The sequence below is a fragment of the Impatiens glandulifera genome, chromosome 3 (assembly GCF_907164915.1).
Source record: "Impatiens glandulifera chromosome 3, dImpGla2.1, whole genome shotgun sequence".
In the NCBI taxonomy this organism is placed as follows: Eukaryota; Viridiplantae; Streptophyta; class Magnoliopsida; order Ericales; family Balsaminaceae; genus Impatiens; species Impatiens glandulifera.
Window position 1 is genome coordinate 27029890 of NC_061864.1, and position 72089 is coordinate 27101978.

The 72089-nt window shown below is 30.9% G+C and overlaps 5 protein-coding genes across 5 annotated transcripts; 4 read left to right on the forward strand and 1 right to left on the reverse strand.

The window, feature by feature from the left end:
• Positions 1-23573: 23573 nt before the first annotated feature.
• Positions 23574-24389, forward strand: LOC124933091. The gene is made up of 3 exons (XM_047473819.1): positions 23574-23717; positions 23860-23927; positions 24025-24389. The coding sequence occupies exons 1-3, from the start codon at positions 23627-23629 to the stop codon at positions 24166-24168; spliced, it is 303 nt and encodes a 100-aa protein (XP_047329775.1). The 5' UTR covers positions 23574-23626; the 3' UTR covers positions 24169-24389.
• A 1144-nt stretch (positions 24390-25533) lies between these two features.
• LOC124928898 (geranylgeranyl diphosphate reductase, chloroplastic) lies at positions 25534-27168 on the forward strand. The gene is made up of 2 exons (XM_047469147.1): positions 25534-25960; positions 26034-27168. Exons 1-2 carry the CDS (start codon positions 25574-25576, stop codon positions 27048-27050), a joined length of 1404 nt encoding a protein of 467 aa, XP_047325103.1. The 5' UTR covers positions 25534-25573; the 3' UTR covers positions 27051-27168.
• A 16625-nt stretch (positions 27169-43793) lies between these two features.
• LOC124931329 (malate dehydrogenase, chloroplastic) lies at positions 43794-45855 on the forward strand. Its single transcript, XM_047471768.1, has 2 exons — positions 43794-43952; positions 44448-45855. Exon 2 carries the CDS (start codon positions 44456-44458, stop codon positions 45629-45631), a length of 1176 nt encoding a protein of 391 aa, XP_047327724.1. The 5' UTR covers positions 43794-43952; positions 44448-44455; the 3' UTR covers positions 45632-45855.
• A 2588-nt stretch (positions 45856-48443) lies between these two features.
• On the forward strand, positions 48444-54632 carry LOC124932603. The gene is made up of 8 exons (XM_047473260.1): positions 48444-48543; positions 48933-49219; positions 49638-49709; positions 50646-50707; positions 51502-51658; positions 53890-53967; positions 54037-54126; positions 54223-54632. The coding sequence occupies exons 2-8, from the start codon at positions 48950-48952 to the stop codon at positions 54394-54396; spliced, it is 903 nt and encodes a 300-aa protein (XP_047329216.1). The 5' UTR covers positions 48444-48543; positions 48933-48949; the 3' UTR covers positions 54397-54632.
• Positions 54633-55084: 452 nt separating this feature from the next.
• On the reverse strand, positions 55085-57635 carry LOC124932277 (probable arabinosyltransferase ARAD2). The gene is made up of 2 exons (XM_047472891.1): positions 56190-57635; positions 55085-55779 (listed from the first exon to the last, which is right to left on the reverse strand). Exons 1-2 carry the CDS (start codon positions 57099-57101, stop codon positions 55246-55248), a joined length of 1446 nt encoding a protein of 481 aa, XP_047328847.1. The 5' UTR covers positions 57102-57635; the 3' UTR covers positions 55085-55245.
• Positions 57636-72089: the final 14454 nt, after the last annotated feature.

Consider the following 72089-nt stretch of genomic DNA (forward strand, 5'->3'; position numbering starts at 1 on the left):
TCCAAATCAACAACATTGCCTGGAAAGAACATTTTGTTTGTGCTTCGCCTTTGGTTTGAGTATGGATTATCCGCCTTTGTGAAATGGTCGGTTACACTCGATATCATCGTGTGGAGCCTCAGATGGACACAATCAATCGAGGCATTGAAATTGACCTTCTCTGCAAATTAGAAGTCCGAGAAAATGACTTCGTCAAGAAATCTCCTCCATTGCTGCTTCAATTCAAGAGAACTGGAGGTCATCCTCTTCACGAAAATAAGTTATGTCCTTGCCTTCATCGAAATATCTAAATGACGACGAAGCATGAATGGAACTCGTGGACTTATCCTTCGGCAGAATAATAGGACATTCGGTCGACGAATTTCAATTAGATTAGAATCAACCTAAGCTAACATAGCTTTGTCTCTAACCCTAAGCTAATCACATAATAATCTAACATATGTTTTTATCAGCTAAGGTTCACCAAACAAATAATCAAATAATCATTCATACACAAATAATATCAAACAAACTAATAACTTTCCAAACAAATCTAGCATTATATAAATGCTAATGAACTTGATTAGAAAACTGATAAGACTTTGGTGTAATCCGTTTACAGTAATATTAATACTCACCTTAGGCAGTAGAAGTTATAGAATAAAATCAGAAAAGAAAGAAGCTAGCAACGAATGTCTTCGTCGGAGAATGTAGGAACTCGCCGGAGAATTATTGTTCGATGTTCTTCAATCTCTCCCGCTCTTAGAGTAGTCTTCAAGTCTCTCTTAGGTTTTTATCTCACTCTAGGATTTATAAAAGTGAGCTAAGCCTTAAGTTTACTTCCTCATTTTGTGAAGAAAAGGAATTGAAATACCCTTAGGCATTTATGTAGGTCGGTTTCATTGACTACCGGCACAACGAGTCGACTAGGTAGTGACTTGGGGTTTGCGGCTAGTTTTGGTAGAGTGACTTGTGTAGGTATCAGGTAAAACTTCAATTTACAACTTGAATCACCCAGTTTCATTCCTTGTAACCCAAGTTATGATTTTTTTGAAGTTAAGCATTTTTCATAATTTCGTTTGAGCCACTTTGTGAAAACATGAACTTTGTCGAGTCATCTAGGACGACTAGGCCATTCCAAGAGTTGAACTTGGGCATTTTGGAAAGGAGAGTCATTTAGCTACTCTCATGTTGTTCACTAATGTCAAGATAAGTTGCAGGTCCTTGCATTTTCTTATGGAATATTATTGACCTTGAATTGGACATGTTGGCTTACGAGAGTGGCTTAGTGTGGGTTGTAAGTCAAGCCATTAATGTTAGTTGGTTTCTTTGGGAATCCAACTCAAAGACCTTTCTAATTGTACCTCATTTACTCCCAAATTTTTGGGTTAATTTGAGCTACAAATTTTTAAAGTGACACATAGCTTCAGTTCGCTCTAGGAACTAAACTAGTGCACTTGCATTGTGTTGTGTGGACATGTAGACCCCCTTAAACATTGAATGATCTGAGATTAGTACTTTTCGATCAGGTTGTGTCTTAGAATTCTAATCATAGTTAGAAATCTAACTTTGAGGTATTGTGGCTCAGGTTATGAATTTTAAACTGAATGTATGTCTAGTTTGGACCTGTTTTGAGTATTTTGTCTTGCATCGATGAATTCCCGAAATCATGAGATTCAATCCAAGATTTGGATGAACAATTTTGGTAGAGGACTCTTCAAGATTTCCAAAACATCCAAAACATCCGAAACGTCAAGTATTGAGGTATGGGTGAATTTTAGAAGTTTGGGATCATTGTTGGTCTTCTTTCAACCGAAACATATCATGTGAAGCACTCCACACAAGTTCTTCCGTGAATAGCCTCCGATGTTGTAACAATGACGTCATCCCGCATGTTAGAATGGTCTTGACGTGGTTGACTTGCGTTAACCAAGTCTTGAACAGTCCAATTTTACTTAGTTTTTTTCTTTTAAATTTTTTTAAAGTCTTCTGTATAAAATTGCAAATAAAAATATTATACTAAAAATTGTTAATTTTTCGAATCGGTTAATAAGAAGGTATAAAGTCTTTCTACTTTTAAAGAAAAATAATATTAGGGCACAAAAACGAACAATAAAATAGATGTTCTGTACATTTTGTCAACTAACAATATTATACTAAAATTAATAGTTTTTCGAACCAGTCAATCTAAAGGTATCGATTTATTCAAATTTTGAGTATTTTCAAAAATTGACATTTTGACAAAATTCAAAAAGGCAAATTGGGCCAGATTTGAAATGGTGTTTCTATTTTTGGTCTCTTAGTGTAGTAATCAAGTATGATCATCATACTAGACCATACATATTTATTTTAACTTTAGTGGTGCAAAAATGATATGTCTAGAATAAGATTATATTGTGTATAAAAACAAATATGGGTAATATTCACTTAATTCAGTTGATGTCATTTCACTTAATTCAAGTTTATATTAGTTTAATTTTTTATTTTATAAAATATTAATATTTGTGTAATTTTAGTTAATTGTTTATCTCATTTTGTTTAATATCTATCCAAACATAGTGCTTAAGATAATTTATCTAAATTATTTTTTGATTATGTATTATAATTTTTATATAATGGTGCCACTCACATATTATGACTAGTACAAAGATAATAACATCACAATCTCTTTAGTACATATGATCATTTATATTTTTCTAATAAATTAATATTTTTTTTGGAAAATCAATAAACTAATATTACTATATAGTAGGTGGAGTGTCTTTTGAAATTCTTCAATTGTTACTATTTATCATAAGTTTCTTTATTTGGTTAGAATGTTATAATTACGTCCCCTCATCTCAACTAAGTACATCTTAGGGGAATTTGAACCAAAGACTTTTTATCCCTCAAATTCATTATTTATATCATTAGGTTTTGCTTGATAGAGATTCTTTTAACTTAAAATTTCATTACTTATTATTACACATTAATTATTTTAGTTTTCGTGTAGTTTTATTTATTTGAATTCTTAATGAAATTTACAAAAATGAACCTTAATTAGTTAAAAAGTATAAATAAAGAAATAATTGCAAGTACATCGAAAACGTGGAGGAAATTGGTTTCTCAACAAAATATGAAAAAAAATCGTGTTAATTGCTGAAAGATTAAACTGGGCTTTCAATTTTGCTTACTATTTAATATTCAATACACATCTTAAGCCCAGCCCAGACCTCTGACAATTATCATCTATCTGCTTATTCATTTATTTTCATATATCTTTAAACTAGATGATGGTGTGAAAAAAAGGATGATGGTTGAATTTTAAATAACAAAACAAAATCAATTTGGTCTAAGAGATTTGATCTCAACATAATTCATACAATTTGGGTGCATCCAAAATTGGGAGGAAAATGGGTACTATTAAGTTCGATATTGCAATTACTTGATAGACAAGTTCACATCTTTTAAATCGGGCGATATCTGATTGAGTTCGGGACGACGAATGGAGAAATAGAAAGTACCGATTGAGTTCGTAGTCGGGAAAGTCCGGGATGAGATGGGATAAAAAGTAACCGATTGAGTTGGGGAGCGGTGAAAATTCGTCCCCAATTCCTATTTTAATAAAAAAAATATATATGAATTATCTAGTTTTAATGGACATAGAATTTTTTTTTAAATAACTTTAAAATTGATCAATTGATTAACTAATTTAATAATAATAAAATAAAATATTATATAATTAATTTAATATAATATAATAATAAATAATTTAACTAAATTAAACATAAAATATTATTTTTTATTAATGAATACATCTTATTTTATAAAAATAATTTAACATAAATTTTACTATGTGAAAAGATTTAGGTAAAACTTTTTACATGTATTTTAATGTTTATAATAATGAATACATTTTATGTCTAAAGATTTTTATTGAGATAAATTAATTGTAGATAAATAAAATAAAGATTGAGAAGATGGTGAACGGACAATCAGGGACGAAATTAAATATGGATACTCAATGGGTTCAAGGTCGGGGATGATGTATAAATCTTTTCGGGTTCAGTATTTTACTACTCGTGTATAGGATATATCTATTGTCGTTCATATCCGAGAAGTAGACAAATGAGTCAACCAAATCTTAAAGGAAGAGAAATTTAGTAGTAACATTTACCTACGCATGAACAATAATTGGAAGAAATTTCTAAAGAAAATAATGCAGAATCTCTTAATTCTATCGTATTATGATTTTCAATATTTCTCTGCAATTCTATCGTATTATGATTTTCAATATTTCTCTGCAATTCTATCCGATGGTACAATGATTTTTCTATTGGTTATTGTTTTTTAAAATTATATGAGAACTTATGTAATAAAGTGTATCAAACAACTTCCATTTTATTTTATAGATTTGTACTATTTCATTTATGTTATTTACATAAATGGATTTATTAAAGCTCAAAAATAGTAACCAATTTCGACTAGTAGTATATTTCTCCACGAACGGGTTCTTGAATGGGTGACAGATGGGATCCTCTATGATTAAATGTTCTTTGCTCCTGGGGGAGATTCAAATATTAAAAAAAACAATTATTTCAATCTCCCCCTTGATAGGACAAGCATTTGGATCTCCTTTGTGAGAGGGCAGATGGTGCCGACTAAGTTGTTTAGGACAATTCTTTTTCCTTGATCGAGCACCTTAAATTAAAATAAATAAATAAATTGTATTATATGGTTCAAATCTAAGACAATGAATATAATTATAGCAATTAACTAATTAGGTTATATTACTATTTTATTATCTTAATTATAATACAAAAGTATTACATTTTTTCAATAAAAACATAAAATTTAATAAGTAACTACAAAATAAATAACAATTTCTTTTTTGTCCTAAGGTATCCCAAACTTTGGGGATGTAGCAAACCCATATTATTTGTTAAAGTAATAACAGGGAGATTCCAAACATTTGGAATGATTGATTTAGCGTACAACTTACCCTAAAAATTATCCATTGCAATAGTTTTTATTTTTATTTTTTATATATATTAAATTATACGTTATTTCAATATATTGATGTCTTATAAAGCAAGAATATATGTCTTATATTGCATTGTGCATTGCACCAGGTTGCCAACCTTAGGATAAGGTTAGGACCGGTCAGGACAAACCCTAAAATATATTTAGGGTGGAATTAAAATAAAAATAAATATTTTTTTTTTGAATTAGCTCAAATGAATTAAGGAAAAGATATGTTTAAAAATATTATCATATGCATTAATGGGTAAAATATTATTGTTATTATTATTTTTAAAATATTGGTATATGTCTTTTAAGGATATACATGATGTTAATTATTTTTTTAAAATTAATTATTTATTATAAATATTATTTGGACATAAAACAAATAAGTACATAGAAATAGAAAACTAGTTAAAAAAAATTATCATTTAAATAGTTATAATATAAAAAAAATTAAAATATCAGTTTGGTTTTTTCAAATTTTTTATTCAAAATTTAATATTTTTAACATTTCACGTTATTTATTATCTCATTATTTCTTTTATAGTAAGATACTCTATATTTAATATCTTTTATTTTTATATTTTATATATTTAAAAAGTATAATATTTTCTTTTTATCTTATGTATTTAAAAGGTAAAATAATTAATAAATTTTTAAAAACTAATTTAAAAACAAATAAAATTAAATAATTTTTTTATACAAAACTCAACTAAGACAAAAAAAAAAAAAAAATCAAACAAACTTTCCTGTAAATCTCAAATAAATACTCTCACTCTCTCAAATTCTAATACATATATATTATATATTATGGGAGGTGCTTTTCCCACCCCTCCCATATTTCCACCCCCTCCCTCACTCCTTAATTAACTCCAAAATGACTTATTTATCCCTAACACCTTTATATATTTACATTTCTTATTTTATTTATTTTATTTTATTTAATTATTAAGTTTTTTATTAAATATAATTAATTAATTAATTTTTAGTATTTTTTTTAACTTTATTTATTTAATTAAAAATACAAAATATTATTTTTTTTATATTATAATTATTTAAAATATATTAAATATTTAAATGTTTACTAATTTAATAAAATATAAATATTTAATATTTTATTATATTAATTATATATATTTTTTTAAATACTTATAAAAATCAATTTTTTTATAATGTTTGACTAATTATTAAAATATAATATCATTAAGTAAAATATTATGATTAGATTAATTATTAATTATTATTTAATAGATAATTTTATTTATAAAAATATTAATAATTATTAATATTATGTTTGACTAATTATTAATATATAATATTATTAATTAAAATTAAAAATATTTATTAATATATAATATTATTAATTAAAATTAAAAATATAATTTTTGACTAATTATTAATATATAATATTATTAATTAAAATATTATGATTAGACTAATTATTAATTATTAATTATTATTTAATAAATAATTTTTATGAGTATTTTAATATATATATATATATAATTAATATAATAAAATATTAAATATTTATATTTTATGAAATTAATACACATTTCAATATTTAATATATTTTAAATAATTATAATATAAAATTAATAATATTTTGTATTTTTAATTAAATAAATAAAGTTAAAAAATATTAAAAACTAATTAATTATATATAATAAAAAAACTTAATAATTAAATAAAATAAAATAAGTAAAATAAATAAAATAAATAAAATAAGAAATGTAAATATATAAAGGTGGTAGGGATAAATAAGTCATTTTTAAATTAATTAAAGAGTGAAGTGGGGGTGAGAATATGGGAAGGGATGGGAAAAGCAATTTACATATATTATTAGTTCTTTCTATACTTTATATATATAAAAAAAATATGGGGTGGGCTTAAGTCCCTCTCACCCAACCGTAAGGGTCGTCCCTAAGTAGGTAGATAAAATCAGTAAAATAAAATAGATAAGCAATAGTAAGATTTGACTTTTAAATCATTATATATATGTTAACAAAATATTTAACTAACTAAATTATATTATTTTTTAATTAAAATTAATACAAATTTATTATATTTATTTAATAAAACATAAAATATAGCTATAGAATTAAAAAAAATAGTAATAAATTTATTTTTTCACTTAGAACACCCCAATTCTCACGTAGTTACTGTTCGGGTTGATCATCGATCATCTTGTTTTGATGCTCTTTTACTCTATTGGAATTATCATTTTCATTATCATATGGACAGATGATGGTTGCTTTGATTATATATGTTAATTCTTTTTTTCTTTTTTTTACTTTTTCTCCTTTATATGCTTCGGAGCATGATTCTTATTCCAATTTTTGTAGGAGCCAAAACAATGCTTAACTACTTTTTTTAGATGACCTTTTAATCTAAAGAGTTTAGGTCACAGGTCTTGGTAATCCTAAAAAGTTAACTAGGGATTATTAATTGTAAACACCATATAAATATTTTATTTAAATATAAACAGTGAATCTTGTTACAATTATTATAAATATGGATCGATTATAAGTACTGTTGTTACACTTTTAAACGTTAATTTCTGTAAAAATCTTAAAGATAATTGTACTTCTAATATTCTCAATATACTAAAGAAGAAGAAGTGGTTCACCAATAAATTGTAAGAGCACTCACAAAAGTAATCTCATTAGAAGTTAACAGTGATAAGTATAAAGATCTTCATCTAGATTGTTTGCATTTATATGAAGTTTTTTTTTCTCAATAACCCCTCATACAAAATAAGAATATAATTATGCACATTAGCTAATACTTTCCTGATTCATTGTTTTCTTTATATTCTTTTTGTTGATGTTTATACATATTATTCACTATCTATGTGATTTTCAATAGTTTATTTAATACAAACAATAAGTTTTTATTTTTACAAAAGATAACATCAATTCCTCAAAGTCACATCTTGCTGTGGATTGGGTGGGTGTACAGAAAGTGGTATATTTTGGATAAGCAAAACATTGAAAATGCACAATTGATGGACAGGAAAAACCTGCATTTAATTAACCTTTTTATATTACCGTTTTTTATTCAACTTTGTCAATGGGACACGTATAAGATATTCAAGCTTATTCTTCCATCAAATGATCCTTCATGATGTCAATTTCTGGCCCAACACAAAAATAAGACTTAAACCGAACACGAAAAAAAACATAGTTTGATCATGTATTTTTGGGTTCGGATCGAAATCAAGTCAAGTCGTTTAACATGATTATTAAACATGTCAAAATCGGGTCGACATAAAATGTCTCAAAAAAACTATTAACCCGTTTAAAATTTTCTTCTATGGGTTTTATGTTTGTCAATACCTACTCATTTTAAATGAAACGGATTTGTGATTTAATTTCATTGTTCTATGTGTTAATGTTATTTTAATATGAAATGGAGAGATGTGATATTAATTAAATTGGATTCAATCGGGTTGAGTTCGAGTTGAGTCAGGTCAATCGGATCGGGTTCGAATCAATTATAGTGTTTTAAGGTATATTTTTCTTCATACTAAATATATAGGAACAACACTGTTAAAATCTCGAGTTAACTCTTAAAATCTTACAATTTTACAATTTTACATAAAGTTAACGAGTTTGATTTTAAGTAAACTCTTAAATAGGTAAACTCTTACGATTTTAAATTTACGATAATAAGATTTTACTATTTTACGAGTTTGTAAATAATTTCGATTTTACGATTTTATACGATCTTATATTTAAAAAATGAATTTATATTTAAAAATTGAAAAAAAAGTTATTATTTATTCTAATAAATTAATTAATATAATTAACTTTTTTTAAGTATAATTATTTATAGTGTTATTTACTTAATATTATTTTTTAATTAATTTTATATTTAAATATATAAAATTTTAAAATTAGTTAACTATAAAATACTTAATTATATATAAATAATAATAATATATAGCTATTATTTTTTAAAATTAAACTCATATGATTTCAAATAAATTCTAAATTTTACGAGTTTACAACTGCCTAACGACTCTACGTAAATTTTCGAGAGTCGTAAATTTTCGATTTTAACAGTCTTGTATAAGAATAAACTGATCAAGTTAAGGTTATAAATTTACCATAAATTACTAAACAGACTTGTATACCCGACGTAACTTATCTGGAATAAAACCTATCTGGAATAATTGCCACCGTACTTTTATCCATATTGGCTACCATGTCTTCTGATTTGGAATACAAATATCTGATTTATTTTTTTACTTCATAATATATACTAGCATTACTAATTTTGTGTATAAATTTATTTCTAGTTGTTGACAATAAAATGTTTATTTTGCTTATATTTTACCAATAGAAACTTTCATGTGTATTTACAAACAGACTATTCCCTCTAACCACCGACCTCACCCCAATCAACTAATCTTCTTGATCGATCTCACCGATTGGCCTTGACCTTCTACAACTGATACTCAGACAAAGCTTCAATCTTTTGGTTTCTAATCAATTCAGATTGTTCAATCTTTGGTTTCTAATGAACTCGATTTTTATAAATTAACTTTTTTAAAAATAAGATTATAACTATTAATCAAATAAATATTACATATATATTATTTGGTCGATTCAGTTATTTATCCGAACTCGATTATATAAAAAAATGTTTATAATAAAGTGCAATGATAATATTAAAAATATTGATTTTAAAAAAGTTATAAAAATGTAATATTAAAATTTTTATCCTATCAAAATTAGAATTAAAATAAATTGGTCCTTATTTATTCGGTTAGTAAGGATATCAACGACGAAAACACACAAGGTACTTAACTATTCGTCCTCGAACCTGATATTTTTTTGGAAAAACGATTTATCGTTATTTTATTAAAAACCTTAAAAACGAAAAAAATGGACATAGTTTCGTCTATCTTTCTAACCACTTAGAAAAATAGAACCAAAGTTCAAAAGAAAAACAAACAATCCTAATAAGCCCATGACTTTTACAAGTGAATTACCACCCGATCTTAGAAATTACTCCTCGACCTCATTCCCGAACTCGATAGGGATATGTTAGTTCATCTCATTCTCGAATCCGAAACTTGGACAGATACCCAAGCACGATTGCAACTAATTAAGAAGGTTAAACATCTATAGCATCCACATTGATTGTTGAAGAAAATAACCAACATATAAGTGTTAGGATGGAGAAAAATGATATAAAATTAAATAAATATGATGAGAGATAAATGTGAGAAAGAAAGTTAAAAAAAAATATTTATCCAGAGAATTGAATGAATTTAAGAAGAATTCCAAATTCTATATTAGATATATTAAGTATACATTACTATGATTATCTAAATTATGAAAAACAAATTACGATTAGAGAAGAGAGAAAATGATAAATAAATGTTTGCAAAACAAAAATTATAATATATATATATTATTTATTTTTGGTTATCATCATTACCTGTTTCGAACACGGATGACATTTTAATTTTATTATCCATATTCGATCCTTAGTGTCGGTCTCGAGAATTCACTCCAAGTAAACGTGGAAAATAATTTAATTACCTTAATTTTAATTAAAAATAAATAAATTTTAACCTATAACCAAATAATTTTTTCTATTTTTCAATCTTAAACTACTATATTACATGTATAACAAATTAATAAATTTAACTAAAACACATAATTGTTTTTATTAAATGAGATGCCTTTTGAAGGTTGATGATCGGCTTGATGAACTTACCCTGGACCGGCCCATATCCTCGATTATAATCACTTACTTGAATATCCCTAGTTCTAGGTACTCGCTACCGGCCATATCCCCGATTATAACTACTCATATTTGAATACCTCTAGTTTTGGGTACTCAACCCAAATCGTACCGACCTGATTTTGACTCCAAAATTTTGGTTCCTAAATTATCTGATCTGATCAGATTGGGCGCCGGATACCCAACTTGATGGGTAACATTGTCATGCCTATCGAGAAGGGAGGAAACAAAGAAGAATGAAAAGACAAAGATGGAAAAATTTAGCGGGCGGCGAATCGTCACAACGCCGCGATCCGAACACTTTACCGGACCATTCAATTGGGAAAAGCGACGAACAATGTGTACAAAAAGCAGGGACGTAGTCAACGCGAATTGATGACTCGCGCTTACTAGAAATTCCTCGTTGAACGAAACTTAGGGGCTCGTAGACGATCAGATACCGTCTTAGTCTCAACCCTAAACGATACCGACCAAGGATTTTCAAATGTTACTTTTAGGACTCCGTTGGAACCTCATGAGAAATTAAAATCTTTGGGTTTCTGGTATACCCATTCCAGATTTCTTTTGTTCTTTGTTTCGGTCTTGTATGAATGTTTGTTCTTGGCTTGGATATAGGTTTTCTAGAAAGGTTTGGTTTCGGATGAGCCACATGCATAACATTAGTATATTTGGAAATGTCCAACTTTGGGGATCAGAAGTTATATTAATAAATTTAATAACAATTATTCGTTAAATTGATGTTATTTTCCTTTTCAAGCTGGTTTTGTTTTATATTTAATTGCAAAAAAACTCAACATTACAACCTTTAATGGTGTGATGTTTAAGTTTCACCTACACATATTCTAAAAATGGCAATTCGTTAAGTTATATTAAGAAATGCAATCGAAATCGAAAGACACTTTCACGCTAATGTCACCACCACAGACTATTATAATGGATTATATTTTCTTTTCGCTTTAGTTGATAGTTTTATTTCAATTGAAATTGGCTGTTTTAAACTTTATAATTGCACTCAATTGATATGTAAAATTTCATATTCTTACCGAATATCAATTGAGTACATATATATATCATTATTATCATGTACAATAAACAATGTGCCACCAACAAAATCAAACTTATAAAAAATTCTAGATAATCTTAACCTTATCCAATATTTAATTGCCAAAAGCTCTTGTTTTGTTAGGAGTGTTATTCAATGGGAATAAAATAAGAAATATTTATAAATACTACAATCATAATCATAAGAATGGTGTATTAGAATTGTGTAGAAAGAAGATTGATCCACTAAGTAGGCCTTGACTTTTGATAAAGTGCTTGATGTCACACACCATCACATTTTGTTGTCTGCCCTCCACTTACCCTAGCTATAGCTAGCTCATTAAGGTCAAACAAAACTAAATTTGGGTTATTTAAAAAATTGAATTGATTTAGTAAAACAATCGGTTAATAAATTATTATTTTCAGTTACATCTAAACTATTTGAAAATTGATATCATTGGCTAGTTTAAGTGGCAAAAGTCAATACCTGGTTCGATTCACAGTTAAAATGTCTTATATTGAAGTATAAGTCATTTATATGGAATTGTGTTAATTTTCTAATTAAAAAAAATGACTTAATGCAATTTTATTAAAGAAATTCAAAAGTGGGGGAGACAAGATCAAAAACAAGACAAATCCTAGTTTTGATTATACCAAGTAAAAGATAGAAACATACAAAATTTACAACATTAACCGTCTGATTCAAATGAGAAATTTTATCTGTAACTAAGCTTCATTGCATTCAAACATTGTTATTTCTTTTCTTCTATGTAATTTTCTCTATTTTTGTAAATATATTGTTTCTCAGCATTAACGTCAATTTTTCTTTACTGTTCATCTGAAACTTTATTTTGCCTTTACTTTTTCTCATTTTGTAAGTGATGAGGACAATTCAAACACCCTTATTTTTCTTCTGTTTAACACTTATTTCCATAATCGGTGATTGTATTGTTTCATTTGATGATGACTATTTGTGAGCAATGATTATCTCATTTCCTAGGATTTTCTTAAAAAAAACTTTCTTTTGATTGTAACAAAACTTAACTGAAAAAAAGGATTCTGATTCAGTATGTTAGGGAGTCTTTGTTACTACCGTAGCATTATTAATTATTGCCTCCTTGCTTGTTCTAACTTCGCCTTTACTTGTGCATTCTCTTACTTCAGTTTTACCTGAGTTTATTTTCCTCATCTCATCTGCACTTTCACCCCTAATTAAAATATATAAAAGATTGTGGTACCATGACCTTGCACTTTAATATGGTCTTTTGAATGAGAAATGAAACATTATGATAGGGAAGTCTATCACATTTACTTACGATTTTTTAAAAATTAAAATCAGGTTAATTGTATTTGTATTTATGTTCTTGTTTATAAGAGTATATTTAGAATTTGTTTGTGATAGACAATGTTAACATATATGAAAATAAAAATTCTCATAATTTTACTACTGCCAATAAATTCAGTAATTGTAAGAAAATAGTTCCAAACTTTCTATGTAGTAGTACAGTTACTTATTTTGAGTTAAGGAAATATCAACCCTCAAATTCATTAATGGAGAAGTCATTATTGAGTTATTTTGTTTAGGCTCCAAACTATAAAAAAAAATAGTAGTTTAAGTTCACTTTAATTATCGTATTTTTAAAAGGTATGTTGTAGCTCTAATTCTAATAGCTCTAGTATTTAAATAACGATAATGAAAAAGAAAAAATGATAGTTAAAAATAAAAGGGAGGTAGTGAGAGAAAAAATATAATAGATTATCGCCTATAGTTTGGCAGTGTTCATCAAACGGAGTCTAATTGAGCTGAGATTTTGTCGAGATGTTGGTAACTCATTCATTTACATTTTCAACGGTCGGATCAAGATTTGGATGTCTCAAAGTTTGATTTTCTATGGCTTAAATTTTCTGCCCAGTTTGAGTTTTATTTGACTCGCGCGTTTGCGACTAAAAAGTTTGTATATTTTTTGTTATACCATTTTATATTTTTGCGCTATTAAAGGTTGTTATGCCTTGATTGTATACCCGATATATGATTATATTGAAGCTTTATTTGGACGTAAAGTCTCGTAGTTTTTACTCGTTAATTTTATGAGGGTTTTCATGTAAATTATCGTGTGCTCATTGTGTTATTTACTTCTGTTTTATTTGCTCCTAAGTTTTTCAATCAAGTAGTGAATTAAATATACGTTTTCCCAATAAGTGGTATAAGAACTTGGTTAGTTGTTTTGGACTTGATTGAAATAAGGAGATAAACACAAGTAGGATGATTTTGATAAATGGTTTAAATTATTAAATTTGGAAAAGAAGGATGAAAGATCTTTTATTTGTCAAGGCTTTGCACTTACCAGTATTTATTGCGGTACTTATTGCTGAGAAGCTACCTCCAAATCTAATGAGGAACAAGCATGAACACGTATGTGATTTTAGTCGTCAATTTGTGGAAGAAAATGTTTATAACCATGTTCAACATGAGACACACGCACGAACTTTGTGTGATAAACTTGTGAATTTATATGTTTTAAAGACTAGAAGTAATAAATTATTTTTGTTTCAAAAATTAATCCAGATGTGATATAAAGATAGCAATTCTATGATTGATCACTCAAATGAGTTTTAGAGTGTTATGGATCAGATTTTAAACATGGGAATTAAGTTTGAAGATGATGTTCAAGGGCTTTGGTTATTGATTACTTTACTTGATTCGTGTGATCATTTTAAAATTTCTCTTTGTCATTCGATTTCTAATGGTGCAGTAACTTTGAAGATTGCCAAAAGTGGCATCATGATTGAGAAATTGAGAAGAAAATCTCAAGGGTCTTCGATAAATTCAAACGTCTTGGATACTGAAAGTAGGGTAGATTAGTAAAGGCGAAAAAGATAATGGGAGACATAAGAGTCAAAGTAAGTCAAAATCAAAGTACAAGTCAGTTGAATGTTATCATTGCGGTAAAAAGGGGTACAATTAAAAGATTGTTTTAAGTTGAAACGCGAAATGAGTGGATCTAAGAAAAACAAAGACGATGGTGAAGATTGCGTGTCAATAATGACTTTAAATGATCTCATCATTGTTCACGATTAACTTTGTATGACATGAGTCAAGTTGGGTGTTTGACATCGGAGCTTCCTTCCATGTTACACCAAGGAAATAATATTTTACATCTTATATATCAAGTGATTTTAAAGTATTGAAGATGGATAATGATGGATTAAGTAAGGTTATTGGTATTGAGGATGTTTACTTAGAATCTGGTAATGGGTCGAAATTGTTACTTAAAGATGTTCAACATGCTGCAGATATTAGATTGAATTTGATACAAACTAGAAAACTTGATGATGATGATTTCACGAGTTATTTTGATTCTGGAAAATGTAAACTTTCTAAGGGTAACTTGATTATAGCTCGAGGAGAAAAATATTATAATTTATATTTGATGCAAAATTTGATATACAATGATAATGTGGATGTTGTACAAAGTAAAAATGCTTCCAAATTATGGCATCGAAGATTTGGTCACATTAGTGAAAAGGGGTTTAATTTGCTGGTTAAGAAAAATATTATTTTTGGTTTTAATGTGATAGATTTTAAAAAATATTCTCATTGTGTAACTGAAAAAAAAAATAAAAGTATCGTTCAAACATAATCTTTCTTCAAGAAAGTCAAAAGTCTTAGAGTTGGTGCATTCAGATGTTTGGGTCATTTAAAGGTACGAACTATTAGTGATGCTCTTTATTTTGTAACGTTTATTGATTGTCATTCTAGAAAGCTTTGGGTATATGTTTTGAAGTCTAAAGATGAGGTTTTAGACAAGTTCAAAGAATTTCATGCTCATGTTGAAAAGAGACCGAGAATAAGATCAAGTGTATTCTTAGTGATAATGGTGGTGAGTATTGTCGTTTATTTGATGCATATTGTAGGCAACAAGAGATAGACATTAGAAAACAGCTTCAAAGACTCCTTAGTTGAATGACCTTGCAGAAAAAATAAAGAAAACAATTATTGATTGGATTATATGTTTTCTTTCAAAAGTAAAGTGTTAGATTAAGTTAAAGAAAGAAAAAGGGAAATTAATTAATTAAGCTGAATTAAGAAAAACGTTTTAATTGATTAAAATGAACTTAGGATAATAAAACTAAGTTTAATTAATGCGACATAGTTTTGATGATGCGTTATTAAATGAATAAAACTAAGTTCTGCAATTGTTTAATGCGCATGTACAACTCATGAGGCGCTGATAGCTGAGCTGACGTCAGTAGAGCTAAAGACGCGTTGGCAGCAGAGTTGTCAACAGAAAAGTAAACTTCAGCATGTTAGCAGCAGACTTGCTTCAACAGAAGTCTAAAGAAGCGCTAGCAGCAGCCTTGCTTCAACAGCAGAGTTGAAGAAGCGTTGACAACAACCTTGCTTCAATAGTTGTCTAAAGAAGCGCTAGCAGCAGCCTTGCTTCAACAACAGAGTTGAAGAAGCACTGACAGTAACCTTGTTTTAACAGCAGTTTGAAGAAGCGTTAATTGCAGGCTTACTTCAACAATAGAGTTGAAGAAGCTGGCTGCAGCCTTACTTCAACAACAGTCTGAAGAAGCGCTAGCAACAGCTTGCTTCAATAGTAGAGTTGAATAAGCGCTAGAAGCAGCCTTACTTCAACAGTTGTCTGAAGAAGCGCTAACAACAGTTTTGCTCCAACAACTGAGTTGAAAAAGCGCTGGCAGCAGCCTTGCTCCAACAACGGACTGAAGGAGTGCTGGCAGCAGCCTTGCTTCAGCAGTAGTCTAAAGAAGCGCTAACAGCCGAGTAACGCTAGCAGTAGTCTGAAGAGTAGCGAACAGCACTGCCGTGTCAACAGTAGTGTCCGCTATTAGCAGACTGCCTAGTCAGCTCAATATGACAAAAATGTACAACTGCCAAGTACACTATTATTTCACTAGCCCACGCCATACCTTTCAGTACACTACATTCTACCGAATATTCCGTAGTATAATTCGGTACGCCACGATCCAACGAATATATTCCAATGCATACTATCCCATACACATGGAATTCATCCATCAGAAAGATGACACATATCAAAGAATCAGATTCGACCGTTTCTGCGCTTCAAGATAAAAGAGTAGCTGAGTACAACGACGAATCTCTCTTCTCAAATTTTCTTCTCCATTGCGTGTGCTCAATCAATTTACGCTCAGTATCATTGATTACTCTCTCTAACTGTTAAGCATACACTTTGTACGTTGAGAGAAAATATTATTTCATCTAAGAGTATTCTATATTGTAAGTTGAACAGAACGCCGTTTGTTCAACAGTGAGTGATGGCTTGGAGTTCAGAACAAGTAGTTGTTAAGTCGTAAGTTCTGACTGAGTTTGTGTAATCGTTATACAAAATTAAAGCCTTCTAGTGGAATAATTTTGGAAACATAAGAAAGGTGACGTAAGAGTTTTATATCCGAACATCCAAAAAATCGTGTGTTATTTCTTTAATGTTTCTTACAGTCCGTTATCTGCCGCTACAAATTTAGCAAGTATTTTCCGCACTTTAGACCGTTCAAAAGCTTGCTATGATTTTTCAAAGAATAAAAAACAGATTTTCAATCTCTAACATGATTAAAATTGCATTGAAAGTGAAAATCAGCACAACAATAGTAGTAGTAAGCATGAGACCGTTTTAGGGAAGATTTATGTGATTCGGTCCCTTCTCGCAACGGGAACGATCGTCTCGCGAGAAGGGACCGAATCGCATTAATCTTCTCGCGATGGGTCGTCCCTTCTCGCAATGGACGGTCCCTTCTCACGATGGACCTTTTCATGACGGGCACGATCGTCTCGCAAAGGGCACAATCGTCTCACAAAGGGCACGATCGTCTCGCGTAAGGCACAATCGTCTCATAAAGGGCATGATCAACTCGCGAAGGGCACGCTCGTCTCGCGACGACACCATTTTTAATGAATAATTGCATGACTTCAATTGTATGGGAACGTCTCGCGACGACCCCTCATTCTAATAGTATTATTTATTCATTCATGTTTTCAATTGTAGATGAAGTATTCATTTTGTATAATGGACAGTGGAAATTTACTGATGGTACAATGACTTTTCATGCAAGTTTGATCAAAACTTTGGGTTTACCCTTAAATACTACATTTACCGAATTAGTTGTTATCATCTATGATACACTTAACGTGCAAAAATCTATATATGATTTAGTGCTTCAAGTCAAGTATGATGTTCCGCGTATGAAAAATATTCCCCCTCTTTTTATTAATTAAGATGAGGATGTGGGCACATATTTATCACGATTGATTTCGGGTCGCATTATGTCACCACTGTGTGTCTCTGTAGTAGAGAAGTCACCACTTACTCAATATAAGATACCACTACTTACATACTCAACTCAAGAAAGTATATTACCACTTACTCAAAAAAGTATACTAGGAGTTGTACCCTTGTAGGATATCTTTGAAAGTCAAAATGAAGTAGGAGAAGAAAATTCTTTGCGTCATTATGAGGACTTGCTTACTACTACTAATGTCGCACCAGCAATTGACCCCACACCTCAATGTATATCAGCTCTCCATGGTGGAAGAACAACAGTTCCTCCCTTTTGTAAAGTAACTGCCTATCCAAATTACAGAGCAGATGCCTCTCCAGGCTGTTGAGCAACAACTTGTTCAAGTTGCTGAGAACAAAAGCTCCCCTCCGCTGTTGAGCAGCAAGTTTCCCAAGCTGCTGAGCAACACTTCTCTCCTACTCCCGAGAAGGAGCTGTCTCAAGCTACTATATAGCTTCCCTCCCCCGCTTTAGAGAATGAGTCATCTGAAGCTGCTAAACGGAGTTCCTCCTCTACTTCTGAGAAGCAGCCTTCCCAGGAGGCTGTGCAGATTTTTTCAGATGCCTCAAGTCAATTTGAAGAACCATCTAGAATCATAAAAGAAATTTGTGCAGATATTCAGGAGGTTGATGGCTTATCTCAAGCGATGGTTAAGGTTTCTTCTAATCGGGCATCTTCTTCTTCCAAAGATCCAGAGCCGTCTGCCATCCAAGTAAGTACACAGATTTCTCCCCTCCATATCCTACAAGATGGTTCCCATATAGATCAGTCGACTCCTCATTCTCTAGAAGAGTCATCTCGTGGAACAGTAGATCTCCGTAGCATCATCTAGGACACCATAGCACCTCTACAACATAGCATTGCAGCTATTTTTGGTGAACTGGAAACCCTCAAGGAGTAGTCAGTTGCTACTTCAAAAGCAATAGCCTTGACAGTTGTGGTGCAGGATAATATCCTTAAACAAGTGTCGATGAGTTCTATTGAGGTAACGATTATCAAGGAGTTGATGACCAGACTGAAATCTATTCTGCTCAGAACCTCCTATGACCAACACTCAAACCTCTCCACGAAAATTAATACTATCGATATCCAGACTGTCAAAGTAACAAATTACCTCAAGAACGCAACATAAAATTGTATTGAAGATGATGATGCTGTTAAAAAGGGGGAAATTAGTCGATGGGGAAGAGCAGGTCGAGGCAAGTCTGGACGAGGAGGAATGGGCCTCTTCTTCTGATGGGGGAGCTTGGACGGTAACAAGGAAGAGAAGTCGGCTGAAGGCTAAAGCTATTGAAGGGGAAGAAAAACGAAAAAAAGGGGAAATGTTAAATTCTGTATATTTTGTTACCTCAAACATTTTGGAGTGAAACATTACTCACAATAGTACATGTTATTAATTTGAGTCCTATAGTAGTTTTGGACGGTGAAGTTCCATATACAATATGGAATTGTAAAAATATTTCTTATGATCACTTACGAGTATTTGGATGCATGTTCTTTTTTTATATTCCAAAGGATGAAAGATCAAAGTTAGATGTGAAGAGTCGATATTGCATCTTGTTGGATTATGGCCAAGATGAATTTAGTTACAGATTTTACGATCTAGTTGCAAATAAGCTTGTCAGAAGTCGTGATGTCCTCTTTTATGAAAATGAGACTTTTGAAAATATTAATAATGCTAAAACAAAGTGAGTTGAAGGAAAAAAAGGTGAGTTGATAAATTTCGATTCAGCTCAATTATCTCATTCACCTATTTTAAGAGAAAATCAGTTGTAGAAGGATTATTCTCACGATGAGCATGATGTTCAAATGGAGAATATTAGTAACGATCAAGAGGAATTATCTACAATTCTAACAAGAAAATCAACAACCTTTTACAAAATATTCTATTAATGAATATGTGTTAGTGATCGATGGGGAGAGTCACAGTCATATGAAAAACTATGGATAATGAATCTAAAAATAAATGGGTTGATGCTATGAAAGATGAGATACAATCTCTACATGATAATCATATATTTGAGTTGGTATAATTACATAAAAGAAAAATCATTTGAAGAACATGTGAGTATACAGACTAAAACAAGATAATCATACTTCAACTCCACGACACAAAGTTCGCTTGGTTATCAAATGTTTAGTCAAAAAAAGGGAATTGAATTTGATGAATTTTTTATCTTGTTGTTAAGATGACTTCACTTAGAACTATACTAAGTTAAACAACTAGTCTCGATTTTGAAGTTGAACAGATGGACGTGAAGATAAATTTTCTTCACGGTGATTTAGAGGAAGATATTTATATGGACAACTTGATGATTTTGAGATAAAAGGTAAAGATAATTGTATTTTCAAGTTGAAGAAGAGTTTGTATGGTTTAAAATAGACTCCACAAGAATGGTACAAGAGGTTTGATTTGTTTATTAAAACAACACGGCTATAAAAAGATTACTTCTTCCCACTATGTTTTTGTGAAAAATGTCTCTCCTAATGATTTTGTTATTCTGTTACTTTATGTTTGATGATATTCTTATTGTTGGTCAAAGTGCTGTGAGAATTGATAAGTTAAAATAAGTCCTAGGGATGTCCTTTGCAATTAAGGATCTTGGACTAGCATAACATATTCTTGGAATACTAGAATCGGCCGTGACAGAAAGATGAAAAATTTATTGTCGTCTCAAAAAACTATATTGAGAAAGTGTTACAAAGATTAAATATGGAGAATGTTAAAAGTGCTGTCACATCTTTAGTGGCTCATTTTAAATTGAGCTCTGAATGTAGTCCTTCAAACGATATTAAGAAGGATATGAAGAATGTTCCCTATAATTAGCAGGTTCCTTTCAAATCCAAGAAAAAATATTGGGAAGCGGTGAAGTGGATAATTAAGGTGTCTTCGAGACACATCGAATACAAAAATTTTCCTTTCAAATGAGAGTTCAAATTTATTGGTTATACCGGCTCAGATATGGCAGGTGATATTGACTCAAGAAAAATCCACTTTAGGCTATTTGATTACTTTTGGAGGGGAGCTATTTCTTGGCAATCAAGGCTACAAAAATTTGTTGCATTGTCAACCGGGGAGGCTGAACTTATTGCAGCAACAAAAGTTTGTAATGAGATAATTTGGGTTAAGAAATTACAATTTGAACTTAGTATTGTGCAAGAGAGGTACATGCTTCTCTGTGATAGTTAAAGCGTTATTTACCTAGAGAAAATTCAACGTTTTATTCTAGATCTAAACACATTGATGTAAGGTATCATTGGATACGAAATGCGTTAGATAAAAAGCTGTTGATTTTAGAGAATGTGCATACAAAATATAATGACGCTGATATGACGACTAAGACATTACCGCAAAAAAATCAAATTTTGTTGTACAACCACCAGTTTGACAGCATCCTTCTCATAGTTATGACGGGGAGTTCGTTAGATTTTTTGTTTAGACTCTCAACTATAGAAAAAATCTCAATAGTTGTTCAAGTTCCCTTTAATTCATTAAAGGTACTATCGTATTTTAAAGGGTTATATTGTAGTCTTAACTCTAATAACTCTAGTATTTAAAAAAGCGACAATAAAAAGGAAAAACAATATGTAAAAAATAAAAGGGAGGCAGATAGAGAAAAAATTATAACCTATAGTTTGACAGTATTCATTAAATTGGTCATTAGAGATTCAAAAACAGTCCGATTGAGTTGAGATTTTGTCGAGAGATTGGGAACTCATTCCTCAATATTTTCAACTGCCGGATCAATGTTTGGAAGTCTCAAAATTTGATTTTTTGTGGCTTAATATTTCTGCTCAGTTTGAGTTTTATTTGACTCGTCTAGGACCAAAATGTTTTGTATCTTTTTGGTTATGCTCTTTTATCTTTTTGCGTTATTAAAGGTTGTTATACCTTAATTGTATACCTAACATCTGATTATAGTAAAGCTTGATTTAAACGTAATGTCCCGTTGTTTTACTCATTGAGTAGGTTTTTCACCTAAAATATCTTGTGTTTATTGTGTCATTTACATCCTTTTTTATTTGTGTTTTATTTATTCCTAAGTTTTCAATCAAGTAGGAAATCAAATATACGTTTTTCCAATAACGATTTCCACCAAGAATCCTCAAGCCAATATGTTAAAATTCAAAATTTTGTATCAACATCTTAACAAATATCTTGGGTAGATCAAACCCTTTTAGTAAGTAAATTTGTTCCATTTCAACATCATTGGGTCTCAAAATGGGCATTATTGCGCATATGCACTATTCTAGCTAGAATTGTCGGAAAAAAAATAAAATCTTCATTGAAATCATTTCTCTTACTTTTCCATTGATGTATCGATAATGAGATAAGATCCATGAATGTGCAACATCTAGCTATGAAGCATCCAACAATGAAAACTAATTGTTCATCTCTCCATGCATTCATGGGTAGGGTTTAATTTTCCGTTTATCTTATCTCTTTTTTCATTATTAATTTTGAAATGAAAAAAATTTGTAAGGAAATTCATTGACTAACACAAAAATCATACTAACTCTATAAATATTTTGACATCACCATATATAAGTTCCCAAGAACTTCAAACAACAACCTTGAAAATAAACACAAGTTGGTTGTGCACGCACAAATGCGTTATCAATAAAAAAAAATAATGGATTTATTGAACTATCCCAAGTCCTAAAGAGATTAGATCATCAACAACAACAAATAGGTGATGACAAATTGCCTTATGTTTTTGCAACCCGAATTGATGCCCCAAAATTTACTAGGCTAGATTCTTTATTTCTTGTTATGATTTGGCTCAAACCTTCCACGGCAAAGATGAACATTGTTGAATGGTGAGTGAATGTCAATATTTTGTATATTACTTTATATAGTGTAATATTTTAATGCTTCACGAAGGGGTTTCGAGAGTTTTTTTTGAAGAATTTTGATCCAATTTTAGCATACGTCCACCTGTTTCGATTATGGAGTGCAATAAATGTAATCAACTAATAGTTATATATCTTGGTTTTTTCTATATATGGTTGGACTAGTTAATATATTGAAAATCTCTAAATTAGTGGCTAGATTAGTGAATCTTAATATTATAGTCTTATATATATAATTTACATTTTAGAATGAACATGATAACAAAGTATTCATTTATTAACCATCAACGATAAAACCAACATTTAACTTTGAGTTATGATTTTCTTTTGCATTCTCATGCCCTTTGGCAAATATGTACGACATTTGAGCTTTGTAATTCTTTTATCCTTAATTCATATAATTAACAAACGACAATTCTTATCGATATGAGATTTATGAGAAGACCTTTATCCTTGATAGTGGATAGACAGAAATATCAATTTAATTTGTTTGGCAAGACACCTTTTGACCTTCCAATTAAGTTATTCTGATGGCCACTACAGACATCATGACTGCAACACTTATATATATATAAGCAAAACTTCATGTATATATATATATATTGAAGGTGTTAATTACATAAACAAGATAAAGATCATATTATCCAAATTCCCGAAGGAGGAAATCATGAACACCAACATTCAGCTTCCTTTCTCATTATTTCTTCTATTCTTATGTGTTTCTCATTTTCCGTGCTTCGACGCTGCCCCACTCGGAAGTAAGCCATTCAATTCATTTACTTTCGTTTGATAAAATTGAAAATTTGGAGTGCTTCGATAAATTTTCAAATGTTAGAGTTGTATTTTGTAATCTTTCATTATATTATAATTATTAAGATCTGACTAATTGAATATCATTAGGAACAAGAAATCTAGTGCAACATCAAATTCAGGGTTATAATAATCAAGGATTAGAGAAAATATACAAGGTATTTGATTCATTGATTCATTGATCCATCCCCCTCATCTTGAATAATTTTTTTTTTCAAGTTATTATATGAGAATTAAAAAAAGTATGTTTTTTAGTTACCATCTTCATCAATATCGGAAGAGATTCGAACTGAAGAAGGCGACAAGATGAAGCCGAAAACTGGCATGAGGATTAATATCGAGCTTCATGATTACCCGGGCATAGGGGCTAACAATCGTCACACGCCGAATAAGCCCTGAGAGAAGGATCAAAACTGAATTCTATCAGCCAAATAATTTTGATTTGAGGACAGGCTTCTTAATTAGTTATTATAAACTAATTAAGAGTGATTATATAGTTTGTTATTAAAATTTTCTATTAATGAGATGAATATTGGAGACTAATTGCTCAATGCAGCCAAATTGTACTTCAAACAATGTATAACTACATAGATTTACTTGGAATAAAGAAAGCTTTGTTATATATTATCGAAAAAAATCTTTGGTTCGTGTGAGTATATATATTAGGTGTGGAAATACTATTCAAATAATCGATTAATCGTCAAAATCGAACTTATTTGTTACTGATCTTAACCGATGTGTATTCATAAATATTAGATGAATTTTGATACGAACCGATTAAACTTAGATTATTTTTAATCTAACTAATTATTCAATTATATGTATTGTTATGAAAGAATTGAGTATAAAAGACAATCTTTTTTAAATTTTAAGTGTAGGAGATGTTCAACATATTTTACATACATCAAATAATAAAAAGTATAACATATGTATTGAACTTTATAAATGATTTATAATTAGGTTAATAACATTATATTTAATTATCTAATTGTTATATATACTTGAAAATAAAAACTTATAACGATAAATTAGACTACTTCATGTATAAACTTGAGAAATATTACTAATTTTTGTTTATTTTGTAGAGAAATGTATAAAAGTATATGAATCCAACTTATAGTTGATCCGTTCAAACGTTTGAATTTAGAGTCGGTCATGAATATTGTATTTGATATTACCGAATTACTTTCTATACATATTTCGTTAAAAATCGAAACCGAACTGCGAACCAACTTAGATTTATATAATAAACCTCATTTGCGTGTTCGGTTGGTTTAAATCGGATGAACTCATATTTAGGTGAATATTTAACTTGAAAAAAATTAATAGACATTGACATTCTCCGCACCTTACAGCCAATGAATGTGGAAAACTTATTTATTTTGTGAAGAACCTAATACTCATTAACAATTCTTTATTTGAGTTCCTCAAAGTAATATTTAAATTTAGATTGATTTCACTTGCTTTAATTGTATAGGTTTGCATTATTTGAAAAATATCTTTGATTTTTTATTTGAATGATATATAATGAAACACACAAAGTAGAAGACGTGGCTAATTTGTAGCCAGCCGTCACATTGAAGTTTAAAACTCTCTCTCACACACACACTAAAGATTTCAAGACCCATGTCCTTTGTCGGTATTCTATCTAAACAAAATCCAACCCCCATTATCCTCATCAAATCCACACCCTTAAATCAAACCATCCTACGGTCCTCATTACACAAAAATCCCACAAACCATATCCAACCCCCAAACATAAGTGTAATTACCCACACTCCACCACTCACTCTCTCACTTCTCCATGGCTTCCCTTTCACTAAAGACCTTCATCGGCCTCCGTCAGGCTTCGCCGGAGACTCATCCCTCAGCTACTCTTTTAAAACCCACATCAGTCCAACCTCCATCTCATTCCCGCCGGTTCCGTGTTCTCGCCGGAAAATTTAGCCCTAAAGTAGCCGGCAGGAACCTCCGTGTCGCCGTCATTGGAGGAGGACCTGCCGGAGGATGCGCCGCCGAGACATTGGCCAAGGGTGGAATTGAAACATTCTTAATTGAACGGAAGATGGATAATAGCAAACCGTGTGGCGGCGCTATTCCTCTTTGTATGGTCGGAGAATTTGACTTGCCGTTGGACATTATCGATCGAAGGGTCACCAAAATGAAGATGATTTCACCATCTAATGTGGCTGTATGTTTTTTACTTACCATTTAATACATAAAAAATTAGATCTTGATTGAAATGGGTTATTTTTATCTAATAGGTGGACATTGGGAGAACCCTAAAGCCCCATGAATACATAGGAATGGTACGGCGTGAAGTACTTGACATGTACTTAAGAGAACGCGCTGCCGCCTCCGGCGCCGCCGTAATTAACGGTCTTTTCCTAAAAATGGACATACCCAAAGAAGCTAACGCACCATACGTCCTCCACTACACCGCCTACGATTCCAAGACCGGCGGTGCCGGCGAAAAGAAGACTCTTGAAGTCGACGCTGTTATCGGAGCAGACGGAGCAAATTCCCGCGTCGCCAAAGCAATCGGCGCCGGCGATTACGAATACGCAATCGCCTTCCAAGAGAGAATCAAAATCCCAGATGAAAAAATGAAATACTACGAAGATCTCGCCGAAATGTACGTCGGAGAAGATGTTTCCCCTGATTTCTACGGCTGGGTGTTTCCAAAATGCGACCATGTTGCAGTCGGCACAGGTACCGTGACCCATAAACCAGACATAAAGAAATTCCAGGTCGCGACTCGACTCCGTGCCCGTGACAAGATCCTCGGTGGGAAGATTATCAGGGTCGAGGCTCATCCGATCCCGGAACACCCACGTCCGAAAAGGGTATCTGGTCGTGTGACATTGATCGGAGATGCTGCAGGGTATGTTACTAAATGTTCTGGCGAAGGGATCTATTTTGCGGCGAAGAGTGGGCGGATGTGCGCGGAGGCGATCGTTGAGGGATCGGAGAATGGGAAAAGGATGGTGAATGAGGAAGATTTGAGGAACTATTTGCAGAAATGGGATAAGACTTATTGGCCAACTTATAAGGTATTGGATATATTGCAGAAAGTGTTTTACAGGTCTAATCCGGCGAGAGAGGCGTTTGTAGAGATGTGTGCGGATGAGTATGTGCAGAAGATGACTTTTGATAGTTATTTGTACAAGACGGTGGCGCCGGGGAATCCGATTGAGGATTTGAAATTGGCTGTGAATACTATTGGTTGTCTGGTTAGGGCTAATGCTTTGAGGAAAGAGATGGATAAGCTTAGTGTGTAATTTCAGTCATTTTTCTAATTTATAATTCTCTATATATTATGTTTATTTGGGAGATTTACTTTTGGATTTATAATTGTTATTATGTAAATTTGGAAGAGCTTCAAGAGGCTTTTGCTTAGAGTTTGCAAGTTTATAATTTGTGTTGCAACTCTTATCCAATAATAATTTCTTTAGTATAAAAAAAAATATTTTGGTAAATGAAGGAAAATGATGAAATAGAATTGCCATTAGATTTGGAGCTCATATGTACTTGAAAAAATAAAGGATATAATGAAACTATAAGTAGGAGAATTTTAAGATATATATTTAGAAATAAATTACAATTTATATTAATATATAATTATATATATATATATATATGTGAATAATTTAATTTAAAATTATTATTATTGAAGTTAAAACTATATTTTCTATAATTTAATATATATATTAAATTGATCAATGATAACATAAATTTGAACAAAATTATATATATTTTAATGAATCAATAAATGTTTGCTATTGATTTTTCAAACCTGTTTAATTCTTCCCTATTATAAATTTCAATTTATAATTCTCTACTAATGTCTTTAAATTTTTAAATAAATTTTAAGGTAGAATAAAAACAAATTTCAAGTATTCTAAATAAAATTAAAATACAAAATAAAGAAGATAAAATTATATATATATATATATATATATATATATATATATATATATATATATATTATAGTTCAAATAATTGTAATAACTATCTTATTTCACACTAAAATTACTTATTTTGTTATGCACTAAAAATATTTTAAGTTTGTAGTATTTTAAGTTAAAATTAGAGTTATTATCTTTACGTTTAAGAAATTTTGTGAATTCAAAATTTTATTATTTTGATGCTGGTTTAAGACCATATAAACTTTTTAGGAGATTATAAACTTTTTCCTTGCTCAATTCTAAATCCTTGAGATGGAGACATGTAAATATTTTCTTTAAATCAATAATATAAGAAAGCATTATTGATGTCAACCATTTATTAGTAGCAACTAATGAAAATAAAATTCTAATTATCATTGTTTTTGCAATTAGCAAAACTATCAATGTAATCAATTCATTCCTTTTGATGATATCTCTTAAGTTTTAACCATTAATCTTGCTTTCAACTTGTCAAGTGATTCATCTTTATTAAGTTTGATTTTAAAAATTGATGGACAATCAACTGGTTTTACTTTTTATTAGAAAATTAATCACAATCAAAGTGTTGTTTATCATAAGACATCTAGTTCAATTTTTTGTATGAACATACTGTTTTGTTTTAGAAGAAATTAAAAAGTTTTGAGAGTATAATGATTTGAAAATGTTCATTATATATAATCCTTAGTCCAAGTTGGTTTTCTTTTAATTATTTAATTTCTCCTAACATTAATTTGTTCACTATGTGAATATCATAAACAAAAATTTAAAATTTAAGGTCAAAATTAAGTGAAGAAATAGTCAAGGGGCCAAGTTGAAAGAACCAAAGAAGTTGGAGGATTCGCTTGGACTTTAGGCTTGAGTTGAGCTTGGGTCGACCGATGGTCAACATGAAGGCCCATATATATTAAAATGGTCGAAACTCTTAATTCATTTTCAAAACAAAACTCACCGATCAATCACTTTACGAATTACCTTTCCATGATCATTAAATATTAATTAAACAATAAGAGATGTTGTTCTTGAGCCTAAACTTAAAAACAATACCTAAACAAGTTTTACTTTTAAGTTTTAATTCCTGTTTTAGTTTAGGATTTAGAATTTGAAGACAATGCAGTAAGTAAATCTAACTAGGTCCAGTAGTTAAATGATGTACCAAGCTCAATCAGGCAATCAAATACAATTACAAACTAAAGTAGGGAACATAAACAATTATGTATTAATGAACTGTTTGGATTAGGAATGTTAGGATTTGTATCTCCCAAATCCGACATGCTTGAAACAATCTGTAAAAACGCAAGAAAGAATAACACAAGAAGACACAGATTTATAGTGGTTCACTCAAATTGAGCTACGTCCATTTCAGCCGCTACCAGATTTCACTATAAAAAAGAAAAATGAATACAATGTTTTTGTCTCACACTTTATCTCTCTAGAATTATATTTGATTTCTGTAAACCCTTAATGATCACATATTTATAGAGTAAACATTCAGGTAATAAACCTAAATAACTGTTGGTCAGGCCCAACCCAAAACTAAATACAAACTCAATAAACTCTAATTAACAATGTAGAGTTTATTATAAGTTTATGCTACATAACTCAACAATCTCCCATTTAGAGACTAACTTCATCATCTCTCGATTGGTAGCGACTTTCCATCATGTGTCTTAACGAAGAAGACCAAATGAAGTTGCACACAACTTCAGTTTCTCATTTGTCATAGTTTTTGTCAACATACAGTTGAATTCTCACTCCTGTGAATCTTTTCAAGAGCTAATACTCCATCTTTTAAAGCTAACCGGATGAAATGATAACGAACCTGTATATGCTTCGTCCTGCCATGATAAACAGGATTCTTTGCCAAATGAATGGCACTATGACTGTCACATCGCAACACACTTCCCTCGTAGTCTTGACCCAATTCTCGCAAAAAATGTTGTAACCACATCATCTCCTTAGCAGCCTCTGTCACAGCAACATACTATGCCTCACAACTAGAAAGAGCAACAATCTTCTACAGTTTTAAAACTCAACTGATTGCAGTACCTCCCAGAGTATAAATGTACCTTGTTGTGCTCTTCCTACTATCAACATCACCACCATTGTCAACATCAACATATCCTTCTAAACCCATATTAGACTTTCGAAAACACAAAGCGAGACTCGTACTTCCTCTTAAGTATCGTAGTATCCACTTTACTGTTTCTCAATGTTGTCTACCCGGGTTGCTCATGAACCTACTAACAACTCCCACTGCATGTGCTATGTCTGGTCTTGTACAAAGCATCGCATACATAATACAACCAATGACAGAGGCATACAGAACAATGGCCATGTAATTTTTCTCCTCCTCTGTTGAATGCGACTGAACTTTAGATAGTCTGAAGTGACTAGCTAAGGGGGTAGTAACTGGTTTTTCATCATACAAGTTGAACCTGCTAAGAACTTTATTCACAAATTCTTCTTGTGAATGCTTGAGAACATCTTCATCCCTGAAAATTCTCATCCCAAGGATTTGTTTTACAGCACCCAAATCCTTCATTGCAAAATTTTTAGACAACTCTTTCTTGAGCTTGTTAATCTCATACAAACTCGCTCCAGCAATCAACATATCATTAACGTAGATGAGCAAAATAATGTACGATTTATCAAACCTCTTGATATAACAACAAATATCAGCTTCACACTTCAGAAAATTGTTACCTTTCATGAAACTATCGAACTTCTTATACCATTGCCTTAGAGCCTAATTAAAACCATACAGACTCTTCTAAAGCTTACACACAAACTCATCTTTTCCATTGCTTTCAAATCCTTCTGGTTGTCGCATATAAATCTCTTCATCTAAATCACCATGAAGAAAAACAGTTTTGACATTCATTTATTGAAGATGAAGGTCTTCTTTCACAACCAAACTCAAAATAGTTCTAATTGTCATCAATTTAACTATTGGAGAGAAGATCTCATTGTAGTCAATACCTTCTTTCTGTTGAAATCCTTTCACAACCAATCTTGCCTTGTATCTCATGGTTTTATCATGTTCTTCTTTAATCTTGAAGATCCATTTGTTGTGAAATGATTTCTTTCCCTTTGGTAGCTTAGTGAGCTCCTAAGTCTGATTCAACGTCAAAGAGTCCATCTCATCTTTCATCGTAAACTTCCACTTAACCAATTCATCAGATTGTATTGCTTCATCATAGCATTCAGGTTCACCTGTATCTGTCAACAATATATATTTCAGAGATGGAGACCACCTCTCGATTTGTTTTCGATTCCTTGATGATCTTCTCAACTGTATAATCGATGTTTACTGATTTGCCTTTGCGGCCACGTTCTCAATGATTTCATCTTCAACAACACACTGGTCTTCTTCGACAGTCGATATATATTCAGGTGAAAACTCTCTCAAATTGACCATACCAGTCTCTTTCAACTTGGAATCACCATCTGATGCCTTCCTAACACAATCTTTGTAAAAAAACCTGTTCATTGAAGATAATAATATTTTTGCTACGAATGATCTTCCAATTTTGATTATCCCAGAAACGATAACCAAACTCGATATCACCATAACCAATGAAAGAACATTTATTAGACTTTGCATAAAGTTTGCTTCTATCGCATTCATTAATATGAACATATGATAAACAACCAAACACTTTCAAATAAGAAAGGTTTACCTTTTTATTACTCCAGACTTCTTCAGGTATTCTCAATTCAAGAGGAACAAAGGGTCCCCTATTTATCAAGTAGGCAACAGTATTGATAGTTTCTGCCCAGAAGGTTTTAGGAAGCCCTACATGCAATCTCATGCTTCTAGCACGCTTGTTCAATGTTTGATTCATTCATTCAACTACTCTATTCTCTTGAGGCGTTCGGGTAACAGTTTTCACCATACTGATCCCATTCACAACACAATACTCTTTGAAATATGAATTGATATATTTACCTCCATTTTCGGATCTCAAGCACTTAACTTTCTGATTTGTTTCATTTTCAACCAAAGCCTTCCATTTCTTGAAAATAACAAATACTTCAGACTTGTGCTTCATAAAATATACCCATACATTTCTTGTCGAATCATCTATAAACGTCACGTAGTATTGTGATTCGTCAATAGAAGAAATAGGTGCAGGTCCCCACACATCAGTGTGTACCAACTCTAGCCTTTCTTTCTTGAGCTCCTTCCCAATCTTTAAGAAACTCACCCGTTTCTGTTTTCCAAGAATGTAGTTTTTACATAATAGATGTTCAACAGACTTCAGTTCTTAAATCTGTCCATTTTTTAAAAGAATTTTCATCCCTTTTTCGCTCATATGGCCCAACTTGCAATGCCACAACTCACTATTCTTTGAGTCATCAACTACAGTAACAACTATTTCTCTACAAGTTGAAGTCGTGTATAACGTTCCCGTTTTATGACCTCGAACAACAACTATTGCTCTTTTAGTCACCTTCCACGCACCATTTCCACAACTGAAATTGTGACCTTCTTCGTCAAGTTGTGTAACAGAAATCAGATTGCGCATTAAATCTGGAATGTGTCTCACCTTATTAATCTTCCAAACAAAACCATTTTCCATCTTCAATTTGATGTCACCCATGCCAACAATATTTAGTGGTTCACCATCAGCGAGATAAACTTTTCCACAGTTTCTGAAAGGATCGGTGGCACCAATAAAGACGGGGGTCTAACTATTGATGACAACTTTTATAACACGGTTTGATAGAAATCCTGTTTGAGATTTATATCACTTTCTATTCTTCACAAACCCTTGCAAACTCTTGAAGCGATTCAAGTGCGGAAACGTTTTCTTAGGTTTGAAGCTAAGAACCAGTTCTAAAAGAGAAAACGGAATGAAAAAGACACAGTAGGTTGTTATGGATATTCGGAGCAAACTCTCCTACATCACACATTCTTCCAACCACCGGAAGGATTCACTATACATTCTTTGAATCAAATACAGTTTTCTTTCTAGCTAATTGTTGAACAGAACAGACTCTATTCAACTTACAGAATGTTTAAGAATACCACTCAACTAGACAATATTTTGTTTCTATTTCTCTCTCTCTCTTGAATGTGATGTAAAAAATAGTAAGCAAGAAAGCAATTCGTAAGATGGTGTGTGTGATCAGCAGCTCGTCCGTTGTCCTTGAAGATCTTTAAATAGAAGACATGTACCAACGGTTGAATCTTTTGCATTGAAATGTGGCAAGCACCCATTGAAAAGCCTCCATAGTACACGAGTACAATAGACTCCGTGCACAAAGATCGTGGCCGTACCAATCTAGTAATGCGTCGGATATTCTTCTAGAATTGTCCTGCAAAGAACAAGTAGTGGAAAGAATATTTACTTACATGACATTCATTCATTTGATGTAACTGGCTGTCGTACTGTTTTGCACGTATTAGTGGAGCAGGAGTAGCGTACAACTAGTTGATCGTGGGTAGACGGATGCTGACTTCAATCAACTGTTGAAGCGAGACATTAGACGTGCTCCATTAGACTGTCAAGTATAAGGAAGTTAGACGCCCTACGTTTAATAGCTGGATCCATTAGACCACCAAGTCTAATGGAGTTAGACGGCATGTCTAACTACGAGATCCATTAGATCACCAAGTCTAATGGAGTTAAACGACACGTCTAACTACGTGTCACTTCAGACTAGTCTGAAGGATGTTAGGATTTGTATCTCCCAAATCTGACCAGCTTGAAACAATCTGTAAAAATGCAAGAAAGAAGAACACAAAAAGACACAGATTTATAATGGTTCACTCAAATTGAGCTACATCCACTTCAGCCACCACCAGATTTCACTATGAAGAAAAAGAAAAAATACAGAATTTTTGCCCCATACTTTATCTCTCTAGAATTCTGTCTTTTCAATGTAAATTCTTAATAATCACATATTTATAGGGTAAACATTCATTTAATAAACCTAAATAACTTTGGTCAGGCCCAAGCCCAAAACCAAAAAAGAAAACCCAATAAACTCTAATTAACAATGTAGAGTTTATTATAAGTGTAGGCTCCATAACTCAATAATCTCCCACTTGGAGACTAACTTCATCATCTCTTGATCGATAGTGGCTTTCCATTCGGTGTCTTAACGAAGAAGACCAACTGAAGTTGCACACAACTTAAGTTTCTCATTTGTCACAGCTTTCGTCAACATATCAACTGGATTCTCACTCCCGAGAATCTTCTCAAGAGCTAATACTCCATCTTCTAAAGTTGACCGAATAAAATGATAACAAACCTGTATATGCTTCGTCCTGCCATGATACACATGATTCTTTGCCAAATGAATGGCACTTTGACTGTCGCATCGCAACACACTTCCCTCGTAGTCTTGACCCAATTCTAGCAAAAATGGTTGTAACCACATCATCTCCTTAGTAGCCTCTCTCACAACAACATACTATGCCTCACAACTAGAAAGAGCAACAATCTTCTACAGTTTTGAAACTCAACTAATTGCAGTACCTCCCAGATTATAAATGTACCTTGTTGTGCTCTTCCTACTATCAACATCACCACCATTGTCAACATCAACATATCCTTCTAAACTCATATTAGACTTTCGAAAACACAAAGCGAGACCCGTACTTCCTCTTAAGTATCGTAGTATCCACTTTACTGTTTCCCAATGTTGTCTACCCGGGTTTCTCATGAACTTACTAACAACTCCCACTGCATGTGCTATGTCTGGTCTTGTACAAACCATCGCATACATAATACAACCAATGACAGAGGCATACAGAACAATGGCCATGTAATTTTTCTCCTCCTTTGTTGAATGCGACTGATCTTTAGATAGTCTGAAGTGACTAGCTAAGGGGGTAGTAACTGGTTTTGCATCATACAAGTTGAACCTGCTAAGAACTTTATTCACAAATTCTTCTTGTGAATGCTTGAGAACATCTTCATCCCTGAAAATTCTCATCCTAATGATTTGTTTAGCAGCATCCAAATCCTTCATTGCAAACTTTTCAAACAACTCTTTATTGAGCTTATTAATCTCATACAAACTTGCTCCAGCAATCAACATATCATCAACATAGAGGAGCAAAATAATGTACGATTTATCAAACCTCTTAATATAGAAACAATGATCAGCTTCACACCTTAGAAACTTGTTACTTTTCATGAAGCTATCAAACTTCTTGTACCATTTCCTTGGAGTCTGTTTCAAACCATACAGAATCTTCTTAAACTTACACACAAGCTCATCTTTTCCTTTGATTTTAAATCCTTCTGGTTGTAGCATGTAAATCTCTTCATCTAAATCACCATGAAGAAAAGCAGTTTTGACATCCATTTGTTGAAGATGAAGGTCTTCTTTCACAATCAAACTCAAAATAGTTCTGATTGTCATCAATTTAACTACTGGAGAGAATATCTCATTGTAGTCAATACCTTTTTTCTGTTAAAATCCTTTCACAACCAATCTTGTCTTGTACCTCATGGTTTTATCATGTTCTTCTTTAATCCTGAAGATCCATTTGTTGTGAAGTGTTTTCTTTCCCTTTGGTAGTTCAGTGAGATCCTAAGTCTGATTCAACATCAAAGATTCCATCTCATCTTTCATAGCAGACTCCCACTTAATCGATTCATCAGATTGTATTGCTTCCTCATAACATTCAGGTTCACCTCTATCTGTCAACAAGATATAGTTTAGAGATGGAAACCACCTCTCAACTGGTTTTCGATTCCTTGATGATCTTCTCAACTGTATAACCGGTGTTTGCTGATTTACCTCTAGGGCCACGTTCACAACGATTTCATCTTCAACAACACATTGTTTTTCTTCGACAATCGATATATATTCAGCTGAAAATTCTCTCAAATCGACTGTACCAGTATCTTCCAACTTGGAATCACCATCTGATGTCTTCCCAACAGAATCTTTGTAGAGAACCTTTTCATTGAAGATAACATTTCTTCTACGAATGATCTTCCGATTTTGATTATCCTAGAAACGATAACCAAACTCGATATCACCATAACCAATGAAAAAACATTTATTAGACTTTGGATCAAGCTTGCTCCTATCACATTCATTAATATGAACATATGATAAACAACCAAACACTTTCAAATAAGAAAGATTTACCTTTTTATTGCTTCAAGCTTCTTCAGGAATTCTGAATTCAAGAGGAACAGAGGGTCCCCTATTTATCAAATAGGCAGAAATATTAATAGCTTCTACCCATAAGGTTTTAGGCAGCCCTACAAGCAATCTCATGCTTCTAGTACGCTCGTTCAATGTTTGATTCATTCGTTTAGCTACTCAATTCTCTTGAGGCGTTCGGGGAACAGTCTTCACCATACTGATCTCATTCACATCACAATACTCTTTGAAATATGAATTGATATATTCACCTCCGTTGTCGGATCTCAAGCACTTAACTTTATGATTTGTTTCATTTTCAATCAAATCCTTCCATTTCTTGAAAATAACAAATACTTCAGACTTGTGTTTCATAAAATATACTCATACCTTTCTTGTTGAATCATCTATAAACGTCACGTAGTATTGTGATCCGCCAATAGAAGAAACAGGTGCAGGTCCCCACACATCAGTGTGTACCAACTCTAGCCTTTCTTTCTTGAGCTCCTTCCCAATCTTTAAAAAACTCACCCGTTTCTGTTTTCCAAGAATGCAGTTTTCATATAATTGATGTTCAACAGACTTCAGTTCTGGAATCTGTCCATTCTTCAAAAGAATTTTCATCCCTTTTTCACTCATATGGCCCAACCTGCAATGCCACAACTCACTGTTCTTCGAGTCATTAACTACAGCAACAACTGTTTCTCTGCAAGTTGAAGTCGTGTATAACGTTCCAGTTTTGTGACCTCGAGCAACAACAATTGCTCCTTTAGTCACCTTCCACGCACCATTTCCACAACTGAAATTGTGACCTTCTTCATCAAGTTGTGTAACAGAAATCAGATTGTACATTAAACCGGGAATGTGTCTCACCTTATTAATCTTCCAAACAGAACAATTTGCCATCTTCAATTTGATGTCACCAATATCCAGTGGCTCACCATCTGCGAGATAAACTTTCCCATAGTTTCTAGCCACATAATTCTCCATTAATTCTTTGTGAGCAGTGATATGGAAAGATGCTTATGTTTCCAAAACTCATGAATCTATCGGGGTATCAATAGAAAGAAGTAACGCATTAGTGACAATTTCTATAACAACGTTGGCTGCATCATTTTTATCATCACTGTTTCTCTTCGGTGCTTTGCAGTTCCTCTTTAAATGACCCTATTTACCACAATTCCAGCACTCAAATGTCCTCCCAGACTTGAACTGACTCCTCTTACTCCTTGACATAGATCTGTTCTTACCTCGGTTGAAATTTCTATCATTATCTCTACTCCTGTTTTCCACATTCAGAGCAGAACCTTTGAATGTTTCACCAGAATCAATTTTACAAACTTCTTCAGCAAGAATGCGATCTCTAACTTCAACAAATTTCAGTTTAGTATTTCTAACTAAATTATTAATTTCTGTCCTCATAGGTTCCCAACTATTTAGTAGAGATGCTAACAAAATCAGGGCACTAACTTCATCCCCAAAATCAATCTCAACAGATAGCAATTGATTCACAATTGTATTGAATTCATTCAAATGAGTAGTGACAGAAGTACCATCAACCATTCTTAAGTAAAAGAGTCTTTACATTAAGTGTACTTTACTGTTAGCAGATGGTTTCTCATACGTATCAGAAAGAGCTTTAATCAGACCCATGGTTGTCTTCTCCTTTGCTACATTGTAAGAAACCGTCTTGGCTAACGTCAATCGGACAACTCCCAAAACCTGTCTATTAAGGAGTTTCCATTCAGCTTTATCCATTTTCTCTGCTTTCTCACTTAAAGGAACATGAAGCTTCTTTCCATAGAGATAATCTTCAATATACATTCTCTAGAAGGCATAATCTGTCCCATCGAATCTTCCAATCTCGTGTCTTATACTGTTCTCACTTGTCATTGTTTTTAATGCTCAAATCTAGCCTAGCTGCTTTGATACCAATTGTTAGGATTTGTATCTCCCAAATCTGACTAGCTTGAAACAATCTATAAAAATGTAAGAAAGAAGAACACAAGAAGACACATATTTATAGTGGTTCACTCAAATTAAGCTACATCCACTTCAGCTACCACCAGATTTCACTATGAAGAAGAAGAAAGAATATAGAGTTTTTGTCTCACACTTTATCTCTCTAGAATTCTATCTTTTTAATGTAAACCCTTAATAATCACATATTTATATGGTAAACAGTTAGGTAATAAACCTAAATAACTTTGGTCAGGCCCAAGCCCAAAACCAAAAAAGAAAACCCAATAAACTCTAATTAACAATGTAGAGTTTATTATAAGTGTAAGCTCCATAACTCAACAAGGAATTGAGATTGCAAAGGTTAGGAGACATCACAAATCTCTAAAAGTACGTTATAGTAATAGAATAATTGATGTAGAATGTTTGTAATTGCTATGAAAGCTTTAGCTAGTTGAAGATCTTATGATGAGATGATCATGATGATGAAGGCAAAAATTATATGAAATAGTTGAGGAATCTTTTTCTCTCTTGTGGTAGTAGGTAGGCTTAAGAAGAAGAAATGGAGAACATAACACTTATAGAAGGAGAAGTAGCCACTTGCAGATGACCTCGTCGGAGAAGATGATCTGCTCGCCAAAGTTCATCCTTTCATATCTCTATTGATCTCGTTTTATCAAAGAGTGTCTCTCAAAAGTGATTATCTGTGGACAAGGGAGGCATCAGCTTGAAGAATTGTATCGAGTGGAATATGGCTCTCACCTTCAAGCATCTGTGGCCTTTGGAGTGCAATCAGGAGTCACTATGGATCAAATAGGTGCATACGAGGTTTATAAAATACGAAACTAGTATCTAGACCTGCAAAATTCATAAATGTATGAGCTGGTCTCTGAAAAAGATTCTTAAACTAAGAAGCGATATTGCAGATCTTTATGACATCCGGCTAGGGGACGGGAAAGACACTCTATTCTGGCACGACCCCTGGTTCAAAAACCAGCCTATCATCCTCAAGGAGGAGTTTCAAAATACCCGTAACAGAAGGGATTGCGCAGAAGCGAAAATTAGAGACATTAAAGACGAGAATTGGGACACACTCTTGAGAAGAAATCTAGAAAGACAGACGATAGTTGATCATATAAGTAACATACAATTACACGACAGACCGGATATTCATGAATGGAAAGTTGAGGACAATGGGAAGCTAGTATCGAAGAAAATATGGGAGGTAACCAGGAAAAAGCGCAGAAAATAGAATGGGCTCCTCTTGTATGGTCAACGAAGATTATCCATCGACACTAGTTCATCCTATGGCTCGCCTTCTGGGAAAGACTCGGCACTCGTGATCGTATCAGCAAGTATATGAGCATTCCGGACGCGAGTTGTCTTCTATGCAAAGGAAATGAAGAAACCATATATCACCTATTTGGGAGCTGTTGTATTGCTTCGGAGCTTTGGAACAGATTTCTATAAAAGTCTAGAGCTGATCAGTTTTCCGAGCGAATGAAATGAAATCAAAAAAGCGGCACTACTCAAAACCAAGGGAAATAGATTTGCAACAAGTGTGTTCAAGTGTGCCTTTGGAGTAGTGGTGTATAACATTTGGCAAGAACGGAATGCAAGAGTATATGGTAGAACCCTCAAGAGCGTTGAAGAGTTATGGAAATATATTGTATCGGATTGTAGCGCCCTCGCGAGAACTTAGAGAAAAACTTCAAGCACGGAGCAGAATTGGAATACCTGCAGGAACTGAAATTTACCGTTTTTTTGAACTCACTAGAATTGAAAGCATTGTAATCAGATAATTTATTTACGTTTTTAGCTTTTTAACTTTTATTCAGAATGTTATGACTTCAAAATCATTATAGGATTGTCTGAAATGATCTCTTAAACTCGTGATTTTTTTCGTTTTTTTAGAATTATTAATAAAATGACGCTAAGTCGTTTTTCCAAAAAAAAAATTCAAGAATCGTGTTAGACCAAAAAGATATAACTTCTCAATTAAAATACAGACTTAATAACATAGATATACCTATGTGAACATAATATATAAATTCTAAATGCCTAACATATTTTTGATTTTTATACTCCAAATAATAACGCCTTAACCCTGGTTATGGAATCTATTAAAATATCATTTTTGCCACATTTTGAAAAACTTAGAAGCTCCTAATCATCATCGGGTGAATTGTTGTAGGTGGGAAATTTTAAAATGGAATGACCTACCTATACGGTTGAGGTCAATCTAAAAATTAAATCACTATTGAAGGGAGCAGAGATACACATTGTGTAAGAGAATAAGATAAAACTGGTTAATTTCAACTAAGAGAATAAGATAAAACGAGAGAATCAAGAAAGTGATTGAGAATTCTGAAAATATTTACTAAAGAAAAGACTCAAGGATAATAAATTTAAAGACAAAGAGAAATACAAGTTTTTTTGCCTTTTAAGTATACCCACAAAAAAAATAAAAGGTCTCAACATTACAAAGGGAAAAGATAACATCTCATTTAGAGTTAACAAATTATCAATAACCAGTTAAAATTAGACCGAACCTTACCCTAATAATCATTAATCTTTAACATGGAATTTACCTATGATTTGAGATTACAATGTTATACTTTTTTATCTATATTTTCAAGTTGAAGAACTTGTGACAATTCTCTTCATAACTTGGTTTGTAAGTGTTAACTATATTGATAAACGAAAAACATAATCTTTAGGGGATGAGCTAATTAGTAAAAAGACTTATTTATTTGCTGTTGAAATATCATTTATTGTAATTCTTAATATAAAGTAAGTTGGGAAATGAAATATTATTTATAAGGATAAGATTGAACTACATAAACAAATATGAGTTTAACTTAATATCATGATTAAAATGAAACAAAATTCTACAAAAAAAAAATAGGATCCAATTAATAAAATGGTTGAAGGTGATTCAAACTATGAGTCTAGTCCTTAAATATTCATTCATAACTCATTTAGGATGTCTCATTGTCTTAACAACCACTATGGGATCACCTTTTTTTATCTTGTTTTCTCTCATGCGAGATATTCTCTTATTGGTATTATAGTTCCATTAGAACGATCTCTTTTGTTTAACTAGATGCGGACTTTCTCCTTCGGCATTGCTTTTGTTTAACTAGGTGGTGGAGTACTAGTGTTCCTCGACCAATGATGGTGTTTTCTGCATTGACCTTTTTCCTTTATTTGTTCACGTTTGAAGTGACCTACCTCCTTTGTTGTTCTCGTTAAGGGGTCTTCTTATGGCTTCTTATACGTAGTTGTTATCGCTCTCAGCTTGTGCTTGTTTAGGGATTATCATGTTTGATTCTTTTGTAGTTGGAGCATCATCACTATCGTCTTCCTTATCTCTCTCACCTTAACAATCAATATGCAAATAGTATGATAAAGAATTTGTGTGCACATGAAAGAGCTAAGCATGTGAAGTATATCCCTACTAAAGGCATACCAAAATCAAAATAACAAGCTGGACATATACATTATTGAAAACCACCTTCATGTAGTGTAGGATATATATTAGGTACAAATAATAAGCAAACTAATTGTTTTTTCTAGGTAAAAGAGGTAATAATTCATTATAATGATAATTATTTCATTCTATGTAATATATATATATATATATGCGGTAATAATTCATTATAATGATAATTATTCTGCGCATAAGGCTATTGGGGTGGCAATTCAGTTTGGGTTGTTGGGGTCGACTTACAGGTTAGCGAACAAATAACTCGAGCGGTTTAATAATTCGGGTTAATATTTTTAAAATGAACCTGACCTGTTTATTTGTAATTGATCCGCCCCTGATCTGATTGTCTTAACTCAACTCAAACAAAACCCAGTTTAATTAATATCATAATTCTCTATTTTGGATTACAATAACATCAACACAAAAAGAACAATAAAGTTAAATAAAAAAATGTGTTTGCAAAAAACCTTACAAAAACATGTGTAAATAAAAAACACAACCATACAAAAGAAAATTATAAACGGGTTGGCGGGTCAACTATGAGTATTTCAGGTCGACCCAATTTTGACTTTTTATTAATCAAATTAAATTAGTTAATTTTATTTCAACCTCAACTAAAATTTACATAACTCTAACATGATTTTTTTTTTCATTTTCGTATTGGGCCGTGTTTTTGTGTCGAATAAAAATTTATCGATTCAATCTCGTATGTAAGACGAATTGACCCGTGACACAAATTCGATCAAACTAAACATCACATCACAAAATATAAATAAATAAATAAACTTTGGTACTCTAATATTAAAAAGGTGAATGGAGGAAATATATATATATATATATATATATATATATATATATATATATATATATATATATATATATATATATATATATATATATATATATTATTTTATCAAAAGATAATGTATGGTTTATATCCCTTTTCTAGCCTAACGACAATAAGAGGTAAATATTAACTCTAAATTCTTAGGTTCGTGGTTAAATGATTATATATATATATATTATATTTTATTAAAAGACATAATTTATGATTTATATCCCATCTTCTAACTTTGCGGTAATAAGAGGTGGATACTAACTCTAAATTCCTGGGTTTGAACCCTTCTATGTCTAGTTAAGTGTGTTTGCAGATTATATACTTAATCCGTTGTCCTATTTTTTTAAGTTATAGTTTATATCATTTTTAATAGTGTTAAAACTACTAATTAAATTATTAAGTGCATTTTATACCATACATGTTATTATATTGTTCAATCATTAATAGTATACTAAAATTACATAACTCCTCTAGCTTGATTTTTGTCATGTTGGTGTCGGGTGGTGTTTTAGTGTAAGATAAAAAAAAATTATCGATTTTAGCTTGTATGTAAGACAAATTGATCTGTGACACAATTTCGATCAAACTAATCAACACATCACAAATTATTTTAAAAAATTGAATTGAGGAAGAAAATAAATAAAAAAATTTTTTTATCTAAAGACATATAAGTTATAGTTTATATCATTTTTAATAGTGTTGAAACCAGTAAATAAGTCATTAAGTGCATTTTTTATACTATATATTTTATTATATTGTTCAATCATTAATAGTATACTAATATTCTTAAATTAATTGACAGACTTGGCCCGCTTGGCCTCTCAATACAGAAATAGCCATAGACTTTTTTTTTTGTATAAACAAAATGTTATTAGCTAGTCAATTAACCAAAACACAACTAGTATTTGAAAATTTAAAATATTAAGTCATTTAAAAATTAAATAACTAATCAATTTTCTTTTGGGAGAGAGAATTTTTATCTTGAAATCGGATACTAATTGTTTGGATTCATTTGAAAGCCTCAAGATGACTTGCAGAAAAAGTGTATTATCTTTTGTCCCCGTAACAAATGGTTCATTTATTGATGGGCAAACGACGGGAATTGAACCCGCGCGTGGTGGATTCACAATCCACTGCCTTGATCCACTTGGCTACATCCGCTCCTATCCCCGATTTAAGTCTCTATCTACGATCAGATCAGATCAGATCATTTCTCCCCCGCTATCAAAGAGAAAGCTTTTCGTATACTATAGTTGCAAGTCTATTGTTGGGTGGAAATGAAGCGAGAACTTTTTTTAACAAATTAGATTGTGACACGTAATTCTTTCTCCCAATCATTTCTCTTTTCTTTTATTGGATATCAAACTAAAAATATTTTTAGATACGACTATTGACACTTAAATTACCCGAAAGACTTAAAATAAAAAATTATGATTAATATTTAATTTTAAGAAAGGACAAATATATCATTACTTTATTAAATAATTTATTTAAAGTAAAAAAAAAATGTTTATACTTTTTAGTATGATGAAAAGCCAAATGTCACCACGTCATCAACCCTTTCGAAGCTTTCAAAGACGTAATCTTAACTGTTAATCTCATAAACACATCCAACGATCACGATATGTTTAAAGAAAAACGATACTAAACTCTACCTGAGAGTGAGACTACAGCAGATTTCAACATAGAAAAGGCGGACTATAAGAAACTCTCTCTCTTTGCTGAAACCCCACGCAGATTTCATCGACGGCAACGGGCGGAGAAACTCAAGTTTTCCAACTGTAGAGAGAGAAAGAAAGAACACTAGATTCACTTTTCATCTTTACTCATTCAGGTATTTTCTCATTTGCTCCTTTCATCTTATTGATTTCACGATTCTTTTGAGTTGAGGTTAGTTTATGATGATGATTTTTCTATTCAAATTTCTCAGATGTTGTTTAGTGTTAGAATCGTGAATGATTGATAAAGTTTAGCTGCTGCTTGTGTTTTTGATGTTTGAAATTGATCTAGTAGTGGAATTACATTACATTTCATTTAAAAGAATGGATTCATCTCCATCTTGTGTGTAGATTCACGCGCATTACTGTTTGTTGATTGTATTCTTTGATCTCGATCTGTTTGTAGTTCGAATTTGTTCATCTACAAACTTAGGTAGCTAGGGATTTCTTGTTCTAACCGCTGCATTTTGGAGTTAGTCTGTTAGATCTTGATAGATGAGGTTGGGGGATGAGATCTGATTCCAAATGTAACAACAACCTAGGGTTAGGGTAACTGTACAATTCACAATTGCTTAATCAAGTTTATTAAGTTTGTGAAATTTCTGTAACAGATTAGAAAATGGCAGCGTCTTCAGCCACAACCTTATCAGCTGTATCAGCAGCCGTCTCCTTTACTTCAAAGGCGACTTTAATATCAAAACCTAATGGAAACACTGTGAAATTCAATGCCAAATCATCATCATTCTCGGGCGTTTCTCTCGGAAAATCATACCTGCAGAAAACTCAATACAGAAACCAGAGATCCCAAGTTTCTGTTCAGCCACAGGCATCTTACAAGGTGACCGTCCTCGGGGCAGCAGGAGGAATAGGTCAGCCACTGTCACTTCTCATCAAGATGTCCCCATTAGTCTCAGCCTTGAACCTCTACGATATAGCCAATGTAAAAGGAGTCGCTGCTGATCTCAGCCACTGCAACACTCCCTCGATAGTCTCAGACTTCACCGGAGCTAGCGAACTGCCAAACGCTCTGGTCGGAGCAAACGTGGTCGTCATACCCGCCGGAGTCCCAAGAAAACCAGGCATGACCCGCGATGACCTCTTCAACATAAATGCAAACATTGTCAGAAACCTAGTCGAGGCTGTTGCCGATAACTGCCCTGATGCGTTCATCCATATTATAAGTAACCCGGTTAACTCGACTGTCCCGATCGCGGCCGAGGTTCTGAAACGTAAGGGCGTTTACGACCCGAAGAAGCTTTTCGGTGTCACCACGCTCGATGTCGTGAGGGCGAACACATTCGTCGCTCAGAAGAAGAACTTGAGGCTGATCGACGTCGATGTGCCAGTTATTGGAGGGCACGCTGGAATTACAATTTTGCCTCTGCTTTCGAAAACAAGGCCTTCGGTTAGCTTCACGGACGAGGAGATTCACGAGCTGACTGTTAGGATTCAGAACGCGGGGACTGAGGTTGTTGAGGCGAAGGCAGGGGCTGGTTCGGCTACTTTGTCGATGGCCTACGCTGCAGCTAGGTTTGTGGAGAGTTCTCTGCGGGCGTTAGATGGAGATAGCGATGTTTATGAGTGTGCTTTTATTGATTCAGAGCTGACTGAACTACCCTTTTTTGCATCGAGGGTGAAGCTGGGGAAGAATGGGGTGGAGGCAGTAATTTCGTCGGAGCTTCAAGGATTGAGTGAGTATGAGCAGAAGGGGTTGGAGGGTTTGAAGGAGGAGTTGAAATCTAGTATTGAGAAAGGGGTGTCGTTCGTGAACAAGCAAGCGGTTAGCGATGCTTAGAAGGATGAATTTGCGAGAATAATTGAGTAGTGTGGAATGGAATGGAATAAATTATTGTGGATTTGTTTCGAGATGATAGTTTTTTATGGTTTTTTACAAGGTTTTTCTGGTGAAAATGGGAATGAAACATGTAGTAGATTACTTGTTTGAATAATGGTAGAGTTGGTACTCTAATTTTGTACTGGTTAACTGTTATGTTTGGAGGTATTTTTCTTCACAATTGATGATCGATTGCTGTTCTTCCAAAACCTTTTTACTCAATCTTTTTCTTGTTAAAGATGCACCCTTGTAAACGATTTGATGTTGCTTTTCATGAACTATACATTCGATTTGTGCCATATTTCAGTTACCATCGGTTTTAATAGTAGAGTCCTCACTAAATTGGTAAGTTTGATCAGTTTAAATAGCGTTTGTGCCATGTTTCATCGCTTAACCAATAGTCGATTTGTGCTATATTTCGTGTTAGTGCTCACTAAATTGGTAAGTTTGATTAGTTTTATTAGTCAGTTTGTGCTATATTTTGTGCTCACTAAATTGGTAAGTTTGATCAATTTTAATGGTCAATAATACAATCAAACAAATTTTGTCAAAGAGATATGTATTTATATATTTAACATTAAGCTTAATAACAATAATTAAATGTAAACAATAAGATCAAGTAAATAATACATTTGGCCATGGAGTTTTTTTGGAAACTTCATTTAATTTGACAAAATTTTAGAAAAAACATTCCAAAAAATATATATTTTCAAGAAAGTTTTGTGGAGAATAATTTGAAAATTTATTAAATAATTATTTTTTTCATCTATTTTTTATTTTAAAATGTGTAAGTTAGTTTCATCAGTTTTTATACTTAATGTAAATAATATTATTTTCAATTATTTACTTAAAAATTTTAAAAATAATTTATCTTTAAAATAATAATAAAATAACATTTTCTAAAAATAAATGGAATGTATGAGTTTTGAAAAGGTAGATGAATAGTTTTAAAGTAAAAAAAAAATTGAAGTAAAACAATAATTTAATAATACGTTTAGGGTGGGTTGGTACTGTATACCTTAATGTTTTATCCATACCTTGATTTTGATATACCTTAATTTCGATATACCTTAATTTTGATATACCTTAATTTCAGTATACAAAATATTCATACTTTTACATTATCTTGATTTCGGTATACCTTAATTTCGGTACGGTATTAATATTATACCTTTGATACCTAAAAACTATATTAACTTAAAAAAAAATCAATCTCATATGTAAGGTAGAGATTGCATATATTGAATAATATTTTAGTATAATTATATTTTAATATTATTCAAAAAAATTATATTTTTATAATTAAATTAATATCAAATTCATTTAATTATTTCCTTATTAGTATATATATATATTATATATTTCTGTATATCTCGATATACTAAAATTTTAAAAATCGCATATTTTTATCTTACCAATAATTTCGGTATCGGTATCATACATTACATTTTTTTCGGTATATACTTTAAAAATCAACATTTTCGATATATTACAGTACGATATTTTCGATATATACCTTTAATATCGGTAATTTTTTTCATCCCTAAATACGCTTCAAATAAACGTTAGCCAAAAAATTAAAATAAGAAAATATTATTTTCATTAGACAAACCAATTGGGTCTTCTTGAATAAATTATTTATAATGATCATTTTATTTAGAGATGTAACACAAGTAAAAATAATATATAATAAGAATGAGAAAAATATAATTTCTGAAATAACTATGATGATATTCCGAATATCTTATGGCATAATTTATAATTTATAATTCTTATGTTCTCCAGTACTCTAAAATCTCAATTGCAGGGTATCTTTTTAGGTTTGCGAGCTATTGAATGTGATGTATTGTTTTTTCATTCATTTCTCTTTACATGTGTTTGTCACTTAATTTTGTTTATTTATTTTTATATATTTATGATAAATAATGTATAAATTTCAATAATTTTATTTTGATTTGGTTGCTATTTTGTTAATTAAATTAGTTAATAAAAGAAATTTATTTTTCAACTTGAAGTTTATTTTTTTGTAAACTTCTAAAACAACTTAAAATTATATCTTTAAGATAATATTTTGTTTGTTAATTAATTAAAATTTTAAAATACTTTCCAAATATTTATTTTTATTGTAATATATACTTTTTAAAAATCATATCAATGTATTAACCTACTTAACCCAATAAATGTTTAAAAGTTTAGAAAATAAAATAAATTACCTTATTTTGATCTAATTTAAGAAACAAAATAAACGCATCATCCTTACAAACGGGAAATTTGAGGAAATAGACCTTAAAAAAGCCTTAGATGCGGAAAGTGCAGCGCTTTAAAAAAAAGCGTTGGTAACCCCTTTTACTGTTTTTGGACGATTTTGCCAATGTCGGAGTTTATGTGACGCAACCGGAATCGCGAAATAATTTTTTTTTTCGTCTCGCGATTGCGTAACGCAACTGAGGTTGCGTGACGTGATTACGTGACGCAACTAGGCATTTTCTTCCCAAAAAAAATTATAATTAAATTTTTTTGAAAAATAAAAAAATAAAAAATTGCGTCAAGTAACCTCAGGTTGCGTAATGTAACTGGGACATTTTCGCCAAAAAAATAAAAATAAAAAGTGTCACCAACGCAATCTCCCGCACTTAAAGACAAAGCCATTTCCTCAAATTTCCCCTTATAAACTTGATAAATATTAATATAACAATTTATGCATGAAAAAAATAGAATTAATTATAATTATTTTAAGTTTCTAAAAATATAATATAATATATATAATTGTGAATAGAAACGCACCGCCCCATCAGCTTCGTAGACGACCTCTCTCTTTCTCTCTCTTTCTGTCTCGACTTGTTCAACTGCTTCTCCAAGAACTGCAATTTGAGGTAAATTGTTCATAATCATGTTCTAATTTCCGCTCTAATTTTGGTTTCATAATTTGATTTTAGGAATATGATTCGTCATTTCTATTCAGAGTCTGTTTACCGATCGATAGAACTTCTTGAATTTTTAGGATCAGCTTAGATTAGGTTTCCGATCTTCTCATTGAGGAGACTTGCAATCTTTCTATGTGAGCTATTCGACAATCGCTGAAATCGAATGCATGTGAAAAGTTGTGTACACATTCACTAAGTAATTCATATTTCAAACGCATTTCACTTGATTCTTAAAAGGGTTTTTATAATCACGCTTTTAAGAATTTACATTTCATAATGTAGTCTAGAATGCTGCTAATTTGTTTAAAAATTCTAATTATTTTGGTTGTGAAATTCAGGAATTGAATTATTGATAATGGAAGAACATTCAATCTTGAGTGTTGAGGATATAATTAAACCTGAAACTTTGGAACCATTACAAAAGGGTGATGTTCCAGCTGGAGAGGGTTGCAGTAGTCATGCTCCTTATCCATTGAGTTCAGTTATTGATATAAAGAATGTGACAGATGACCATTTAGACAATGAAGAAGAACCACTTATTCAGACAGTTGAATGTCGTATTTGTCAAGAGGAGGATACTATACAGAATCTGGAAAACCCGTGTGCCTGCAGTGGCAGTTTGAAGGTAAACTCTATTCTTTATAGTTTATACCTATCTTCTTAATTGATTTTCTTTTGGATGAATAATGTTCTTTGTGGTTCAACTAAAGCCTTTGGTTTTTGTGATTTGTCAAGGAAAATGGATTTAAAGTCTCCTTTTTTATCCAAGTATCATTGTTAAGCACAGGAGAATGTGTAAAAATCAGTTTTCTTGATAACTTTTGTGAGGGTATTAAATAAAGACAATCTACAATTTTAAACTAGATAATGACAATGTAGTGTAGCTCAGTGTTTAGAGAGTCTGGCTTCTAAGCAGAAGGCATTGTATTCATAATGATATGCACACATTCTTTTAGCTTAAGATTTATCCAGAAGTCTTAGTTGATCTATCTCAAGTGGTGATACACTTTTGAACTGATAACTAATGTCTTTATTTTACGCAGTATGCTCATCGGAAGTGTGTCCAGCATTGGTGCAATGAGAAAGGAGATACAATTTGTGAGATTTGTCACAAGGTGCAACTATTTTCTTCATGTTGCTCATTAAGCTTGTTTTGTCTACAGTTTTTGGTTGAAGTGCATATTGCAGGCTTGCAGCTCAGTATGATTGGATAACCCCTTACTTGGTTGATATGTACATAATTCATGCACTGCTCTTCTTCTATTTAGTTTGTAAGCTAACTGAGGATATCAAGTGTATAATTAATTACCTGAAAATTAAGTTTTGAACGCTTAAACTGATTTTGAGTGCCGAATGAGTTAAGTCACTAAAAATTAAATGTTGAATAAACTAAATGAAATTATCTAATTTTAATTACTTGGTATGCAAGTTGATTTGATAAGAATAAACTTAATTTAGTTTACCTAGTTAAGTTTTACTGATTTAAGCCAGATTTTTTAGCCTTATTTGAGCTGAATCTAAGCAATTAATTAAGTGATTGTAAATAACAATTATCAAATTAACTTAATAAGCACTTTATTGTTTAGATCAAGTGATAATCCGTGTTATCAAACACCTCTTATTGTTTCCCTCCTTTTGTTCATGTGCAGAATAATTTACTGGAAACAATCTTTCATTGTCGTTTACATAACACTATGAACTCCATATGCAGTTATGGTTTGAGGTTGTCACATCACCATGTGAACAGTTTTTGTTATTTTTTCTCCATAGTTTCCTGATGCATGAACACAAATAGGTTGTATTGTTTTGGATACTTACAGGAATCTTTTCTTGAATTTTGTTTCTGGTTTCCTTAAAAGAGTTTGTTCTGAATTGTGATGTTATATGACCTTTAAATGTGTAACTGGCCCAAAAAAACATATTTTCCTCATCTTTTTAAAGATTTTTTTTGTGATTTTCTTTAGATATCTATACCCAATTTGAAATGTATGTTATTTTCATGTGAAATTTTAACTCATGGGTGGTGTGTATGTGTTTTCCCTTGTTTGAAGCCTTACCAATCTGGTTATACTGCTCCTACACCTCGCCCTGAAGATGCCACCATTGACATTGCGTGAGTTTAAATGCTTTCTCCTTGACTTAACTTATGTTTCATCTAGTACATAATTACAGCAATACTCAGTGTGTATTTATTTTATTTTTCAATAATAATTGATAGGCAAGATCAGAAAACAAATACTGTTTTGCATTTACTGGTCTGTTAAGAGACTTAGCTTTTTTTTGTTGTTGTTAAGTTCATTTTGACGTCGCTCAATGTAGAATTATGTTGAATATCTAAAATTTGAAGCGTACAAATCGATGAAACGAATATATTGAATCAAACAGAATTGAGTTTGTGATAAGAAGATAGGAGCTTTTAACATGCTAAGAGCTATTAGAAATGGAGATGAGAATCTAGAGAGAATTGAAATGCCTAAATTGATCTTAGCTAACTATTCCCGCTTGCCGCTGGCCTCCTTAAGTACGGTTGTTGCTTAGTTTCCCGCCAAGACTTGTGGTTTTATTCTTCAGCTGGCCAACTGATTTACCCGTAAGCTTATTCTTGGGTTAGTAATCCTAAACCCTTATTATTCTCTTGTAACACATTTTCACAAAGCTAAATTTTGTAACCCTATTTAATGCGATTACTTGCATACCAAAAATTTTAGCAAAAATCCAAATACTTGAGTAAAATCAAATCTGGGAGATCAGTTTCTTTGCTGCTTTAGAAAAAAAGGAAAGAAAAAAAGACTGGTCTTTGTGCTTTATAGTAGTAGATTGTCTCATTTCTTCTTTATTGCATGTATAAAATTATATGTTTGGACATGTATGGATCTCCATGTTATTGTTTAATGCTTTGTGTTCTAGAGGGGCTTGGACGATCTCTGGTGCTCCTCTGGACTTGCATGATCCCCGACTTTTGGCAATGGCAGCAGCAGAACGTCATCTCTTGGAAGCTGAATATGATGAATATTCAGATTCAAATGCTAATGGAGCTTCTTTTTGCCGTTCTGCTGCTCTAATTGTAAGTAGCTTGCGTGCTTTGGTTTTGACTTGACTATATGCCTATCCACAAAAATCTATATTTGTTATGTTTCTCAAAAATCACAATCATTCATAAAATCACATGGATCATGATAAAGTAATGATCATTTTTCAAAACGAATCTAAAATTCACACAATAATCTGGATCTTGATACAAAAATAGTATTTATACCAAATTAAGTAAAGAATTACACTTTAGCATGGATCATTATCCAAAAAGTAATTTGGATTATGATTTATAAGAAAATCTTATGCCAAACAAAATTTTCCTATGGACTCATGATTTTTTCAGAGATTGTGATAAAATATTAAATTTCTTTTTTTGAAAGATAAACAAACTTTACATTGATCCATTTAATCGCGAAGTTGCAACCACATGGTGAAATCCATAAAAAACAGTAGTCATAAGTTATCAAGAAAACAACTTTAACATCGATAAACTAGATCACAAACATTTTTCATCACCAAGGAAAGAAAACAAAATAAATTCACAACCACATATATCATCATTCACCACACCAAAGGCTCAGAAAACTGGTGAACCCGTGAAATTGATATTGGCTTCCTTGTTTCGTCTTCTTCTGACATACGTGCGAAGTTTGAATGCTTTTATCTTGGTCCTTGATTTTCTCACATTATTTTTCTTTCCTTAATCTTTTTAGTGCGAGTAACTTGTTCATCGATGCGCTTTTCCGATGCGTTCAGATATAACGTCGATACCAAGCTTTTCATTTTACAAAATTCCCCAGCCTCCTGCATCTGTTTTATCCATTCCTGATGTTCACTACTTCACCCTCTTCCTCATTTTGTACTCTGTGCTTAATCTCTGATGCCATCTCCGATTCTATTATTTTCGAATTCTCTTATGAGTAAACTGTAAACCTCAATGAGTTCCTCCAAAGTTTGCATCACTGACTAAAAATCGGCCTCGAGACCCTCATCACCATTTGGTTGGCCCTGAGACGCACCATGATTTGCAGTAGCACTAAGGCCATCAACTTCTGCATCTACACTAATGGCTTGACAAGGAATGTTTGTCATGCTCACTGAATTATTTAAGGCACCAGCCTCGACATGATCCACAACATCCGTGTGTATAACCTCGATTAGCCAAGCCTGAGATCTCCATATCCTCAGCAGGTGCTTTCCCACTGTCGCTCTTTTCATTTTTAATTCTTCTCAACAAATGCAAAGCCAAATAAAAAAGGCGGTTATAGCTTCCGCCGGCATCACAACTAGCTGATCCCGACTAGTCGTACCGTTCCCAATCTATCTTCTCAAAGAAAAGAATGCGCCAATCTTATTTCTATCAGCAAAATACTAATGTTCAAATAGACTCAATATGTTTTGCCCTATTTTGATTAATTGGTTGGGATAAAAACTAGAGAGGATTGGGGTTGAGAGGATGTAAAGTATCCTCTATTTAATATCAAAGGACTTATCATTACATGCATTTCCTTATACAAGTCTACTATGATCTATTTATACATATCATTAATCAAAGAATATCAATTGTATCTTTAACTAACTTGTGTATTCTATTTATATCCTAACTTGTACTTCTAGGACTATTTACATATTCTGTCTTCAAGAATCTGATACAAGGGAAAAGGATATTAGGGTTAAATATAGTGGCGGGAATAAAGTGACAGTTATAATGTAGTAATATAAAGAGAACAGTTAGCTGTTAAGAATAGTAATGAAATGATTTAGTTGAAAATTCTTGTTAGAAATTTTCTCCCTCATCCCTATTGTATTCTCCCTATCGATTAGGGTTCTATCTCCTCCCTTTGATTCTTCATTACTCATCTCAATATAATTCTTTTATCTTTCATGTTCAAGATTTATACCTATTTCTATTACAAGGTATAACAGAATCATTCCATGATCTTTTTCCATCTTGATCCACTGTTATACCTAACCCTAACTACATAATGGTGCCTAATTGGGTACCCTAACTAGGAGCTTGATTAATGTAGTTTTTTTTTTAAAAGAAAGAACTTTGTTCAGTGAAAAAATGAATTATTTGGGTTAAATTATAAATGACTCAAATATTCTTTGTATTTAATATGTTAAATTGTTATAAAAAAAGAAAAGAAAAGGTAATTTAGCTGATGAAATAAGAAAGGACCTTCTTAAAACAAGGCCTAGACATAATTTTAGTTCTGAAGTACTGAAATTCTAACTTGGATTCTTATATTATGGGGGCAGTTAATGGCTCTTCTTCTGTTGAGGCATGCCCTCAACCTCGGTGACACTGATGAAGATGATGCGTCTGCCTTTTTCTCTGTAAGTATCGGATCTGGATAGCCTATAGTTTTGCAAGAATGTGTCGACTAACAATTTATAGTTCGACAGATTTTCCTGCTTAGGGCTGTTGGATTTCTTCTTCCATGTTACATTATGGCATGGGCTATCAGTATTATACAACAGAGGCGACAAAGACAGGTTAACTGATTTCACCACATTTGAAAAAGGTAAAAATCATGGTTAAGTTTTTTTAACTGCGACAAATGGTGTTTTCGTGGTTTGTTGGAAAAACAGGAAGCAGCGGAAGTACTTGCAGCAAGTGAAGTTGCGTTTATGATACAAACTGGGCAGAGAAGAGGTTTGCACTTTACTATAGCACCACCATCCGGGCCTGCCACAGTAGCAGCATCTGGACCGCCATTGGCTGGACCGGCGGTTACAACAACTACACAACAGGAACCTGTTTGATGGGACTGTCTTTGGTCTTCTTCCATTCCAACAAGTATTATTTGGGTTTTCTTAACTGCATTTTCTTTTGAAATATATATAATCCTTATGGTACATCTCTTATATTATTATATAATGTGTTTAAAAACATGGGTTTGGTTCAAATTTGAAACTTTGTAAGGTGGTGTCATTATATTATTATGTATGTTCTGAAAGCCAGAGAAATTTATATGTTGTTTCCAAACAAATGAAAGAGATGGATGGGTATTATTCAATGAGAATTATATTAGCTCTTTCCCATATAAATATTTGTTTACTTTCTTTGTTAAAATTTGTAATACATTTAACACATTAATTGGCTTTATTTGGTAACTATCATTTTTTTTTTTGTATTTCTCTGTGAGAAATGTAAATTTAGATGGTGACATTTTAAAATTGAACTTAGTGTTAGAATATTGAACTTCTTCCATTTACTTTCATCAAATAGAATCACAATCTCTAATTTGTCTTCAAACATAATTCAAATCGCAAAATAGGACAAACAATTCCGGCGAAATGGATACGAAATTGTAAGATCAAGAAAGGAGCCAATCCCATTCATAATAGATGCGAAAAAGGTCATCTTGAAAATATTTATTGACCTATCTAGAAATTCATCAGGGTTTCTAGCCAAATACAACCTTCTGACATCATTATTAGATAAAAAAAATTGAGAATTTGAACTCAATCAATGATACAATAAATAAAAAACAGTCACATTTTTACATTGAAAAGGTAAAAAGTTCCAATTTTTACCATTATCAAAATGGTAAAGCAAGTCATTCCTAGACAACAACAAGATCCAAAATCTTTTTCTCTTATACAGAGAACTCAATAGTTCAAATGTTGTTTATAAGCAAGAACATGAGAGCTATTATACCTGGTTTTCCTATGAGTATTCGACACTACTGAGAATTTCTTCCTCCAAACCGCATCCCAAATCATATTCACGGCATCTCCGGGAACTGTTGGATACTGATATTCAAAATGATGTGAAATACGCTTCAATTTCTCCCACATCCTGGTCCACTCTGCCCGTTTAACCCTCCTTAAACGGTCCAAAAGGAAACCTTTCTTTGCAGCATCCGAAGCTAGAACAAAAATGCAAAATTCTGAGTAGTCCAAGATATCTTCAAAGGGTAGTTCAATCTGATCGCTCACTATTACAGGAACACAATGGCTTGCGATCGCGTCAAACAGACGATTCGAAGATGGCGTATCGCCAGCTATGTTCAGGCAAAATTTCGATTTCGCCATACCTTGACCTGCCCGATTGATTCCATTCGATTGGATCGATCCAAATGAGAAGTGAACGTCTTTCTCATCTTTGAGAAGGTAAAACAGCTCCTGTCTGATTTCTCCACCCTGTAAGCAAGGTAGAAATGAATTCATCTTGGAAACACTGAAACTATATCTAGATGAAAACCCACAAATAAACTTATTTGGAACAGAACTTAGTTAGACACAAATTGAAAATTTGATTGAACTGCTACTCATCTAGATCAGGATCCATACCCAGAAAGTGTTTTCCATATCAAGCCATCAAAACACTTTTTAGGATTTGCATCTGGAACCTTGAACCGTATCTAAATGAGAAATCGCAAATAAATTTATTTGGAAACAACTTTTCTGTCTCATTTGACAACAGAACTTAGTTAGACACAAATTGAAAATTTTAAGGTTGATTCTCATCTCTATCAGTATCCATATACAGAAAGTGTTTCCAAATGGGCATATCATCAATTAAAATATCAAATTTCCCTTATAAAACTTACGTCTTTCCTATAAATGGCTCCTTGGAAATATACTAGCATAGGCCGCTTTTCAAATGGAGCTGATAATCTTGGATCAATTGGTCTCACCAGATGCTTGTAAGGAGCAATCAAATCCTTGTCAAGATTCGCTACTTCTTCTGGGTACCTACCGAAATCTGCAAGAACAAACATGGCAGAACCGAGATTCTTTCTCACATCCAGCATGCTATTCGGATGATGAGCTACAATCATATGCTTCTTTCCATTAAATTGCTTCCATTCAATCCTACTCTCCAAGAATGAAACCAATTTGTCTTGTAATATTTTGTTCAGGCTAACTTTCTCTTTCCCTTGAAGCTTAGAATGCCTATTGTAACTCAATGACGAGAAGAACGGGACAAAGATAACATCGGCTTGGCTCAAATCGAAAACCCTAATAGCTTTGCAGAGACTGTTCCTGTCCGGGTTACTTTTTGATAAGAGATCAAGAGTAAGCCAGTATTCAATACTATGTTGTAAGTTTAATCCTCCTGGGTATCTTGGAATTTCATTCAATTTAGGCCACGTTTGATTTTCTTTTCCTTTCCAACCCATCAACCCAAAGTGGAATTCAGGAGGCAAGTCATACATATACACCTTAAGCTTAAGGAGAGACTGCTTTTCATCTTTAACTGTAATCATCTTCTCATTCCAATGGGAGTTTTGGTTTTCTGTTAAGATGTGCTTCTGGTTATCAATTGAAATGGGTGAAGTTATGGATGAAGAAGAAGGAGCTAACTTTAAAGACGAAGTTCGATGGAAGAATACAGTGTTGTTGTCACTGAGTTGAAAAAGGGATATAAAAGACAGGAGCAAAAGAACCATTGAAACAATTATCAGACATCTAAGTAATCTTGATGGAAGATTGGAGTTCTTTTCTGGGAATGAAGACATTATTGGAGATAATTTCAAGAAATGGGCAACATCAGATTTACTGAATATGAATGGAAATTCAAAATAGAGAAGAAGATAGAATATAATGATTATCGAACGAAAAGGGTAAAGTAATTTGTACCAGAAGAGAGAAGGGCAAAACCTAAAATGACGAAAAAAGGCCGATTTATCAAAGCTTATCAAATAAATCAAAGAGATCCATAGATCATCATCTGGGTTGTAGAGATTTGTGATTTTCTGACAAGGGTTTAGTGAAGATTTAACAGAAGAGTACCGGATTCAAAGTGGGTTCGATCGTCTTCTTCTTCTTCTTCTTCGTCAGTGCAAATGAAACGAACTCATCTCCATCTCTCTATGTTCTTGGTTCTCGCCACGTTTATCTTTCATCTGGTCACTGTGTGTTAATTGTTAGCATTGAATGCAGTAAAGGAAGTTTCTTGCATTGGCAAACTCCTGGATTTAATGCCGAAGAATTAATGATCAAGAAGAAGAAGAAGGAGGATTTTAGGGAGGCTGGTTCTGGGGATGGGTTTTTGATTTTAAGGAGTCATAGTGAGACAGCCAACTTTTTTAATTGCAGCTGTCCAAACACCGAAAATAACGCACCTTTCCTTTTTCTCTCTTTATGTTCTTGCCACAACTTTATCAATCTTTTTCTTCTTCTTTTTACAATTTCAATCCCCAAATCTATCTTCGTAATCCCAATTTACTATAGGAAAATTGTTATTTTAAATAAATTTAAACATAAACAAATTCATACGTATATATTTAATTCAATTAATAAAAAGTTCACATTATTTAAAGTAATATTTTCCAACTTTAAACTTTTTTTTTTTTAAGTAAATTAAATATTTAAAATAATATTTTCCAAAAAAACTTGTATATACTTATACAATTGACTCATTTAGTAAATCTAGTTAATTTTTATTTTTTAATTTATATATTTGTTAATTAAATATTAATATATTTTTTTTCTTTTCATTTTTTAATTATAAATAAATCCTTTATTTTTATCTTTTTCATAAATTTTTAATTATTTCTATATGAATATTTATTAATAATTATTTTAATTTAATTATATATATATATATATATTTATTATTAATTATTCTAACTTTATATTTTTTCTTATTTTTTATATATTTTTTTATATTAACATTAATTATTAATTATTTTAAAATTGTTTGGTCCAATAATTTAATATACCAATGACTTATCCTTTCAACAATAAAAATTATTCAATACAAAAATAAATTAATTAATAATTAAAAATTACATAATAATAATAGCAACTTATTCATTAAACACAAAAAAAATAATAATCAAATATTGACAAAATAATATTCTTTATTACTATTATAAGTTATGAATAAAAGTTAAATAAAAAATTATTAATTTTAGTTTTATTCATATTAAATTAAATAAGAAAGAGTCCTTCAAAAAAATATTATAGTAAACATAAAATTCATAAATAAATTGCTATTTTTTTAAAAAAAAAATGAGAATTTAAGAATTATGAGAAATACAAACGGATAAAAAAAGATGAAATAAAAAAAAAACTAATATAAAATTAATAAAAAAAAGTTTAAAATTTAAATAAATTATTTGGTTTAATTAATGAAAAAGAATGAGAAAAAAAATATATTAATATTTAATTAATAAATATATAAATTTAAAAATAAAAATTAACCATGTTAAATAAAAGAGGCTAAATGAGCAATTTTTTTTATTATAATTATGTTTAAATGATCTATTATTAGTAAGAGAAATGATTAGGTGAGGGAATTTGGTGAGGGAATGATGTGGCATAATGTTATTCGTTGAAAAAATCAAATAATTTCTCTATTTTCTCTCTTTCTTCTCACTTTTACATTTTCCAAACCAATGAAGGTGATGCCACGTCATTCCCTCACCAAATTCCCTCACTAAATTCCCTCACTTTATCACTCCTCTATTAGTAAATACGTCTAAATAAGCTAATTGTACAAATACATACGTCTAAGTAAGTTTTTTTTCTTAAATTAAATATATGCATTAAAATTTTGTAAGTACAATTTTCATTATTTGAGTTATTATATTAGATATTTTTTAGATGAATTTAACTATAATTTAAATTAAATTATCGTATCTTATTTTTTCAACAATCATTAATATTAATTTTTTTCAACAATCATTCATACTAATTTTATTTAAATATTTCAAATTTAATAGTGCTTTCTTAAAAATATAATATTTTAATAAAAAAATAATATTTACATATTTAGAATTAAAGCTCGTTTAATGTTTGGTTATTTGAATTTTCTTTTATTACAAATATTCAAATTTATTTAAAATTTTAATTGGTTGAATTTATGTAAAAAAAAAATTATTTCAAATATAGATTTTATAAAAGTAAATAAAAATATTTTAATCATGGATGAAGTGGTTATATCAATCTCTTACCTTTAGCATTATAAATAATTTTGGGGTCACTTTATGTGTCTCATAATTTATTATATATATATATGGGGTCACTTTATGTGTTTCATAATTTATTATATATATATATATATATTTTTTTTGATAAATAAAAGCAGGTTATTTAATTTTGTGCCTCATATATTTCATTTGAAAAGAATCATTAAAATTGATAAAGTTTAAAGTTTTTTTATTTGTGTTTTTTAAATAATTCTTTTCAAATGGAACATATGAAGGCACAAGAGGAAACAACATGTCTCTCTCATAGGGGCAGATCTGCTAATTCGCCCCCAAACTGATCCTTTAACCAAAGGATGTCAATCCTTATTCTCTTCTTTTCTCTTTTAAGTCATCGTTATATTTTAGGATTAAACTTGGGGAGAAGAAATCAACATATTCCAGACATGGACGGAGAAAAATGTCATTTATCATAAATATTTCAACTATTAGAAAAAACCGAACTCAAAACTTATAACTTGACGAGAGCTTGATGTTATTTTTATTTTATATATATAGAGAGGAGTGATAGAATGAAGGAATTTGAGGGAGGGAATGATGTATCACTGATTCACTAAATGAATCATTGTTTAGAAAAATGATAAAAGGTAAGGAGAGAGAAGAAAGAAAAATTTTGTTATTTTTTTTACTAATCAAATTGCGCCACATCATATATATATATATATATATATATATATATATATATATATATATATATATATATATATATATATATATATATATATATATATATATATATATATATATATATATATATATTATATTTATATTTATATATATATTATATTTATCAAAGTTTCACTAATTATTTTTTATTTATATTATTTAATATTATTAATTAAATATTAAAATATTTTTATTTTATTTTTATAAAATTTAAATAAAAAATAAAAAATATTATAATATTAAAAACTAAATAGCTTTATTTTTATCAAATAATTTATTTTGAAAAAAATCCAATAAAATTCCAAATTACCCTATACTACTTCTAGTGTTGATTGTAGAAACTTGTTTTTGGACATGTTTTAATTTTTAATTTGTAAATTCCGAATTATAATTTTTTTTTAAATATTTTTGAAGACTTATAATATGAGATTAAAAGAAATAAATAATTGAAACTGATGTTGTATTGAACTATCATCCAAATTTATCATTGAATAATTTCAAATAAATACTAAATATTAGTAATAAACAAATACACAAAATAAAATAAGAGTCCCGAAAATAATTATTTATGTTTATTTTGCATGTTGAAAAGAAATTGAAGTCGAAGGATTGCATGTTGACTTGACCACTAAAGATCACTACCCTGTTAGTCGGGCGCACTAGTCCCAAAGGAAGGCAAGACAATTAGAGATCACTGCACCGTTAGTCGGGCACACTAGCGACAATAGTTGGCTGACCACGGACGGAGAGCCAACACTGAAGGGAAACACGCATGACCAAAACAACATCGTTTTTTCTCCCTATTGTGTTATTAAAAGAGACCAAAACGATGACGTTTTGATTAAGTCTAGAAATATTTCGTTTCATTCACCCGATAACTTCATTTTGTTAGTTTGGCTCTCAACTATGAAAAAAAATGAAAAGAGAGGCAAAAAAGGAAATAATATAGTAGATTTTCATCTATAGTTTGACAATGTTCATCAAACTCACGACCGAAGATTCAAATAGAGTCCGATTGAGCTGAAATTTTGTCGGGAGGTTGATAACTCATTCCTCTATATTTTCAACGGTTGGATCAAGGTTTGGATGTTTCAAAGTTTGATTTTCTTGACTTAAAGTTTCTATCTAATTTGTGTTTTATTTTACTCATTGAGACCAAAAAGTTTGTATCCTTTTGGTTATGTCCATTAATATTTTTGCGCTATTAAATTTTGTTATACATTGATTGTATACCCGACATCTAATTATAGTGGATCTTGATTTGGACGTGAAGTCTCGTGGTTTTTACTCATTGATTACGAAGGTTTTCCACGTAAAATATTGCGTGTTCATTGTGTCAGTTTACTTTTATTTACTTTTATTTGTGATTAATTTACTTTTATGTTTTTCAATCAAATCAAGTTGAGAATTGAATATACGTTTTCTCAAAAGTGGCATCAGAGTTAGACTAGATTTTTTGGACTTGATTGAAATATGGAGATTAAAAAAAATATGATGATTTTGGTGAATGGCTTGAATTATCAAATTTAGAATAGAAAGATGAAAGATAATTTATTTGTCAAGGCATTATACTTATCAATATTTGTTACTGAGAAACCTGACTCCAAATCTGACGATGAGTGGAATTTTGAGCATGAACAAGTATTTGGTTTTATTCGTCAATTTGTGAAAGAGAATGTTTATAACCATATTCAACATGAGGCAAATACAAGAACATTGTGAAATAAACTTGAGAATTTGTATGTTTCAAATACTAGGGCAGTGTTTGTTAAGTAGTATTAGACTGTATATATAGGATAATAATTCAAACAATATATTTGATTAAGTGTTTGGTTGATTTTTTTTATATAAACAGTGTTTAAAGGTTATATAATTTATATATCAAACTAGGTACAAATTTGTACCTAGTCAAACCAGTTACAAAGCAGTATAAAAATTTATTTCCAAATTTACCCATACACTCTTTGTCTCTAGTTCTTCATTTTTATTTTCATATTATATTTAAATTTGTTTTTTTAAAATCTTTTATATTTTAATTTGTTTTATATTTTATAATTTTATTTTAAATAAGTTGATTTAATGTACATTGAATATTGATTGATAGACAAGTATCTTCCATTTTACGAGGATTGACGTATTGTATTTTAAAAAGATCGAGTTAATGATATAGAGTATGAAAATGTTAGAAAAGAGTCTACATCGAGGTCAGTTCATGCAAGAACTAATGATGTAGAAAAAGAAAAACCGAATAAGAGAAATAAATAATTTGTATTTGACATGTTATATGTTAAATACACTTTTTTAATTATACTTTGCTAAATATATTTAACTTTGTTATTAAAGAAAATATTATAGGGTGTCAATCTTATTAATTATGTGAGTAGTGTGAGCAACTTGGTTGTCAATCATTTTATTTTATCAACTAAATATATTCTTAAATGAGATAAAAAAAATTATTTATTTCTATAGTCATAATTTAAAATAATGACAAGAAATTTAATTCTTAAATGAGATCTAAAGAGTTTAAGACTTTCCCATGAACAAATAAGTAAAAAAACTATAGGTGAAAAACAAAGTTTAAATATTAAACCTGAACAAAGAACTATCTTTATTAACATCATTTTATAACATAGCACAAAATGTGTTCATAAATTTATGGTAACATTATTTCATAACATAGCACGAGATGTGTTCACAAATTTATGGTAACATTATTTTATAACCTAACACAAAATGTGTTCACAAATTACAAGCATTACAAGCAATAATAAGAAAAACACATTAATAAAGAGAAATAATAAAAAAAAATAAGTAAATATTAATTTAACAATTAAATTTATATAAATATAAAGGGGCAAAAATGTCTTTTACATTTTATATAATATTTTATACTACTAACCAAACAGAAAATTATAAAATCTATACAATTTATAACCCTCTTATACTTTCAACCAAATACAAATAACATATATAACTTATACCTCTTAATACTCCCTTATAACTTATAACCCATACAATTAATACCTATATAACTAATACCATATAACAAACGCTACCTAGAAGTAATAAATTATTTTTACATAAAAAATTAATTTAGTTGAGGTATAAGATAATGTTTCTATGGTCAATCACTTAAATGAGTTTTAGAGTGTTCTCGATGAGATGTCATGCATGTGAATTAAGTGTGAAAATAATGTTCAAGGACTTCAGTTATTGAGTTATTAACTAATTTACTTAATACGTGGAAGACTTTTAAAATTTCTATTTATAACTTTTTTTCTAATGGGGTAGTAATTTTGGAGATGACCAAAAATGGTGTCATGAATGAGGAATTGAGAAGAAATCACAAGGGTCTTCATTAAATTTAAATGTGTTTGTTAGTGAAAGTAGGGGGAGGACATATTAGTAAAGGAAAAAAAGATTATGTGAGACATAAGAGTCGAAGAAAGTCTAGATCAAAGTACAAGTCAATTAAATGTCATCATTACAATAAAAAAGGGCACATTAAGAGAATTTATTTTAAGTTGAAACATGAAATGAGTGGATATAAACAAAAGAAAGATGGTTATGAAGATCACATGTCAATAACTAATTCAAACGATTTTGTCACTATCCACGGCGAGAATACAATTAACCTTGTATGCCATAAGTCAAGTTGGATGTTACACCAAGGAAATAATATTTTACGTCTTATATTTCATGTGATTTTGGAGTATTGAAGATGGGTAATTATGGCTTAAATAAGATTACTGGTATTGCTAATGTTTTGCTTGAAATATGATACTGTGTCGAAATTGCTACTTAAGGATGTTCGACATGTTCCAGATATTAGGTTGAATTTGATATCAACTGGAAAGTTTGATGCTGATGGTTTCACGCGTTATTTTGATTTTGGAAAATGATTTTTTAAGGGTAACTTGATTATAGTTTGAGGAGATAAATGTTCTAATTTATATTTGTTACAAACTTCGATCGGTAAGGATAATGTGAATGTTGTACAAAGTAAATATACTTTCAAGTTATGGAACCGAAGACTTAGTCACATTAGTGAAAATGGGTTGAATTTGTTGGTTAAGAAAATATTATTTTTGATTTGAGTGAGACAGAGTTAGAAAAATGTTCTCATTGTGTTTCTGGAAAACAAACTAAAGTATCATTCAAGTATAATCTTCCTTCAAAAAAGTCAAATGTTTGTGGTCTTTTAAATGTACGAACTATTAGTGGTGCTCTTTATTTTGTAACGTTTATTGATGATCATTCTAGAAAGCTTTGAGCATTCTAGAAAGCTTTGAGTATATGTTTTGAAATCTAAAGATGAGATTTTAGACAAATTCAAAGAATTTCATGCTCTTGTTGAAAGAGAATCCGAGAAGAAGATCAAGTGCATTCGTAGTGATAATGATGGTGAGTATTGTGGTCGATTTGATGCATACTTCAGTCAAGAAGGGATCAAACATCATAAAACACCTCCAAAAACTCCTTAGTTGAATGACTTTGTAGAATTGTTGAACATAACAATTGTTGAAAGTACTAGATATTTGATTTCACAATTAAATTTATCTCAAACTTTTTGGGGTGAAACATTACTCATATTGGTACATTTATTAATTTGAGTCATATAATAGCTTTGGACGATGAAGTTCTAAATAAGGTATGGACTCATAAAAATATTTCTTTTGATCTCTTACGAGTATTTGGATGTAGGTTCCATATTCATATTCCAAAAGTTTGATGTGAGGAGTCTATAGTGCATCTTCTTAGGTTATGGCCAAGATTAATGTAGTTAATGATTGTACAATCCAGTTGCAAAGAAACTTGTCAGAAGTCATGATATCATCTTCTATGAAGAATAAGACTATTGAAAACATTGATAAAGCTAAAAATAATGAGTTAAAAAGAAAATGTGAGTGGATAGATTTAGATTCAGTTCAATTATCTCATTCACCTAGTTCAATAAAAAATCAAGTACAAAATGATTATTCTCATGATGAAAATGATGTTCAAATAAAGAAAATTAGTATTGAGTAAGAGGAATTATCTACGATTCCAAAAAGAAGACCGACAAGAGATTGATAACCTTCTACAAAATATTCTATTAATGAATATGTGTTAATGACCGATGAGGTAGAGCTAAAGTCATATGAAAAAGCTATGAACAGTAAATCCAAGCATAAATGAGTTTATGCTATGAAAGATGATATCAAATCTCTATATGATAATCATACATTTAAGTTGGTAAAAGTATTAAAAGAAAAAAATGTTTTGAAGAACATGTGGGTATAAAGACTGAAGTAAGATGAACATACTCCAGCTCCACGACACAAAGCTCGTTTGGTTGTCAAAGAGTTTAGTCAAAGAACGAGAATTAACTTTGATGAAATTTTCTCTTATATAGTTGGACTTCATTATTAACATGTGGAAATCAATTGTAAGCTTTGATTCAATATATATCACAAGTTCTTGATTCAACCATATTTTCAAACATTCAAGTTTTTACATATTTTTTTTTAATTATGGAGAGTATGTATCTACATTTTTCCATTCTTAGCGCTTCTAGTAAGAATCGAATCCGTGACTTTTTGGTCTCTTAGGCCAACTCTTTCCACTAGGCCACTCTAGTAAGGTAGCTTCCACATCTTTCTATATCGTGTAATTGATTGATTTTATTGTGTATTCACATTCTTATTATAATTTGGAAACTAACCATCGAGTTAAATTGTCCTAATCCCCTGCATCAAATTCACAAAAATTTAAATTTGAATCCAATTTTTTGTATCATCATCTGGTTCTTGTATATGGTTTATAATTGATTAGACATAGAATAGGGTAATTGTAATTATGTTACGGTGAAATTGTTGAATGAAGGGTTCTAAACAATTCAATCATGTTCTAAGTATCATAATGAATATGTAGATGATTTTAAGATTGAATTCAAAGCATTGATTCACGATTTGAATTTTCCGGCCAAAATTATGGTTTTCCGGCATGCTCCGATCACCTATGTTCTTAATGAATGACAACTTCGGTCTAACACAAATTAGTTATAAACTTCCATAGGAACTGAATTGTAGTATTGATCTCAGGTTTAGAGGCTTGAATCGAGAATCGACATTTTTATTTTTTGTATGGTTTGTCTTTGTTCGCTCACTAGAAGATTTTCAAGTGTGGACAATTTGAGTGTCATGGTTAGGGCTGCAAATGAGTCAAGCCACTCGCGAGTCACTCGGTCAAAGTCTGCTTTGAGCTTGACTTTGACCGAGTTCAATTTCAGCTCGAGTTCATATAATGCTTGTTCGATGGCTTGTTGAGTTTTTTCGAGCCTCATAATATATAATATAATTTATTTATTTAATATTAAAACTCAAAATTCAATAATATTTTTTTCTTCTCTTTCTTCCTCTTCAAAGCTCATATGAAGACCCACAATCCATCAAGTAAACCCTAATTCTGAATATATCTACGTGACTCTTCAATTCTTCTTCATTCTTCATCATTTCTTTTACTATTCATTTCTTCATTCATTCTTCACCATTTCTTTCACTCTTTATCTCTTTTTCAGTCTTCACAATTTCTTTCACTCTTCATCTATTAATTTTCTTCTTTTTCAGTCTTCACCTCTCATTCATTCACAAGAGTATGTAATTAAATTTTATTTTCACTTTTACAATAACTATTATTTTTACTTTCAGATAACTTTGATTTCTTTTTGTTTTAAGGAAATCTAACAAAGGAAAAAACTATTTTGTTGGTTAACTCATGGGTAAGTCTTGTTCATCATTTTTTTATGTATTAAGAGAAACTTATGCTTATATATATTTTTTCATGTATTAGGAGAAACTTATGTTTCTATACATATGGTTGGATGAATATAGAACAACACTGATTTTTATGTATTAGGAGAAACTTATCAAAATATGATTGATATGATTGATTGATGATAGAAAAAAAAAGCGAACCAACAATACTAAGGATATAATAATTAGTATATTATATATAATATTGAAATAGATAAAAAAAAAGTTAATATATTATATATAATATTGAAAGAGGAAAAAAATATTACTATATTATATATAATATAAAATTATATTATATATAATATTGAAAAAGATAAAAAAAGTTTAATATATTATATATAATATATAAAGGATATAATAATTAATTTATTATATAAAATATTGAAAGAAATAAATTTTTTTTAATATATTATATATAATAAAAGTATGTTATATATAATATTAAAAATAATAAAAAAAAGTTAATATATTTTATATAATAAATTATAGATATAATAATTAGTATATTATTATATATAATAATCAAAGAGATAAAAATGGTTAATATACCATATATAATAAAAATATATTATATATAATATTGAAAGAGAAAATATATGAAGAAATTTTATTATCGGTATCTCTCTTAAAGTAAGTTATTTGTTTTAATATTTATTTTTTATATTATTTAATATTATTAAATGCTGATAGTTTTACGTGTGATTATTGAATGTATGTAGTAATTGTACGTGTTTAAACAATTTATATAGTTTTATATTTTGATTTTGGAATTTTATATTTTATAATTTTGATTAGTAACAGTGATTTAATATTTTGAATTATCATGTTTTGGAATTTTGAATAATAATTTTGATTGTTTTATATTTTTATTTTGAAATATCATATTTTAAATGTTGAATATGAATGAAATTTTAATTTTAAAAATAAATTTTGTTTGAGTTGGAGTTCGAACTTGAGTTTGAAAATTTATTTTTTATTCAACTTTTAGAGTCGAGCTAGTAGTAAATAGTTGAATCAAGTTCGAACTCAAATTTATAAACTCGTTCGAGTTCGAGTCGAGCTAATAAATACTAAATCGAGTCTAGCTCAAGCTTAAGCTGGTTTGAGCTCGACTAGGCTCATTTGAAGACCTAGTCATAGCTGTGATGATAAAGGACGTCGACCGAGATTTGAAGAAGTCTAGGTCCGAATTTGATCTCTTATGGGACTAGAAAATTATCAAGAAAATCATGAAATAAAATACAGGCATCTGGGAAATCGAACATCTGACCCAGACCGTCCAACTTTGAACCAAGCTATGCGCTTTGGGTCCTACCGAGCTTGCTCCACTTCTCGAACCAACCAACAAGCCTTCCCAAGCTCCCACAACCTCTGTATCTAACCGAACTTAGCCCAAACCTCTACGATCCACTAATCTCATCTAAGCCTAGTATTAGGACTAAGCCCAAGTATGACTTAGGTCATGTTTGCTTTCTACTTTTCAATTTTAAATTATTTTATATATTTTTAAGCCTAAATAATTTTATTAAATACCTAAAAAAATAAAAAATAATTTTAATTATGTTTCTTAATATTTATATAGGTTATCTCAATTGTCACCCTTTCACCCTTTCACCCTTTCACTAGGAGGGGCAAAAACGTAAATTTTTTTTTTTAAAAGGACTGTTTTGCCCGTTTCCTGTGAGAGGGAATATGGGAGCAGAGAGGATTTGGGAGCAGATGATCCTACCCTCTCAATTGTAAGACTAATTTGGAATATTTTCTCTGTTTTATCATCTTATTAGCTCATAACTTGAGTTCTATAATTCAAAAAAATATGAGAAAAAATATTTCATGATCCTTGTAACATTCTTGACCATCTTATATAGGTTTGACAATTGACTTAGTTGATTTATTTTTCGTTTGTTTTGAAAAATTTATTGATAAATTTCGATTCTTTCTTTTTCTCTTGATTCCAAATTGTATTACCCGCAAGAGATAAACCAAAATTAATCTAATAAAGAAATAATGATTAAATGTGTCCCGCTATAGGAATACTATATTATACTACAAATCATTTAGATCATGGGCTAGAATACTATAAATCATTTAGATCATGAGCTAGAATTATATTCAGATTTAGAAGTATATGATAGGTTTTAAATTATCATTTAGTGTCAAATTCTCTTATATAAAACCAAGAGTTAAATTAGAGACATTAAAGACTAGAATTGGGACTCACTCCTGAGAAGAAATCTAGAAGGACAGAGGATATTTGATCATATAAGTAACATACAACTACACGGCAGACCGGATATTCATGAATGGAAAGCTGAGGACAATGGAAAGCTGGTATCGAAGAAAATATGGGTGGTAACCCGGGAAAAAGTGCAGAAAGTAGAATGGGCTCCTCTTGTATGGTCAACGAATATTATTCCTAGACACCAGTTCATCATATGGCTCACCTTTTGAGAAAGACTCAGCATTCGTGATCGTATCAGCAAGTATATGAGCATCCCGAACGCGAGCTGTCTTTTATGTAGAGGAAATGAAGAAACCATAGATCACTTATTCGGGAGCTGCTGTATTGCTTCGGAGCTTTGTAACAGATTCTATAAAAGCTTAGAGCTGATCAGTTTCTCGAGCGAATGGAATGGAATCAAAGAAGCAGTACTACTCAAAGGCAAGGGAAATAGATTTGCAACAAGCGTGTTCAAGTGCGGATTTGGAGTAGTGGTGTATAATATTTGACAAGAACAGAATGCAAGGGTATATGGCAGAACCCGTAGGAGCATTGAAGAGTTATGGAAAGATATTGTATCGGATTACAGCGCCCTCGCGGGAACGTGGAGAAGAATTCTAAGCACGGAGCAGAACTAGAATATCTGTAGGAACTGGAATTTACCATTTTTTAAACTCACTAGAATTGAAAGCATTGTAATCAGATAATTCATTTACTTTTTTAGTTTTTTAGTTTTTATTCAGAATGTTACGACTTCAAAATCATTCTAGGTCTGTCTAGAATGATCTCTTAAACTCGTGGGTTTTTTTTCCTGTTTTTGAGAATTTTTAATGAAATGACGCTAAGTCGTTTCCCCCTCCCCCAAAAAAATACCAAGAGTTTCATAGTAAAGACCGTGTTTTAGACGGGCACGTGTGACCTAAGTTACACGATGATGCTCTTTCTCACGTGTAACCAAATAAAGAACTTTAAAGAATTTTTGTAAATATTAATTCTTCATTTTTACAGAAAAAATTAAGTGACGACTTGAATTAAAACAAAAAATAGATTCGAAGGGCTGGTATAAACACTCAAATACAAACCGATTTTAGAGTTTACAAGTTTATGATTTAAAATTGTACTAAGCACCTGCTCCAAATAATTTACTGACGTTATTTAATTTTAGAACTTTTTATTTATGTTAATCTTTTAAAATGATTTAGGTCAAGATTTTTTGAAGTCTTTAACATATTTTATGTATCTTTTATATTTTTTCAAATTTTAAATATGTAAGAGAAAACATGATAACAACCTGAAAAAGGCTATACAACCTATTTTGATGAATATTTTATAGTCCCCCTTTCTCGATGGAGTCTAATCACTTATTGAGGGAGGATTGATCCAAAATGATAATGCCAATTTTTTTTTTTGTTATTTCATTCCTTACAAATTATTATAATGTTGGGAGGGAATTGATGTATTGAATGTCTCACTAGCATCACTTATAGTTTTATTTTTTTATAGATAATTTCTTTAGTAAACATTTAGTCATAATATAATATAATATAATATAATATAATATATATATATATATATATATATATATATATATTAATTTTGTGACCCAGATTTTAATTTTGGAGGAGGCTATTATTACCTAGCTAAGAATTATAACCTCTTTAAATCAGAATATTATTATTAAAAAATTGAGCATAATTTTTTATTTTATTTTTGTAGATAAAACTCTTACCACTTAATCTACTTAAATGATTTCAATCCAATCTTAAAAAATACTTATAAGTGTCATTACATTGAAAAATGCAAAGAGAACCTATGATATGACTTGTTTGCTGATAATAATCATATTTGTTAAGGATGTCATGAATATTGCTTTTAACAGACATAATCATCTTCATAAGGAGTATAGTTTAAGTGATAAAAATCGTGTCTTAGACAAGATTATATGATTCGTGCTATACTCCTAAAATTAAAAAAAATTATCTTAATGCCATGACACTCCTAATTGAGGCTATAAATGACCGGTTAGATGTTCTTTATTTCTAAATTCTCAAAAACTATTCTCTTCCAATCATTTTGCATTTCTTACTAAATGAATACAATTCATTTGGTAATTAGGTTCATTTGAGTAGGTAAAACAACTTCACCAACTATATGGGCCCTTCTTAATTTAATTTGGTGTAATATTTTCTATCATATGACATCATTGATTGGGGTAGTTTAACCACCGGAAGAGGTAGGAATGTTGAGATATTTCTTATCATATTCTTATTTTATGATCTCATAATTATTTATGTCATTAAAAATCACAATAATTTAAAAAGCATTCTAAATTATAATTAAAAAATAAGACTACCCTTACAGTTGTATGTAATAATTCAACAAGAATACTTCAATGACAAATCTAAAAATTAGTTAATTAAATTAAAAAAAATAAGACTTAAAACTAGCTAACTTGATGTAAGATTCTTTTTTAAGACCAATGTATTCAATTTATCATACTAAAACTGGACAACTAAATGTTACTTTGGAAATCACTTGATTAGAGATCAAACTTCATTTAAATATGAAAGGTTAAAACAAAAGAGTTATTACCAATAAATTTATCTAGATATCATCTATAAACTCTAGGTTCCAATGATAGATTCAATTCAAAGATATTTCTAATTTCTTAAACTATACAGATTTTATAAATTAAATTTCAGTATTTGTTACACATTTTTCTCTTTTGATAAATTCGAATCCAAATCACTTAATATATTCACAAATGGTCAAATATCTTATGTAGGCTATAAAAAGAAAATTATTTTACACTGCACAAAAATAATGTAA

Coding starts and splice junctions, on each gene's coding strand:
- LOC124928898 (XM_047469147.1), top strand. CDS start 25,574: ATGGCTTCCCTTTCACTAAAGACCTTCATCGGCCTCCGTCAGGCTTCG. Junction 25,961..26,033: donor TTTCACCATCTAATGTGGCT/GTATGTTTTTTA, acceptor TTTATCTAATAG/GTGGACATTGGGAGAACCCT.
- LOC124931329 (XM_047471768.1), top strand. CDS start 44,456: ATGGCAGCGTCTTCAGCCACAACCTTATCAGCTGTATCAGCAGCCGTC.
- LOC124932277 (XM_047472891.1), bottom strand. CDS start 57,101: ATGTCTTCATTCCCAGAAAAGAACTCCAATCTTCCATCAAGATTACTT. Junction 55,780..56,189: donor GAGCCATTTATAGGAAAGAC/GTAAGTTTTATA, acceptor CCTTGCTTACAG/GGTGGAGAAATCAGACAGGA.
- LOC124932603 (XM_047473260.1), top strand. CDS start 48,950: ATGGAAGAACATTCAATCTTGAGTGTTGAGGATATAATTAAACCTGAA. Junction 53,968..54,036: donor ATGCGTCTGCCTTTTTCTCT/GTAAGTATCGGA, acceptor ATAGTTCGACAG/ATTTTCCTGCTTAGGGCTGT. Junction 54,127..54,222: donor AACAGAGGCGACAAAGACAG/GTTAACTGATTT, acceptor TTGGAAAAACAG/GAAGCAGCGGAAGTACTTGC.
- LOC124933091 (XM_047473819.1), top strand. CDS start 23,627: ATGAACACCAACATTCAGCTTCCTTTCTCATTATTTCTTCTATTCTTA. Junction 23,718..23,859: donor CGACGCTGCCCCACTCGGAA/GTAAGCCATTCA, acceptor GAATATCATTAG/GAACAAGAAATCTAGTGCAA. Junction 23,928..24,024: donor GATTAGAGAAAATATACAAG/GTATTTGATTCA, acceptor TATGTTTTTTAG/TTACCATCTTCATCAATATC.